At 49.8% G+C, this 71,573-nt stretch overlaps 3 protein-coding genes across 4 annotated transcripts; all 3 read left to right on the top strand.

Annotated features, from left to right (window-relative positions):
* The first annotated feature begins 20,704 nt into the window (after positions 1 to 20,704).
* PCOLCE (procollagen C-endopeptidase enhancer) lies at positions 20,705 to 56,029 on the top strand. Its single transcript, XM_066593911.1, has 9 exons — positions 20,705 to 20,835; positions 46,704 to 46,812; positions 51,344 to 51,602; positions 51,683 to 51,807; positions 51,970 to 52,106; positions 52,717 to 53,057; positions 53,137 to 53,214; positions 53,327 to 53,500; positions 55,812 to 56,029. Exons 1-9 carry the CDS (start codon positions 20,762 to 20,764, stop codon positions 55,940 to 55,942), a joined length of 1,428 nt encoding a protein of 475 aa, XP_066450008.1. The 5' UTR covers positions 20,705 to 20,761; the 3' UTR covers positions 55,943 to 56,029.
* A 5,074-nt stretch (positions 56,030 to 61,103) lies between these two features.
* Positions 61,104 to 64,086, top strand: LOC136610496 (uncharacterized). Its single transcript, XM_066589728.1, has 4 exons — positions 61,104 to 61,860; positions 61,952 to 62,311; positions 62,377 to 63,306; positions 64,073 to 64,086. Exons 1-4 carry the CDS (start codon positions 61,104 to 61,106, stop codon positions 64,084 to 64,086), a joined length of 2,061 nt encoding a protein of 686 aa, XP_066445825.1.
* MOSPD3 (motile sperm domain containing 3) lies at positions 63,836 to 69,842 on the top strand. 2 transcript variants are annotated; one of them, XM_066593910.1, is made up of 6 exons: positions 63,836 to 63,888; positions 64,073 to 64,294; positions 64,368 to 64,443; positions 64,524 to 64,729; positions 67,966 to 68,130; positions 69,454 to 69,842. In XM_066593910.1, exons 2-6 carry the CDS (start codon positions 64,117 to 64,119, stop codon positions 69,483 to 69,485), a joined length of 657 nt encoding a protein of 218 aa, XP_066450007.1. In that variant the 5' UTR covers positions 63,836 to 63,888; positions 64,073 to 64,116; the 3' UTR covers positions 69,486 to 69,842. The 2 variants fall into 2 exon arrangements, with proteins under 2 accessions (XP_066450007.1, XP_066450006.1); XM_066593909.1 differs by having other exon boundaries at positions 63,871 to 63,960.
* The last annotated feature ends 1,731 nt before the right edge of the window (positions 69,843 to 71,573 follow it).

Raw genomic sequence — 71,573 nt, 5'->3', positions numbered from 1 at the left:
GTCTGACAATCAGTGGCTCTGGCAGGAGGCGGGGGGCATTCTCCGAGTCTTTGGAGGTGGTGACTCGTGCCGTCTCACAAACTATGGCTCCGGCAGGAGGCTGGGGGTGTTCTCCGCGTCTTCAGAGGTTGTGACTGGTGCCGTCTAACAATCCGTGCTTCCAGCACGAGGCTGTGGTGCATTCTCCGAGACTTCGGAGGTTGTGACTGGTGTAGTTTTGCAATCTATGTCTCCAGCAGGAGGCCGGGGGCATTCTCTGAGTCTATGGAGGTTGTAACTGGTGCCATGTGACAATCTGTGGCTCCGGAAGGAGGCGGGGTGCGTTCTCTGAGTTATCGGAGGTTTGGACTGGTGTCGTTTAACAATCTATGTCTCCAACAGGAGGCGAAGGGTGGGCGTTCTCCGAGTCTTTGGAGGTTGTGACTGGTGCCGTCGAACAATCCGTGCTTCCAGCACGAGGCTGTGGTGCATTCTCCGAGACTTCGGAGGTTGTGACTGGTGTAGTTTTGCAATCTATGTCTCCAGCAGGAGGCCGGGGGGAATTCTCTGAGTCTATGGAGGTTGTAACTGGTGCCATTTGACAATCTGTGGCTCCGGAAGGAGGCGGGGTGCGTTCTCTGAGTTATCGGAGGTTCGGACTGGTGTCGTTTAACAATCTATGTCTCCAACAGGAGGCGGGGGGTGGTCGTTCTCCGAGTCTTCAGAGGTTTTGACTGGTGCTGTCTGACAATCTCTGGCTCCTGCAGGAGGCTGGGGGCGTTCTCCGCATCTTCAGAGGTTGTGACTGGTGCCGTCAGACAATTCATGGCTCCAGAGGTTGTGACTGGTGTCGTTTGGCAATCTATGTCTCCGGCAGGAGGCCGGGGGCATTCTCTGAGTCTTCGGAAGTTGTAACTGGTGCCGTCTGACAATCTGTGGCTCCGAAAGGAGGCGGGTGCGTTCTCTGAGTCTTCGGAGGATGTGCATGGTGCCGTCTAACAATCCGTGCTTCCGGCAGGAGGCTGGGGGCATTCTCTGAGTCTTCGAAGGGTTGTGACTGGTGCCGTCTAACAGAAGAGTTAATGATGCAGAAGCACTCCTATGTATACGGGGATGCAAAGAATAATAAGCCGTGCACGCTAAGTCTGAGTCCAGACTTCTCAATGGACTCCAGGGCAATGTTCATCAAGGAAAAATGTAGACTAGCAGCACTTGGTAAATAACTCGATTTAAAGAGGATGTCCACCACAAAAAATATGTAAAAAAACGTACCTTTATTGAATATCCCCGACAGAGTAAAATCAGACAGCAACGTTTCGGCTGAAAAGACAGCCTTTCTCAAGCTCGAGAAAGGCTGTCTTTTCAGCCAAAACGTTGCTGTCCGTTTTTACTCTGTCTGGGATATTCAATAAAGGTACGCTTTTTTACATATTTTTTGTGGTGGACATCCTCTTTAAATCGAGTTATTTACCAAGTGCTGCTAGTCTACCTTTTTCCTTGATGAATGGTGCCGTCTAACAATCGTGGCTCCGAAAGGAGGCAAGGGGAATTCTCTGAGTCTTCAGAGGTTGTGACTGGTGCCGTCTGACAATCCGTGGCTTCGGCAAGAGGTGGGGTGCGTTCTCCGAGTCTTCGGAGGTTGTGACTGGTGCCGTTGAACAATCTGTGGCTCCGGCAGCCGGCGGGGGGGGGGGGGGGGGCGTTCTCCGTGTCTTCAGAGGTTGTGACTGGTGCCGTCTAACAACCCGTGCTTCCGGCAGGAGGCGGGGGCATTCTCTGAGTCTTCAGAGGTTGTAACTGGTGCCATCTGACAATCTGTGGCTCTGGAAGGAGGCGGGGTGCGTTCTCTGAGTCATTAGAGGTTGTGCATGGTGCTGTCTAACGATCTGTGGCTCCGGCAGGAGGCAGGGTGCGCTCTCCGAGTCTTCCGAGGTTCTGACTGGTGCTTCTGACAACCAGTTGCTCCAGCAGGAGGTGTGGGTCGTTGTCTGAGTCTTCAGAGGTTGTGACTGGTGCAGTCTGACAATCCGTGCTTCCGGCAGGAGGTGGGGTGCATTCTCCAAATCTTCAGAGGTTGTGATTTGTGCCGTCAGACAATCTGTGCTTCCAGCAGCAGCTGGGGGCGTTCTCTGAGTCTTCAGAGGTTGTGACTGGTGCCGTCTGACAATCCGTGGCTTCGGCAGGAGATGGGGTGCGTTCTCCGAGTCTTCGGAGGTTGTGACTGGTGCCGTCTGACAATCTGTGGCTCTGGCAGCAAGCAAGGGGCTTTCTCCCAGTCTTCGGAGGTTGGGACTGGTGTCGTTTAACAATCTATGTCTCCAACAGGAGGCGGCAGGCGTTCTACGAATCTTCGGAGGTTGCGACTGGTGCTGTCGAACAATCTGTGGCTCCGGCAGAAGGTGGGGCGCGTTCTCCGAGTCTTCGGAAGTTGTGATTGGTGCCATCTGACAATCTGTGGCTCTAGTAGGAGGCGGGGAGCTTTCTACGAGTCTTCAAAGGATGTGACTGGTGCCATCTGACAATCCATGCTTCCGGCAGGAGGCGGGGGGCGTTCTCCGAGTCATTGAAGATGGTGACTGGTGCCTTCTCAACATCTGTGGCTCCAGCAGGAGGCGGGGTGCATTCTCCAAGTCTTCGGAGGTTGTGACTGGTGCCGTCTTGTCAGGGTAATATTCTAAGTACAGCACCAATCAGGCCCACCCCACTTGCCCCGCTGCCGGCGGTAAAGAAGAAAACACCACACGGAGGTCTGGTATAGTTTCTCACACGGGGACATGGCTCTCCTTTATTACAGATTACATGAGATCTTATACCCTTTGTCTCATCACCAGGAATGGGTGATGGGCTAATAACCATATATGGGAAGTCCGGATTTCCGGCCTGAAACAGTGAAAACAGCCGTTATCTTGATATGGCGCCTCTGGCTTATGTACAGAAAATCACGTATTCAATTAACTCCAGTGCAAAGAATCACCCACTCAATTCTAAGAAAGCGGCCAAGCATGCATTCTCCATATATGGGAAGTCCGGATTTCCGGCCTGAGACACTGAAAATCATATAACAGTCATTATCTTGATACTGGCGCCTCCGGGAAAACAGCCAAGTACACGCGGCCTTCGTGTCTGGTTCGGTATCATCTCTGAATTTCTAGAAACATCTCTCTCAGCCTTGCAAAGCCTTGGAATATCTGATGTTAAGGCGACAGATTAAGTTTTTTCTTATTTGGAATTGAATAGAACTAGCATATAGGTATAAAAGTATAAAGAACATATGGCAATATATATATATACCCTCACAAACCCCCCTAAAAAACTTAATATGGAGATCAAGCACCAGGCCTTGCACTCTTCCTCGGTCGCCTCTCCCTTGCGTCAGGGTTTCTCCACTTGCCCGTAAGTCCCTACTCCTAAAAGGGAGGGATCCCTACCTCACCTCAGAAGGAGGCCATGGGTTCCCTGGGCTTATTTCCGGGCATCCATACCCTCTATCTGTACGAGTTAACACCCCGCAGGGTGTGCCCTCGCCGGAACCTAAGGTCTTCTGCACTTTCCCTAGGCAAATGGGAAGTCCACTGACAATCCATCTTATGAGACCGGGGCGGTGCAGTACTAGTACATTTCTCTATTCTTCTGGTAACGTATCTGGTTGGCATTATCGGAACTGGCTCTTCATCTTTTTCAAACAAGGGAAACGTTGGTGTCACATTAAAGGGATAATACACAAACAGGAAATTACATACCCCACCTTTTTCTGCTAAAATCATATCCAGGGCCACTCTATTTTGGAACGCCATGGATGCAGTGGGCCCTAACTGGTCAGCTAACCCTTGCAAAGCATCCCTGGTGTAGTTTGCAAACCTCTGCCGATTGTAATAGATATAATTCATCCAATCTACATTATTATTAACAGTGACAATAGCAAATAAGGACTCAAAACCTGCTTTAACCTGATCTCTAGAATTAAATTCATCTGGCACCCCCCTTGGCACTCCTATTACATCTATGTGTACATGTGGGTCAAAGTTACCACCTGGAGCGTCAACTTCTCTCTTAGCAGGATGCGGTGTTGGATTCTCACCCTCAGTGCAGTCTTATTGATTGTACATTTGATTGTATTAGTTTGTTCTGAAACAGGGGGCTAGTGTACAGTAGTCAAAGGTGTGTGTTAGAGGAATTGTACCACATTATAGCATGTAAAGGATATGCAGGATCATTAGTTTTTTCAGCGCGAAGTGTGGATCCAAGTGGGCTTTCCTTCGAGCTTGACTGCAGTTGGGGTGGTAAGCAACATCTGGTAAGGACATTCAAACAGGGTTCCTCGCTCAAACTTTTTCACATAGACCCTGTCACCTGGTTTCAGATTGTGACACTCATCTGTAGGACCTGGGAGAAAAGCAGAGACTGCAGAATGGATTACTAACAATTCCTTGGAGAGACCTATGACAACATTAACAAGAAAATCATTCCCCAAATTCAGCTACTGTGGCATGTACCCTCCGGAGAAAAAGGAAAACTAATGGAAGACACTCAATTCAAGATTTGCCAATTTCCTCTATTGTCTTTTGTATCTACTTTCCCACTACTCCGCGGATGGTAGGGTGTGTGAAAGCCTGGAATACACCCAAAGCAGACATGATGTGTTGCATTATTTCACCTGTGAAGTGTGTACCTTTGTTTGACTCAATCACTTCCGGTGCCCTATATCTGCAGATTACCTCATTCATGAGCTTCTGTACGGTTACCTGCTTATTTACCTTGGTAACAGGGTAGGTCTCCAACCTGAAAAACATCAACAACAACAAGCACATATTCATACTTCCCAACAAGTGGGAGCTGAGTGTAGCCAATTTGCAATCCCTGAAATGGGTAGAGTGGCCCCGGCAAGTGTTATGTGGCAAATTTACTTCTGCCCTGTTGCTTACGGCAAAGATCATGCAAAACTGGACAAATGATGCAGCAGCTACAGAAAACCCAGGAGCCACCCGTCCTTGTTCAAGCGTCGTCATCATTACTGCTTTGAGAGGTGCGTCTTTCTGTGCGTCAGCTGGGCCATCACGGGGCACAGGGACCGTGGTGGGCAAGTTCTGTTGACTGTTCACCATATGCCGTCCCTTTTTAGTCCATTTTTCCTTTTCTTCCTTGCTGGCTTGTAACTGTAAAGTCTTTAGCATATCAAAGTCCAAGTTTTTATCAAAATCCAAGGTTTATTGTCAAATTCTTCTTTTCTTCCACGGCTTAAGGGCCGCTGCTTTTGCTGTGTGGTCTGTGATGGCATTACCTCTTGCTTCTTTGGTGTAGGAATTGGTGTGAGCTTTCCACCTTGTCAGGTAGAAGTAGGGTCTCCATGAGACTCTGCACCATTGCATCATTCTTAATTGGCTGTCCTGCTGAGGTAAAAAACTGTCTGGCCTTCCATGTTGGGCCGTAATCATGAGCTATGCCAAATGCATACCGGGAGTCAGTGTAAATGTTTGCCGTCTTACCTGTGGCCACTCTACACGCCTCAGCGAGGGCTTTTAGTTCCGCTTCTTGTACTGCGACATGCGGAGGCATTCTGCTTTTAAGGACATCTTGTTGTGTAACCACTGCATATCCAGTGTGGAGTCGTCAATCACCCTGGGTACCATCTATAAAAAACAACTCAAAATATGCATTGTTAACAAGGGCTTTCAGTACCTTTTTAAAACTTAAATTTTCTTGTTGCATCACTGCTAGACAATCAGGCTGGTATTCTATTTCAAAAAGATCAGAACCTTGTTGCAAAAAATTTAAAAATTTAAAAATGGCTTGCAAAAAATTTAAAAATGGCTGACTTGCAATACCTAGATCACCTATGCCTCCCCCCCCCCCCCTTTGAACCAGGGTACGCAATTGGAAGAAATAGTAGCCGGGTTCAAGTTAGTACAACATTGTAAAAAGATTTGATGGAAGCAGATAAGGCCTGTAAAATGTTAGCACCAATAACAGAGACATGAGTTACATCGGAGCAGAATAATCTACAAACACCTATTAATATTGGAAATGTGATATTCCTTTGAGCAAATTCATTATTAATCTGTTCCTGCCTGCAATGTCTTATCAAATTTGAGAGAGAGAAAAAAAAGAAAAAAAAACTTTTACTAGCTGCTCAAGATCCTCACCCCCTCCCTTGTCGAGAAGAGGGATGAAACATTACGTACTATTACATCATCTAGCTCCACCCCTACGATACTGGCTGCGTGCGTCTTTTTTCACAGCTCATTTCAGCTTAACAGTCTACACGTCCACATCTCAACCAAGCAAAGTCCCATGCATGGGGGGGACTTTTATCCCCAGTCATTATCCACATCACACATTCCACACAGCCCGAACACGGGTCACTAACTCTCATCCATCCATGCTCTCAAGTCTGCTCCGTCACCCCCCATTGAAGGTGTCCCAGTACATACAGATGCACAGACAAAAAGTGTGACAAACAAACATACATCAGTTGAAAAACACCGAGGTGAGTGCTATAATGTTATAAAGTACATGATTCTATTGAGAGAGATTGTGAATGAGCGCTATTTATGACAAATTATGTGAAAAAAAATTTGCTGAGTGACTGAAATATTCTATATTTCTTATGTACTGAAGCTATTATATGTTATATTAAATGCTGAAGTATTTTAGAATGCGTGACCCTGAGCTTGGAGTGAATTCTGAAAGCCCCCACCTTTTTAAAACATGTGTTATCTCTCTACGAATATGAAACACAGACTGAATTGTTTTAGCTTAACTATTCCATGCATTTGAACTCATAATTAACACATATCCTGGGACCTTGCAACATTCATTTTCAACCCCTGTATAAGTAAGAATATACCTTAGAAATTGCTATATTTCCTGCCTACTAAGGGTGCCTGCACACGAGCAGAATTTCAAGCGCGTGATTTTAGGCACATAATCCGCCCCAGACCGCAGCCAATATATTCCTATGAGGATCCGCAGTTGTCCCCAGACGGACGGATGTGTATCGCGTTTTTTCACGCGAGTGAAAAAATCTGCGACCTGTTCTAATTTTGGTCGGATCATGCGCGTGAAGCCTCCAATACAAGTGAATGGGTGCGTTTTTTCACGCAGTACATCCGGAGTGCAGCTGCGGATGGAGTCACTGGTTGCTATGACTACAGGAAGTAGGCATGGTAGGAGGCGTCCCAACACACAGCACAGAGCTTCACAGGCACATTTCAACTGCAGATCTGTCCTTTCAGTCCCCTCATCTACCAGAGAGCAGCCAGCAGACACCAGCCAGGGTGCACCCAGTACCTCCTTTTTTTCCTGGGGGGCTTTTCCTCCTCCGTTACCGCAGTACGTCCGAAAAAAGTGACATGGATCAACCATGCCCACAAAGACATCTGCTCACCGGGTGAAAGCATGTTGCCAGAATAATTTAACAGTGCTCACACAAGCAAGAGGGACAAAACGGAGTCTGGGTGTTGGTTTTTAAGCTGTTTTCCAGGGAATGGGCAGTTCTCTAGGGGTTGGGTTTACAATAAGGGTGTCTTCCGGATTTTTCTGCGCGTTTTTTTCCGCAACACATCCGCGTATATCCGCGCGTGATTTTTCACGCATCCGCACCTATCCGCAAGCACATTTAGGTACCATACGCGCGTGAAAATCCGCGAGTGGAATCCGGAACGCTCGTGTGCAGGCGGCCTAAGACAGTATAATTAATTAAATTCATTTCAAGCCTTCATTCCTTTACAGCAAGCAGAGATATTATCCAGGGTTATTATTGCATTTTCTCTCGCTTTGTTATTTCTGGACCTTGAAAAGCTTACACAGACTGCAGCTACATGTCAACAAAACCTTCTCTTTTAAAAGCAAGCTCAGTTAACCATTTGCACATACAGTATATACATATATACACACATATATATCCATATCTATTATCTATCTTGTATTATACACCTTTTCTTCTTTCTCTCTGCCAACAAATCACATGCATTGTAACTTTCTTCTCGACTTTGCTTGTTCCTTCAGCACTTTCTCCCTAACTGCCAATATAACCTTCAATAGACACTCTCCTGACGCCCTCTTGATCACTTACTGTACTTTTCAACATTTCACTTACGGATACTTTCTTAATACGTGTACATACTTTCTCTGACTGTCTCTCTGCTTCTCACTCCAGCACTTTCTAGCAAACCTTGGTCTTTTAAGGCGCCTCTTGGTCCTAAAGACCTCCTCCCAGACACCATTTTTGTAATCTACCGTGCGGGTCGGTGTCATACATTTTCATAAGTTTTCTTACAGTCTACAGATTGTGACCCTTGTCTCTCCGCCATCAATTGATCCGCACGGCGGCAGCCCATAAGGATTCTGTCTTCTTTAATAAGGTCTTACGCATATTAGAACAACAATGATAATAATAACACGCTCCATAGAATGCATCCCTCTTAATTTTCAAATTGTCAGCCCCTTATATACCGGCAAAACAACCGAGGGTCCCTTCTCCTATGGAAACAGCCTCACAGAATGCATCTCTCTGAAATCAAATCGTTAGCCCCATATATAAGGCAAAACAACCGAGAGTCCCTTCTCCTATGAAGCCTGTCTCATAAAATGCATCCCTCTTAATTTTCAAATTGTTAGCCCCTTATATACTGGAAAAACAACCGAGGGTCCCTTCTCTTGTGAGACTAAATGAAAAGAAAGAGAAAAAAAAACTTCTGCAGATACAACAATCTCCACTATTATTAAAACGTTAAAACTTCAAAGTACAAATAGACTACAGACTAGTTTCTCGGTGAGTGATTGGTGCGCATATCACGGTCAGTGGTCCATGACGGCAAACCCGGAGCCCACGAGTTACCGTGTAGAACTCTTAACCCAACCCGTCCGGTCACAAACCACAGATAGTCAGTCCTGCTGCAAGACTCTCAGTGTAAAACACAACATAAATATATGCTGGTCTTACCTGGAGTTCTGTGAGTTGATCAGGCTCGGTTTGCAGCAGGACGGCTTCTCCGTGGCGTGGATCCGGGTGGAATGTGTTGTACGGCTCTGGCTTTGTCGCCCCACAGTTGGTTGCGCCATTTGTCAGGGTAATATTCGAAGTACAGCACCAATCAGGCCCACCCCACTTGCCCCGCTGCCGGCGGTAAGAAGAGACACCACACAGAGGTCTGGTATAGTTTCTCACACGGGGACATGACTGCGCTTTTCGCTTTATTACAGATTACCTGAGATCTTATACCCTTTGTCTCATCACCAGGAATGGGTGATGGGCTCATAACCATATATGGGAAGTCCGGATTTCCGGCCTGAGACAGTGAAAGTTCAGATGCATAGTTGAACAGTCATTATCTTAATACTGGCTCCTCCGGGAAAACAGCCAAGTACGCGTCCTTCGTCCGATTCTTCTTTGCTGTGTTTAAAATACATTTTGTTCAAGATGCATTTTGTCTTCGCCTTGCAAGGCCTTTGGAATATCTGATGTAAGGCGACATATAAGTTTTTTCTCATTTGGAATTGAATAGAACTTGCATATAGGTATAAAGCATAAAAAACATATGGCAATATATACATATACCCTCACACTGTGGCTTCGGCAGGAGGCAGGGGGCGTTCTCCGAGTCTTCAGAGGTTGTAACTGGTGCCGTCTGACAATCTGTGGCTTCGGCAGGTGGCGGGGCGCAGTCTCCAGGTCTTCGGAGGTTGTAACTAGTGCCGTCTGACATTCTGTGGCTGACGCAGGAGGCGGGATGCCTTCTCTGAGTCTACGGAGGTTGTGACTGGTGCCGTCAGACAACCTTTGGCGCCCGCAGGAGGCGCGGGGCGTTTTCTGAGTTTTCGGAGGATGTGACTGGTGCTATCTTACTATCTGTGTCTCCGGCAGGAGGATGTTTACCGAGTCTTCGGAGGATGTCATTGGTGTTGTCTGACAATCAGTGGCTCCGGCAAGAGGCCTGGCGCGTTTTCCGAGTCTTCAGAGGTCGTGACTGGTGCCTTTTGACAACCTGTGGCAGGAGGCTCTGTTTTCCAAGTCTTCGAAGGTTGTGACTGGTGCTGTCAGACAATCTGTGGCTCCCGCAGGAGGCGTGGCGCGTTCTCCAAGTCTTCAGAGGTTGTGACTGGTGACGTCTGACAATCCGTGGCTCCGGCCGGTGGCGGGGCGCAGTCTCCAGGTCTTCGAAGGTTGTGACTGGTGCCGTTTGACAATCCGTGGCCCCGGCAGGAGGCGGAGGGCGTTCTCCGAGTCTTTTTATTTTAGACACTCGGAAACAAAAAGTTTCTGAAATAGTTTCTGTTCTACAGCAGAATATCTGAATATCTGAGGAGGAGGAGAGCGCAGGGAACGCCAACCGACAGAAGCAAGATGGATTTAGAATTAAAAATAAGGGCTGCGAATGGATGGAATACCAGAGAGGATGTGAGCAGAGACGTGACGGAGACACGCTGCTGCAAGGGTTAAAGACCGCTCCTCCTTGGCTTATCTCTGTTTGGAAGCTTTTAACATGTGATATTTGTAGTAGACTTAAGCAGTGTGGAGTTAATGGAGGATATGCCATATTGAAGGAAAGTAATTCCCGAAATGCGTAGCAAAAAGCATGAGGAGAGGCACGATGCCCTGGCTGTGGATGGAAGGATAAAGAAGGAAGCTTGTTGGAGACGATTCTTACATTTCAAAGAGGGATGCATATATAGTGAGTGCAGAGTGATGAGTATATAGTGAGTGCAGAGTGATGAGTTTATAGTGAGTGCAGAGTGATGAGTATATAGTGAGTGCAGAGTGATGAGTATATAGTGAGTGCAGAGTGATGAGTTTATAGTGAGTGCAGAGTGATGAGTATATAGTGAGTGCAGAGTGATGAGTATATAGTGAGTGCAGAGTGATGAGTGTATAGTGAGTGCAGAGTGATGAGTATATAGTGAGTGCAGAGTGATGTATGTATATAGTGAGTGCAGAGTGATGAGTATATAGTGAGTGCAGAGTAATGTATGTATATAGTGAGTGCAGAGTGATGTATGTATATAGTGAGTACAGTGTGATGAGTGTATATAGTGAGTGCAGAGTGATGAGTATATATAGTGAGTGCAGAGTGATGTGTATATAGTGAGTGCAGAGTGATGAGTATATATAGTGAGTGCAGAGTGATGAGTATATAGTGAGTGCAGAGTGATGAGTATATAGTGAGTGCAGAGTGATGAGTATATAGTGAGTACAGAGTGATGAATGTATATAGTGAGTGCAGAGTGATGAGTATATAGTGAGTGCAGAGTGATGCGTATATAGTGAGTGCAATGTGATGAGTATATAGTGAGTACAGAGTGATGAATGTATATAGTGAGTGCAGAGTGATGAGTATATAGTGAGTGCAGAGTGATGAGTATATAGTGAGTGCAGAGTGATGTGTATATAGTGAGTACAGAGTGATGAATGTATATAGTGAGTGCAGAGTGTTGAGTATATAGTGAGTGCAGAGTGATGACTATATAGCGAGTGCAGAGTGATGAGTATATAGCGAGTACAGAGTGATGAGTGTATATAGTGAGTGCAGAGTGATGAGTATATAGTGAGTGCAGAGTGATGAGTATATAGAAAGTGCAGAGTGATGAGTATATAGTGAGTGCAGAGTGATGAGTATAAAGTGAGTGCAGAGTGATGAGTATATAGTGAGTGCAGAGTGATGAGTGTATATAGTGAGTGCAGAGTGATGAGTATATAGTGAGTGCAGAGTGATGAGTGTATAGTGAGTGCAGAGTGATGAGTATATAGTGAGTGCAGAGTGATGCGTATATAGTGAGTGCAATGTGATGAGTATATAGTGAGTACAGAGTGATGAATGTATATAGTGAGTGCAGAGTGATGAGTATATAGTGAGTGCAGAGTGATGAGTATATAGTGAGTGCAGAGTGATGTGTATATAGTGAGTACAGAGTGATGAATGTATATAGTGAGTACAGAGTGATGAATGTATATAGTGAGTGCAGAGTGATGTATGTATATAGTGAGTGCAGAGTGATGAGTATATAGTGAGTGCAGAGTGTTGAGTATATAGTGAGTGCAGAGTGATGACTATATAGCGAGTGCAGAGTGATGAGTATATAGCGAGTACAGAGTGATGAGTGTATATAGTGAGTGCAGAGTGATGAGTATATAGTGAGTGCACAGTGATGAGTATATAGTGAGTGCAGAGTGATGAGTATATAGAAAGTGCAGAGTGATGAGTATATAGTGAGTGCAGAGTGATGAGTATAAAGTGAGTGCAGAGTGATGAGTATATAGTGAGTGCAGAGTGATGAGTGTATATAGTGAGTGCAGAGTGATGAGTATATAGTGAGTGCAGAGTGATGAGTGTATAGTGAGTGCAGAGTGATGAGTATATAGTGAGTGCAGAGTGATGAGTGTATAGTGAGTGCAGAGTGATGAGTATATAGTGAGTGCAGAGTGATGAGTATATAGTGAGTGCAGAGTGATGAGTATATAGTGAGTGCAGAGTGATGAGTGTATATAGTGAGTGCAGAGTGATGAGTGTATATAGTGAGTGTAGAGTGATGAGTGTATAGTGAGTGCAGAGTGATGAGTGTATAGTGAGTGCAGAGTGATGAATACATATTGGGTGCAGAGTGATGACTGTATATACTTAGTGGCAGTGATGAGTATATAGTGAGTGCAGAGTGATGAGTATATAGTGAGTGCAGAGTGATGACTGTAGACAATGGGTGCAGAGTGATGAGTATATAGTGAGCGCAGAGTGATGAGAGTATATAGTGGGTGCAGAGTGATGAGTATATAGTGAGTGCAGAGTGATGAGTATATAGTGAGTACAGAGTGATGAGTATATAGTGAGTACAGTGTGATGAGTGTATATAGTGAGTGCAGAGTGATGAGTATATAGTGAGTGCAGAGTGATGAGTATATAGTAAGTGCAGAGTGATGTGTGTATATAGTGAGTGCAGAGTGATGAGTATATAGTAAGTGCAGAGTGATGTGTGTATATAGTGAGTGCAGAGTGATGAGTATATAGTAAGTGCAGAGTGATGTGTGTATATAGTGAGTGCAGAGTGATGAGTGTGTAGTGAGTGCAGAGTGATGAGTGTATAGTGAGTGCAGAGTGATGAGTATATAGTGAGTGCAGAGTGATGACTGTAGACAATGGATGCAGAGTGATGAATGTATATAGTGAGTGCAGAGTGATGAGTATATAGTGAGTGCAGAGTGATGAGTATATAGTGAGGGCAGAGTGATGAGTGTATAGTGAGTGCAGAGTGATGAGTGTATAGTGAGTGCAGAGTGATGAGTATATAGTGAGTGCAGAGTGATGAGTGTATAGTGAGTGCAGAGTGATGAGTGTATAGTGAGTACAGAGTGATGAGTATATAGTGAGTGCAGAGTGTATATAGTGAGTGCAGAGTGATGAGTATATAGTGATTGCAGAGTGATGAGTGTATATAGTGAGTGCAGAGTGATGAGTGTATATAGTGAGTGCAGAGTGATGAGTGTATAGTGAGTGCAGTGATGAGTATATAGTGAGTGCAGAGTGATGAATACATATTGGGTGCAGAGTGATGACTGTATATACTTAGTGGCAGTGATGAGTATATAATGAGTGCAGAGTGATGAGTATATAGTGAGTGCAGAGTGATGAGTATATAGTGAGTGCAGAGTGATGAGTATATAGTGAGTGCAGAGTGATGAGTGTATAGTGAGTGCAGAGTGATGAGTATATAGTGAGTGCAGAGTGATGAGTATATAGTGAGTGCAGAGTGATGAGTGTATAGTGAGTGCAGAGTGATGAGTGTATAGTGAGTGCAGAGTGATGAGTATATAGTGATTGCAGAGTGATGAGTATATAGTGATTGCAGAGTGAAGAGTATATAGTGAGTGCAGAGTGATGAGTATATAGTGAGTGCAGAGTGATGTGTATATAGTGAGTGCAGAGTGATGAGTGCAGAGTGATGTGTATATAGTGAGTTCAGAGTGATGAGTATATAGTGAGTGCAGAGTGTATATAGTGAGTGCAGAGTGATGAGTATATAGTGAGTGCAGAGTGATGAGTGTATATAGTGAGTGCAGAGTGATGAGTGTATATAGTGAGTGCAGAGTGATGAGTTTATAGTGAGTGCAGTGATGAGTATATAGTGAGTGTAGAGTGATGAGTGTATAGTGAGTGCAGAGTGATGAGTATATAGTGAGTGCAGAGTGATGAGTGTATAGTGAGTGCAGTGATGAGTATATAGTGAGTGCAGAGTGATGAGTATATAGTGAGTGCAGTGATGAGTATATAGTGAGTGCAGAGTGATGAGTATATAGTGAGTGCAGAGTGATGAGTATATAGTGAGTGCAGAGTGATGAGTGTATAGTGAGTGCAGAGTGATGAGTATATAGTGAGTGCAGAGTGATGTATGTATATAGTGAGTGCAGAGTGATGAGTGTATAGTGAGTGCAGTGATGAGTATATAGTGAGTGAGGTGATGAGTATATAGTGAGTGCAGAGTGATGAGTATATAGTGAGTGCAGAGTGATGAGTATATAGTGAGTGCAGTGATGAGTATATAGTGAGTGAGGTGATGAGTATATAGTGAGTGCAGAGTGATGAGTATATAGTGAGTGCAGAGTGATGAGTATATAGTGAGTGCAGTGATGAGTATATAGTGAGTGCAGAGTGATGAGTGTATAGTGAGTGCAGTGATGAGTATATAGTGAGTGCAGAGTGATGAGTATATAGTGAGTGCAGAGTGATGTGTATATAGTAAGTGCAGAGTGATGAGTATATAGTGAGTGCAGAGTGATGAGTATATAGTGAGTGCAGTGATGAGTATATAGTGAGTGCAGTGATGAGTATATAGTGAGTGCAGAGTGATGAGTATATAGTGAGTGCAGAGTGATGTGTATATAGTAAGTGCAGAGTGATGAGTATATAGTGAGTGCAGAGTGATGAGTATATAGTGAGTGCAGAGTGATGAGTATATAGTGAGTGCAGTGATGAGTATATAGTGAGTGCAGAGTGATGAGTATATAGTGAGTGCAGAGTGATGAGTATATAGTGAGTGCAGAGTGATGAGTGTATATAGTGAGTGCTGAGTGATGAGTGCATCGTGAATGCAGAGTGATGAGTATATAGTGGGTGCAGAGTGCTGAGTATATAGTGAGTGCAGAGTGATGTGTGTATATAGTGAGTGGCAGTAATGAGTGTATATAGTGAGTGCAGAGTGATGAGTATATAGTGAGTGCAGAGTGATGAGTATATATAGTGATTGCAGAGTGATGAGTATATAGTGAGTGCAGAGTGATGGTTATATAGTGAGTGCAGAGTGATGAGTATATATAGTGATAGCAGAGTTATGAGTATATAGTGAGTGCAGAGTGATGAGTATATAGTGAATGCAGAGTGATGTGTGTATATAGTGAGTGCAGAGTGATGTGTGTATATAGTGAGTGGCAGTTATGAGTGTATATAGTGAGTGCAGAGTGATGAGTGTATAGTGAGTGCAGAGTGATGAGTATATATAGTGAGTGCAGAGTGATGAGTATATAGTGAGTGCAGAGTGATGAGTATATATAGTGAGTGCAGAGTGATGAGTATATATAGTGAGTGCAGAGTGATGAGTATATAGTGAGTGCAGAGTGATGAGTATATATAGTGAGTGCAGAGTGATGAGTATATAGTGAGTTCAGAGTGATGAGTGTATATTGAGTGCAGAGTGATGAGTATATAGTGAGTACAGAGTGATGAGTATATATAGTGAGTGCAGAGTGATGAGTATATAGTGAGTGCAGATTGATGAGTATATAGTGACTGCAGTGATGAGTATATAGTGATTGCAGAGTGATGAGCATATAGTGAGTGCAGAGTGATGAGTATATAGTGATTGCAGAGTGATGAGTATATAGTGATTGCAGAGTGATGAGTATATAGTGAGTACAGTGTGATGAGTGTAAATAGTGAGTGCAGAGTGTATATAGTGAGTGCAGAGTGATGAGTATATAGTGAGTACAGAGTGATGAGTATATAATGAGTGCAGAGTGATGAGTATATAGTGAGTACAGAGTGATGAGTGTATAGTGAGTGCAGAGTGATGAGTATATAGTGAGTGCAGAGTGATGAGTATATAGTGAGTGCAGAGTGGTGAGTACATAGTGAGTGCAGAGTGATGAGTATATAGTGAGTGCAGAGTGATGAGTATATAGTGAGTGCAGAGTGATGAGTATATATAGTGAGTGCAGAGTGATGAGTATATAGTGAGTGCAGAGTGATGAGTATATAGTGAGTGGCAGTAAAGAGTGTATATAGTGAGTGGTAGTAAAGAGTGTATATAGTGAGTGCAGAGTGATGAGTATATAGTGAGTGCAGAGTGATGAGTATATAGTGAGTGGCAGTGATGAGTGTATATAGTGAGTGCAGAGTGATCTGTGTATATAGTGAGTGCAGAGTGATGAGTATATAGTGAGTGCAGAGTGATGTGTATATAGTGGGTGCAGAGTGATGAGTATATAGTGAGTGCAGAGTGATGAGTATATATAGTGAGTGCAGAGTGATGAGTATATAGTGAGTGCAGAGTGATGAGTATATAGTGAGTGGCAGTAAAGAGTGTATATAGTGAGTGGTAGTAAAGAGTGTATATAGTGAGTGCAGAGTGATGAGTATATAGTGAGTGCAGAGTGATGAGTATATAGTGAGTGCAGAGTGATGTGTATATAGTGAGTGCAGAGTGATGTGTATATAGTGAGTGCAGAGTGATGAGTATATAGTGAGTGCAGAGTGATGTGTATATAGTGAGTGCAGAGTGATGAGTATATATAGTGAGTGCAGAGTGATGAGTATATAGTGAGTGCAGAGTGATGAGTATATAGTGAGTGCAGAGTGATGTGTATATAGTGAGTGCAGAGTGATGTGTATATAGTGAGTGCAGAGTGATGAGTATATTTAGTGAGTGCAGAGTGATGAGTATATAGTGAGTGCAGAGTGATGAGTATATAGTGAGTGCAGAGTGATGAGTATATATAGTGAGTGCAGAGTGATGAGTATATAGTGAGTGCAGAGTGATGTGTATATAGTGAGTGCAGAGTGATGTGTATATAGTGAGTGCAGAGTGATGTGTATATAGTGAGTGCAGAGTGATGAGTATATATAGTGAGTGCAGAGTGATGAGTATATAGTGAGTGCAGAGTGATGAGTATATATAGTGAGTGCAGAGTTATGAGTATATAGTGAGTGCAGAGTGATGAGTATATAGTGAGTGCAGAGTGATGAGTATATAGTGAGTGCAGAGTGGTGAGTATATAGTGAGTGCAGAGTGATGAGTATATAGTGAGTGCAGAGTGATGTGTATATAGTGAGTGCAGAGTGATGAGTATATATAGTGAGTGCAGAGTGATGAGTATATAGTGAGTGCAGAGTGATGAGTATATAGTGAGTGCAGAGTGATGAGTATATAGTGAGTGCAGAGTGATGAGTATATAGTGAGTGCAGAGTGATGTGTATATAGTGAGTGCAGAGTGATGAGTCTATATAGTGAGTGCAGAGTGATGAGTGCAGAGTGATGAGTATATAGTGAGTGCAGAGTGATGCGTATATAGTGAGTGCAGAGTGATGAGTATATAGTGAGTGCAGAGTGATGTGTATATAGTGAGTGCAGAGTGATGAGTATATAGTGAGTGCAGAGTGATGAGTATATAGTGAGTGCAGAGTGATGTGTATATAGTGAGTGCAGAGTGATGAGTATATATAGTGAGTGCAGAGTGATGAGTATATAGTGAGTGCAGAGTGATGAGTATATAGTGAGTGCAGAGTGATGAGTATATAGTGAGTGCAGAGTGATGAGTATATAGTGAGTGCAGAGTGATGTGTATATAGTGAGTGCAGAGTGATGAGTCTATATAGTGAGTGCAGAGTGATGAGTGCAGAGTGATGAGTATATAGTGAGTGCAGAGTGATGCGTATATAGTGAGTGCAGAGTGATGAGTATATAGTGAGTGCAGAGTGATGTGTATATAGTGAGTGCAGAGTGATGAGTATATAGTGAGTGCAGAGTGATGTGTATATAGTGAGTGCAGAGTGATGAGTATATATAGTGAGTGAAGAGTGATGAGTATATAGTGAGTGCAGTGATGAGTATATATAGTGAGTGCAGAGTGATGAGTATATAGTGAGTGCAGAGTGATGAGTATATATAGTGAGTGCAGAGTGATGAGTATATAGTGAGTGCAGAGTGATGAGCATATAGTGAGTACAGAGTGGTGAGTATATAGTGAGTGCAGAGTGATGAGTATATAGTGAGTGCAGAGTGATGAGTATATAGTGAGTGCAGTGATGAGTATATAGTGAGTGAAGAGTGATGAATGTATATAGTGAGTGAAGAGTGATGAGTGTGTATAGTGGGTGCAGAGTGATGAGTATATAGTGAGTGCAGAGTGATGAGTATATAGTGAGTGCAGAGTGATGAGCATATAGTGAGTACAGAGTGGTGAGTATATAGTGAGTGCAGAGTGATGAGTATATAGTGAGTGCAGAGTGATGAGTATATATAGTGAGTGAAGAGTGATGAGTATATAGTGAGTGCAGTGATGAGTATATAGTGAGTGAAGAGTGATGAATGTATATAGTGAGTGAAGAGTGATGAGTGTGTATAGTGGGTGCAGAGTGATGAGTATATAGTGAGTGCAGAGTGATGAGTATACAGTGAGCGCAGAGTGATGAGTATATAGTGAGTGCAGAGTGATGAGTATATAGTGAGCGCAGAGTGATGAGTATATAGTTTGTGCAGAGTGATGAGTATATAGTGAGTGCAGAGTGATGAGTATATAGTGAGTGCAGAGTGATGAGTATATAGTGAGCGCAGAGTGATGAGTATATAGTGAGTGCAGAGTGATGAGTATATAGTGAGCGCAGAGTGATGAGTATATAGTGAGCGCAGAGTGATGAGTATATAGTTTGTGCAGAGTGATGAGTATATAGTGAGCGCAGAGTGATGAGTATATAGTGAGTGCAGAGTGATGTGTATATAGTGAGTGCAGAGTGATGTGTATATAGTGAGTGCAGAGTGATGAGTATATAGTGAGTGCAGAGTGATGAGTATATAGTGAGTGCAGAGTGATGAGTATATAGTGAGCGCAGAGTGATGAGTATATAGTGAGCGCAGAGTGATGAGTATATAGTTTGTGCAGAGTGATGAGTATATAGTGAGTGCAGAGTGATGAGTATATAGTGAGTACAGAGTGATGAGTATATAGTGAGTACAGAGTGATGAGTATATAGTGAGTGCAGAGTGATGAGTATATAGTGAGTGCAGAGTGATGAGTATATAGTGAGTGCAGTGATGAGTATATAGTGAGTGCAGAGTGATGAGTATATAGTGAGTACAGAGTGATGAGTATATAGTGAGTACAGAGTGATGAGTATATAGTGAGTGCAGAGTGATGAGTATATAGTGAGTGCAGTGATGAGTATATAGTGAGTGCAGAGTGATGAGTATATAGTGAGTACAGAGTGATGAGTATATAGTGAGTACAGAGTGATGAGTATATAGTGAGTGCAGAGTGATGAGTATATAGTGAGTGCAGAGTGATGAGTATATAGTGAGTGCAGAGTGATGAGTATATAGTGAGCGCAGAGTGATGAGTATATAGTGAGCGCAGAGTGATGAGTATATAGTTTGTGCAGAGTGATGAGTATATAGTGAGTGCAGAGTGATGAGTGTATAGTGAGTACAGAGTGATGAGTATATAGTGAGTGCAGAGTGATGAGTATATAGTGAGTGCAGAGTGATGAGTATATAGAGAGTGCAGAGTGATGAGTATATAGTGAGTGCAGAGTGATGAGTATATAGTGAGTGCAGAGTGATGAGTGCAGAGTGATGAGTGTATAGTGAGTGCCGAGTGATGAGTATATAGTGAGTGCAGAGTGATGAGTATATAGTGAGTACAGAGTGATGAGTATATGGTGAGTGCAGAGTGATGAGTATATAGTGAGTGCAGAGTGATGAGTATATAGTGAGTACAGAGTGATGAGTATATAGTGAGTGCAGAGTGATGAGTATATAGTGAGTGCAGAGTGATGACTATATAGTGAGTGCAGAGTGATGAGTATATAGTGAGTGCAGAGTGATGAGTATATAGTGAGTGCAGAGTGATGAGTATATAGTGAGTGCAGAGTGATGACTATATAGTGAGTGCAGAGTGATGAGTATATAGTGAGTTCAGAGTGATGAGTATATAGTGATTGCAGAGTGATGAGTATATAGTGAGTGCAGAGTGATGTGTATATAGTGAGTGCAGAGTGATGAGTATATAGTGAGTGCAGAGTGATGAGTATATAGTGAGTGCAGAGTGATGAGTGTATATAGTGAGTGCAGAGTGATGAGTATATAGTGAGTGCAGAGTGATGTGTATATAGTGAGTGCAGAGTGATGAGTATATAGTGAGTGCAGAGTGATGAGTATATAGTGAGTGCAGAGTGATGAGTGTATAGTGAGTGCAGAGTGATGAGTATATAGTGAGTGCAGAGTGATGAGTATATAGTGATTGCAGAGTGATGAGTATATAGTGAGTGCAGAGTGATGAGTGTATAGTGAGTGCAGAGTGATGAGTATATAGTGAGTGCAGAGTGATGAGTATATAGTGAGTGCAGAGTGATGAGTATATAGTGATTGCAGAGTGATGAGTATATAGTGAGTGCAGAGTGATGAGTGCAGAGTAGTGGAGGTTGAAGGGGTTGTACTCTGCACATCTGGTTCCTGTTCCCCCCCGCCCCCGGTCCTTCTCTCGCACTGACTCCCCTCTGTTGCCTCATTCTTGCCCCGTCCGCGCTGCACTATGAGCTCCGCTCTGCTGCTCTGCTTCTCCCTCTGCCTCGGACTCTGCTGGGCACAGAGTACCAACTACACCAGGTAAGAAGAGTGTCAGCTCCTAGGGTCAGTAGGGGGAAAGTGCAGCAGCAGGACAGGAGGTGTTGTAGAGGGAAGGAAGGTATATATGTAGTAGGACAGCGTAGTAGAGGGCTGGCATGTGTAATAGAGGGAATCATTGCCTCTTGGTGTGACAGGAGGTGTAGCTGAGGGTCGGGATGTGTAGTAGAGGGAATCATTGCCTCTTGGTGTGACAGGAGGTGTAGCTGAGGGTCGGGATGTGTAGTAGAGGGAATCATTGCCTCTTGGTGTGACAGGAGGTGTAGCTGAGGGTCGGGATGTGTAGTAGAGGGAATCATTGCCTCTTGGTGTGACAGGAGGTGTAGCTGAGGGTCGGGATGTGTAGTAGAGGGAATCATTGTTTATTGGTGCAATGGGAGGTGTAGTGGAGGGACAGCAGGTATTAGATGTGTGTAACATAGTAGGTTGGGCTGAAGGGAGAGAATGTCCACCTAGTTCAGCCTGCCCCCCACCCTGTTGATCCAGAGGAAGGCAAAAATGGCAGTCGGAATAATCCCCGGATCAACTATTGAAAGTTCCCACCTGGGCAGATTGTTATTGGAGTGACAGGAGGTGTAGTAATAGGGATGATTTATTAAAATTGCTGTAGTAGTCTTGTATAGCACTGACGGGCTGCTCTGCACTGTGTCGGTGTAGCAGAGGGGGACGTGCACCTATCAACGGTGTAGCAGAGCTGACGTGTTCAGACCACGGAGAATTTGCGTCAATGCTGGTCTGATCAGCGATGTAGCAGAGTCGAAGTGGTCAGATCAGCGATGTAGCAGAGTTGACGTGGTCGGATGAGCGATGTAGCAGAGTTGACGTGGTCTGATCAGCGATGTAGCAGAGTTGACGTGGTCTGATCAGCGATGTAGCAGAGTTGACGTGGTCCGAACAGCGATGTAGCAGAGTTTACGTTGACTGATCAGCGATGTAGCAGAGTTGGCGTGGTCGGATGAGCGATGTAGCAAAGTTGTCGTGGTCAGATCAGCGATGTAGCAGAGTTGTCGTGGTCTGATCAGCGATGTAGCAGAGTTGTCGTGGTCTGATCAGCGATGTAGCAGAGTTGATGAAGTCCGATCAGCAATGTAGCAGAGTTTACGTGGTCTGATCAGCGATGTAGCAGAGTTGTCGTGGTCTGATCAGCGATGTAGCAGAGTTGACGTGGTCTGATCAGCGATGTAGCAGAGTTGACGTGGTCTGATCAGCGATGTAGCAGAGTTGACGTGGTCTGATCAGCGATGTAGCAGAGTTGTCGTGGTCTGATCAGCGATGTAGCAGAGTTGACGTGGTCCGACCAGCGATGTAGCAGAGCAGATGTGGTCCGACCAGCGATGTAGCAGAGTTGACGTGGTCCGACCAGCGATGTAGCAGATTTGACGTGGTCCGATCAGCGATGCAGCAGAGTTGACGTGGTCCGACCAGCGATGCAGCAGAGTTGACGTGGTCCGACCAGCGATGCAGCAGAGTTGACGTGGTCCGACCAGCGATGCAGCAGAGTTGACGTGGTCCGACCAGCGATGCAGCAGAGTTGACGTGGTCCGACCAGCGATGCAGCAGAGTTGACGTGGTCCGACCAGCGATGTAGCAGAGTTGACGTGGTCTGACCAGCGATGTAGCAGAGTTGACGTGGTCCGACCAGCGATGTAGCAGAGTTGACGTGGTCCGACCAGCGATGTAGCAGAGTTGACTTGGTCTGACCAGCGATGTAGCAGAGTTGACGTGGTCCGACCAGCGATGTAGCAGAGTTGACGTGGTCCGGCCAGCGATGTAGCAGAGTTGACGTGGTCCGGCCAGCGATGTAGCAGAGTTGACGTGGTCCGGCCAGCGATGTAGCAGAGTTGACGTGGTCCGGCCAGCGATGTAGCAGAGTTGACGTGGTCCGGCCAGCGATGTAGCAGAGTTGACGTGGTCCGACCAGCGATGTAGCAGAGTTGACGTGGTCCGCCAGCGATGTAGCAGAGTTGACGTGGTCCGCCAGCGATGTAGCAGAGTTGACGTGGTCCGCCAGCGATGTAGCAGAGTTGACGTGGTCCGACCAGCGATGTAGCAGAGTTGACGTGGTCCGCTCAGCGATGTAGCAGAGTTGACGTGGTCCGCCAGTGATGTAGCAGAGTTGACGTGGTCCGCCAGCGATGTAGCAGAGTTGACGTGGTCCGCCAGCGATGTAGCAGAGTTGACGTGGTCCGCCAGCGATGTAGCAGAGTTGACGTGGTCCGCCAGCGATGTAGCAGAGTTGACGTGGTCCGACCAGCGATGTAGCAGAGTTGACTTGGTCTGACCAGCGATGTAGCAGAGTTGACGTGGTCCGACCAGCGATGTAGCAGAGTTGACGTGGTCCGGCCAGCGATGTAGCAGAGTTGACGTGGTCCGGCCAGCGATGTAGCAGAGTTGACGTGGTCCGGCCAGCGATGTAGCAGAGTTGACGTGGTCCGGCCAGCGATGTAGCAGAGTTGACGTGGTCCGACCAGCGATGTAGCAGAGTTGACGTGGTCCGCCAGCGATGTAGCAGAGTTGACGTGGTCCGCCAGCGATGTAGCAGAGTTGACGTGGTCCGACCAGCGATGTAGCAGAGTTGACGTGGTCCGCTCAGCGATGTAGCAGAGTTGACGTGGTCCGCCAGCGATGTAGCAGAGTTGACGTGGTCCGCCAGCGATGTAGCAGAGTTGACGTGGTCCGACCAGCGATGTAGCAGAGTTGACGTGGTCCGACCAGCGATGCAGCAGAGTTGACGTGGTCCGACCAGCGATGTAGCAGAGTTGACGTGGTCCGACCAGCGATGTAGCAGAGTTGACGTGGTCCGACCAGCGATGTAGCAGAGTTGACGTGGTCCGACCAGCGATGTAGCAGAGTTGACGTGGTCCGACCAGCGATGTAGCAGAGTTGACGTGGTCCGACCAGCGATGTAGCAGAGTTGACGTGGTCCGACCAGCGATGTAGCAGAGTTGACGTGGTCCGACCAGCGATGTAGCAGAGTTGACGTGGTCCGACCAGCGATGTAGCAGAGTTGACGTGGTCCGACCAGCGATGCAGCAGAGTTGACGTGGTCCGACCAGCGATGTAGCAGAGTTGACGTGGTCCGACCAGCGATGCAGCAGAGTTGACGTGGTCCGACCAGCGATGTAGCAGAGTTGACGTGGTCCGACCAGCGATGCAGCAGGACTTGAACAGACTTTAGATTCAGTAAATATTTGTTCACACTTTGGACGTTCACCTAGGATCACACGGCGTTCCCCACTGCAGCCAATCACAGCTCCGCACTTTGCCGCATCTGATTGGCTGCTCTTAGAGTGAGGCATGTTAAAATTAGGTCCATAGACAACATGATTGGTTGCTATTGGCAAGGCCGCACAGGTCACATGTAGCTGAGGCCGGTCATGTATGTAACATTGTAGACCACACAGGTCGCATGTAGCTGAGGCTGATCATGTATGTAACATTGTAGACCACACAGGTCACATGTAGCTGAGGCCGGTCATGTATGTAACATTGTAGACCGTACACTTCGCATGTAGCTGAGGCCGGTCATGTATATAACATTGTAGACTGCTCAGGTCACATGTAGTTGAGGCCGGTCACGTATGTAACATTGTATACTACACAGGTCGCATGTATCTGAGGCCGGTCATGTATGTAAAATTGTAGACCGTACAGGTCACATATAGCTGAGGCTGGTCATGTATGTAATATTGTTGACTACACAGGTTGCGTTTAGCTGAGGCTGGTCATGTATGTAACATTGTAGACCGTGCAGGTCGCATGTACCTGAGGCTAATCACGTATGTAACATTGTAGACCGCACAGATCCATGTAGCTGAGGCTAGTCATGTGTGGAACATTGCAGACTGCACAGGTCACATGAAGCCAAGGCCGGTCATGTATGTAACATTGTAGACCGTACAGGTCGCATGCAGCTTGGCCCTGTCATGTATGTAACATTGTGGACCACACAGATCACATGTATCTGAGCCTAGTCATGTATGTAACATTGCAGACTGCACAGGTCACATGTAGCTGAGGACGGTCATGTATGTAACATTGTAGACTGCACAGGTCACATGTAGCTGAGGCCGGTCATGTATGTAACATTGTAAACTGCACAGGTTGCATGTAGCTAAGGCCGGTCATATATGAAACAGTGTAAACTGCACAGGTCACATGTATCTGAGGCTGGTCATGTATGTAAAATTATTAGAGACCGCACAGGTCACATGTAGCTGAGGCCGGTCATGTATGTAACATTGTAGATCGCACAGATCACATGTATCTGAGGCTGGTCATGTATATAACATTATTATAGACCGCACAGGTCACATGTAGCTAAGGACAGTCATATATGTAACATTGTAGACCGCACAGGTCACATGTAACTGAGGCCGATCATGTATGTAACATTGTAGACCGTACAGGTTGTATGCAGCTTAGGCTCATCATGTATGTAACATTGTGGACCGCACAGATCACATGTATCTGAGGCTAGTCATGTATGTAACATTATTAAAAACCGCACAGGTCACATGTAGCCGAGGCCGGTCCTCTATGTAACATTGTATACTACACAGGTCGCATGTATCTGAGGCCGGTCATGTATGTAAAATTGTAGACCGTACAGGTTGCATGTAACTGAGGCCGGTCATCTGTGTAACATTGTAGACTGCACAGGTCGCATGTAGCTGAGGCCGGTCATGTATGTAATATTGTTGACTACACAGGTTGCGTTTAGCTGAGGCCGGTCATGTATGTAACATTGTAGACCGTGCAGGTCGCATGTAGCTGAGGCTACTCATGTGTGGAACATTGCAGACTGCACTGGTCACATGTAGCTGGGGCCGGTCATGTATGTAACATTGTAAACTGCACAGGTTGCATGTAGCTGAGGCCGGTCATGTATGTAACATTGTAGACTGCACAGGTCACATGTATCTGAGTCTGGTCATGTATGTAAAATTATTATAGACAGCACAGGTCACATGTAGCTAAGGCCGGTCATATATGTAACATTGTAGACCGCACAGGTCACATGTAACTGAGGCCGGTCATGTATGTAACATTGTAGACCGCACAGGTTGCATGCAGCTTAGGCTCATCATGTATGTAACATTGTGGACCGCACAGATTACATGTATCTGAGCCTAGTCATGTATGTAACATTATTATAAACTGCACAGGTCACATGTAGCTGAGGCCTGTCATGTATGTAAAATTGTAGACCGTACAGGTCACATGTAGCTGAGGCCGGTCATCTGTGTAACATTGTAGACCGCACAGGTTGCATGCAGCTTAGGCTCATCATGTATGTAACATTGTGGACCGCACAGATTACATGTATCTGAGCCTAGTCATGTATGTAACATTATTATAAACTGCACAGGTCACATGTAGCTGAGGCCTGTCATGTATGTAAAATTGTAGACCGTACAGGTCGCTTGTAGCTGAGGCCGGTCATGTATGTAATATTGTTGACTACACAGGTTGCGTTTAGCTGAGGCCGGTCATGTATGTAACATTGTAGACCGTGCAGGTCGCATGTAGGTGAGGCTAATCATGTATGTAACATTGTAGACCGCACAGATCACATGTAGCTGAGGCTAGTCATGTGTGGAACATTGCAGACTGCACAGGTCACATGTAGCCAAGGCTGGTCATGTATGTAACATTGTAGACCTACAGTTCGCATGCAGCTTAGGCCCGTCATGTATGTAGTATTGTGGACCGCACAGATCACATGTATCTGAGCCTAGTCATGTATGTAACATTGCAGACTGCACAGGTCACATGTAGCTGAGGCCGGTCATGTATGTAACATTGTAGACTGCACAGGTCACATGTATCTGAGGCTGGTCATGTATGTAAAATTATTAGAGACCGCACAGGTCACATGTAGCCGAGGCCGGTCATGTATGTAACGTTGTAGACCGCACAGATCACATGCATCTGAGGCTGGTCATGTATATAACATTATTGTAGACCGCACAGGTCACATGTAGCTGAGGACAGTCATATATGTAACATTGTAGACCGCACAGGTCACATGTAACTGAGGCCGGTCATGTATGTAACATTGTAGACCGTACAGGTTGCATGCAGCTTAGGCTCATCATGTATGTAACATTGTGGACCGCACAGATGTCATGTATGTAACATTGTGGACCGTACAGATCACATGTAGCCGAGGCCGGTCATGTATGTAACATTGTAGACCGCACAGGTCACATGTAACTGAGGCCGGTCATGTATGTAATATTGCAGACCCTACAGGTCACATGTAGCTGAGGCTGGTCATTTTCGTAACATTGTAGACCGCACAGATCACATGTAGCCGAGGCCGGTCATGTGTGTAACATTGTAGACCGCACAGATCACATGTAGCCGAGGCCGATCATGTATGTAATATTGCAGACCGCACTGGTCACATGTAGCCAAGGCCGGTTATGTATGTAATATTGCAGACCGTACAGGTCACATGTAACTGAGGACGGTCATGTATGTAACATTATAGACCGCACAGGTCACATGTACCTGAGGCCAGTCATGTATGTTATATTGCAGACCGTACAGGTCACACGTAGCCGAGGCTGGTCATGTATGTTATATTGCAGACCGTACAGGTCACATGTATGTGAGGCTGGTCATGTATGTAACATTGTAGACTGCACAGGTCACATGTAGCCGAGGCCGGTCATGTATGTAATATTGCAGACCGCACAGGTCACATGTAACTGAGGCCGGTCATGTATGTAATATTGCAGACCGCACAGGTCACATGTAGCTGAGGCCGGTCATGTATGTAATATTGCAGACCGCACAGGTCACATGTAACTGAGGCCCATCATGTATGTAATATTGCAGACTGCACAGGTCACATGTAGCTGAGGCCGGTCATGTATGTAATATTGCAGACCGCACAGGTCACATGTAGCTGAGGCCGGTCATGTATGTAATATTGCAGACCGCACAGGTCACATGTAACTGAGGCCGGTCATGTATGTAATATTGCAGACCCTACAGGTCACATGTAGCTGAGGCCGGTCATGTATGTAATATTGCAGACCGCACAGGTCACATGTATGTAGCGTTGCTGTAAGCCACACATGCTCTGAATATTCTTCGTCCTCGGCGCGCACCCCGCCCCTCCCCCAGCACTTGGCAGCTGTTGCCAAAGTCGTTCCAGTAATTCCAGGTCCGGACGCTTTAAACTCAATTAGAGGCGTATGAAGCGGCGGCCGGAGGTTGTGAGGTCGGCCATCAATGAGCCGTGTGTCTGCATGAAGGCGCCTGTGTCCCGTGAGGCCATACTGGGCCCTGTGTGTAATGTGCCGCCATGATCCGCGGGGGGCGCACCACAGCCTCCCAAGGACCCGCTGTCTGCCGACATGAAGGGGTTGATGAGAAAGAAGAACAACCGCTCTCTCAGCGTGCCGCCTCATAACCAGGAGTGCGTGGCGCCAATCCAGGTCAGCTGACGCTATCTGGCGCGGACACGAACGCGATCCGCTACTGAGACGAGAGCCAACAGGTCGGCCATGTCTGATCGTCTTCAGGAGAGAAGGAAACCTACAACAGCAAAAATCCATGGCAATCCGTGATAATGTCTGATGACCCGTAGAGGTAACGACCGCGCGGCGGCAAGAAGTCATCCGTAATAATGTCTGATGACCGGTAGAGGTAACGAACGCGGCGGCAAGAAGTCATCCGTAATAATGTCTGATGACCCGTAGAGGTAACGACCGCGCGGCGGCAAGAAGTCATCCGTAATAATGTCTGATGACCGGTAGAGGTAACGACCGCGCTACCGCGGCGGCAAGAGGTCATCCGTGATAATGTCTGATGACCCGTAGAGGTAACGACCGCGGCGGCAAGAAGTCATCCGTGATAATGTCTGATGACCCGTAGAGGTAACGACCGCGCGGCGGCAAGAAGTCATCCGTAATAATGTCTGATGACCCGTAGAGGTAACGACTGCGCGGCGGCAAGAAGTCATCCGTGATAATGTCTGATGACCCGTAGAGGTAACGACCGCGCGGCGGCAAGAAGTCATCCGTGATAATGTCTGATGACCCGTAGAGGTAACGACCGCGGTGGCAAGAAGTCATCCGTAATAATGTCTGATGACCCGTAGAGGTAACGACCGCACGGCGGCAAGAAGTCATCCGTAATAATGTCTGATGACCCGTAGAGGTAACGACCGCGGCGGCAAGAAGTCATCCGTAATAATGTCTGATGACCCGTAGAGGTAACGACCGCGCGGCAGCAAGAAGTCATCCGTGATAATGTCTGATGACCCGTAGAGGTAACGACCGCGCGGCGGCAAGAAGTCATCCGTGATAATGTCTGATGACCCGTAGAGGTAACGACCGCGGTGGCAAGAAGTCATCCGTAATAATGTCTGATGACCCGTAGAGGTAACGACCGCACGGCGGCAAGAAGTCATCCGTAATAATGTCTGATGACCCGTAGAGGTAACGACCGCGGCGGCAAGAAGTCATCCGTAATAATGTCTGATGACCGGTAGAGGTAACGACCGCGCAGCGGCAAGAAGTCATCTGTAATAATGTCTGATGACCCGTAGAGGTAACGACCGCGCGGCGGCAAGAAGTCATCCGTGATAATGTCTGATGACCGGTAGAGGTAACGACCGCGGCGGCAAGAAGTCATCCGTGATAATGTCTGATGACCCGTAGAGGTAACGACCGCGCGGCGGCAAGAAGTCATCCGTGATAATGTCTGATGACCCGTAGAGGTAACGACCGCGGCGGCAAGAAGTCATCCGTGATAATGTCTGATGACCGGTAGAGGTAACGACCGCGGCGGCAAGAAGTCATCCGTGATAATGTCTGATGACCGGTAGAGGTAACGACCGCGCTGCGGCAAGAAGTCATCCGTGATAATGTCTGATGACCCGTAGAGGTAACGACCGCGCGGCGGCAAGAAGTCATCCGTGATAATGTCTGATGACCGGTAGAGGTAACGACCGCGCGGCGGCAAGAAGTCATCCGTGATAATGTCTGATGACCCGTAGAGGTAACGACCGCGGCGGCAAGAAGTCATCCGTGATAATGTCTGATGACCGGTAGAGGTAACGACCGCGGCGGCAAGAAGTCATCCGTGATAATGTCTGATGACCGGTAGAGGTAACGACCGCGCGGCGGCAAGAAGTCATCCGTGATAATGTCTGATGACCCGTAGAGGTAACGACCGCGCGGTGGCAAGAAGTCATCCGTAATAATGTCTGATGACCCGTAGAGGTAACAACCGCGCGGCGGCGGCAAGAAGTCATCCGTGATAATGTCTGATGACCCGTAGAGGTAACGACCGCGCGGCGGCAAGAAGTCATCCGTAATAATGTCTGATGACCCGTAGAGGTAACGACCGCGGCGGCAAGAAGTCATCCATGATAATGTCTGATGACCGGCAGAGGTAACGACCGCGCCGCGGCAAGAAGTCATCCGTAATAATGTCTGATGACCTGTAGAGGTAACGACCGCGCGGCGGCAAGAAGTCATCCGTGATAATGTCTGATGACCCGTAGAGGTAACGACCGCGCGGCGGCAAGAAGTCATCCGTGATAATGTCTGATGACCGGCAGAGGTAACGACCGCACCGCGGCAAGAAGTCATCCGTGATAATGTCTGATGACCCGTAGAGGTAACGACCGCGGCGGCAAGAAGTCATCCGTGATAATGTCTGATGACCCGTAGAGGTAACGACCGCGCGACGGCAAGAAGTCATCCGTAATAATGTCTGATGACCCGTAAAGGTAACGACCGCGCGGCGGCAAGAAGTCATCCGTGATAATGTCTGATGACCGGTAGAGGTAACGACCGCGGTGGCAAGAAGTCATCCGTAATAATGTCTGATGACCCGTAGAGGCAACGACCGCGGCGGCAAGACGTCATCCGTGATAATGTCTGATGACCGGAAGAGGTAACGATCGCGCGGCGGCAAGAAGTCATCCGTAATAATGTCTGATGACCCGTAGAGGTAACGACCGCGCAGCGGCAAGAAGTCATCCGTGATAATGTCCGATGACCCGTAGAGGTAACGACCGCGCAGCGGCAAGAAGTCATCCGTGATAATGTCCGATGACCCGTAGAGGTAACGACCGCGCGGCGGCAAGAAGTCATCCGTAATAATGTCTGATGACCCGTAGAGGTAACGTCCGCGCGGCGGCGGCGGCAAGAAGTCATCCGTGATAATGTCTGATGACCCGTAGAGGTAACGACCGCGCGGCGGCAAGAAGTCATCCGTAATAATGTCTGATGACCCGTAGAGGTAACGACCGCGCGGCGGCAAGAAGTCATCCGTACTAATGTCTGATGACCCATAGAGGTAACGACCGCGCGGCGGCAAGAAGTCATCCGTAATAATCTCTGATGACCCGTAGAGGTAACGACCGCGCGGTGGCAAGAAGTCATCCGTGATAATGTCTGATGACCGGTAGAGGTAACGACCGCGGGGCGGCAAGAAGTCATCCGTAATAATGTCTGATGACCCGTAGAGGTAACGACCGCGCGACCGCGGCGGCAAGAAGTCATCCGTAATAATGTCTGATGACCCGTAGAGGTAACGACCGCGCGGCGGCAAGAAGTCATCCGTACTAATGTCTGATGACCCGTAGAGGTAACGACCGCGCGACCGCGGCGGCAAGAAGTCATCCGTGATAATGTCTGATGACCCGTAGAGGTAACGACCGCGGCAAGAAGTCATCCGTGATAATGTCTGATGACCGGTAGAGGTAACGACCGCGCGGTGGCAAGAAGTCATCCGTAATAATGTCTGATGACCCGTAGAGGTAACGACCGCGCGGCGGCAAGAAGTCATCCGTGATAATGTCTGATGACCCGTAGAGGTAACGACCGCGCGGCGGCAAGAAGTCATCCGTAATAATGTCTGATGACCCGTAGAGGTAACGACCGCGGCGGCAAGAAGTCATCCGTGATAATGTCTGATGACCCGTAGAGGTAACGACCGCGGCGGCAAGAAGTCATCCGTAATAATGTCTGATGACCGGTAGAGGTAACGACCGCGCGGCGGCAAGAAGTCATCCGTGATAATGTCTGATGACCCGTAGAGGTAACGACCGCGCGGCGGCAAGAAGTCATCCGTAATAATGTCTGATGACCCGTAGAGGTAACGACCGCGCGACCGCGGCGGCAAGAAGTCATCCGTAATAATGTCTGATGACCCGTAGAGGTAACGACCGCGCGGCGGCAAGAAGTCATCCGTACTAATGTCTGATGACCCGTAGAGGTAACGACCGCGCGACCGCGGCGGCAAGAAGTCATCCGTGATAATGTCTGATGACCCGTAGAGGTAACGACCGCGGCAAGAAGTCATCCGTGATAATGTCTGATGACCGGTAGAGGTAACGACCGCGCGGTGGCAAGAAGTCATCCGTAATAATGTCTGATGACCCGTAGAGGTAACGACCGCGCGGCGGCAAGAAGTCATCCGTGATAATGTCTGATGACCCGTAGAGGTAACGACCGCGCGGCGGCAAGAAGTCATCCGTAATAATGTCTGATGACCCGTAGAGGTAACGACCGCGGCGGCAAGAAGTCATCCGTGATAATGTCTGATGACCCGTAGAGGTAACGACCGCGGCGGCAAGAAGTCATCCGTAATAATGTCTGATGACCGGTAGAGGTAACGACCGCGCGGCGGCAAGAAGTCATCCGTGATAATGTCTGATGACCCGTAGAGGTAACGACCGCGCGGCGGCAAGAAGTCATCCGTAATAATGTCTGATGACCGGTAGAGGTAACGACCGCGCGGCGGCAAGAAGTCATCCGTAATAATGTCTGATGACCGGTAGAGGTAACGACCGCGCGGCGGCAAGAAGTCATCCGTGATAATGTCTGATGACCCGTAGAGGTAACGACCGCGCGGCGGCAAGAAGTCATCCGTAATAATGTCTGATGACCGGCAGAGGTAACGACCGCGCGGTGGCAAGAAGTCATCCGTGATAATGTCTGATGACCCGTAGAGGTAACGACCGCGCGGCGGCAAGAAGTCATCCGTGATAATGTCTGATGACCCGTAGAGGTAACGACCGCGCGGCGGCAAGAAGTCATCCATAATAATGTCTGATGACCTGTAGAGGTAACGACCGCGCGGCGGCAAGAAGTCATCCGTAATAATGTCTGATGACCCGTAGAGGTAACGGCCGCGCGGCGGCAAGAAGTCATCCGTAATAATGGCTGATGACCCGTAGAGGTAACGACCGCGCGGTGGCAAGAAGTCATCCGTGATAATGTCTGATGACCCGTAGAGGTAACGACCGCGCGGCGGCAAGAAGTCATCCGTAATAATGTCTGATGACCCGTAGAGGTAACGACCGCGCGGTGGCAAGAAGTCATCCGTGATAATGTCTGATGACCCGTAGAGGTAACGACCGCGCGGCGGCAAGAAGTCATCCGTGATAATGTCTGATGACCCGTAGAGGTAACGACCGCGCGGCGGCAAGAAGTCATCCATAATAATGTCTGATGACCCGTAGAGGTAACGACCGCGCGGCGGCAAGAAGTCATCCGTAATAATGTCTGATGACCCGTAGAGGTAACGGCCGCGCGGCGGCAAGAAGTCATCCGTAATAATGGCTGATGACCCGTAGAGGTAACGACCGCGGCGGCAAGAAGTCATCCGTGATAATGTCTGATGACCCGTAGAGGTAACGACCGCGCGGCGGCAAGAAGTCATCCGTAATAATGTCTGATGACCCGTAGAGGTAACGACCGCGCGGCGGCAAGAAGTCATCCGTAATAATGGCTGATGACCCGTAGAGGTAACGACCGCGGCGGCAAGAAGTCATCCATGATAATGCCTGATGACCCGTAGAGGTAACGACCGCGCTGCGGCAAGAAGTCATCCGTGATAATGCCTGATGACCCGTAGAGGTAACGACCGCGCGGCGGCAAGAAGTCATCCATAATAATGTCTGATGACCGGTAGAGGTAATGACCGCGCGACCGTGGCGGCAAGAAGTCATCCGTGATAATGTCTGATGACCCGTAGAGGTAACGACCGCGCGGCGGCAAGAAGTCATCCGTAATAATGTCTGATGACCCGTAGAGGTAACGACCACGCGGCGGCAAGAAGTCTTCCGTAATAATGGCTGATGACCCGTAGAGGTAACGACCGCGGCGGCAAGAAGTCATCCATGATAATGCCTGATGACCCGTAGAGGTAACGACCGCGCGGCGGCAAGAAGTCATCCGTGATAATGCCTGATGACCCGTAGAGGTAACGACCGCGCGGCGGCAAGAAGTCATCCATAATAATGTCTGATGACCGGTAGAGGTAACGACCGCGCGGCGGCAAGAAGTCATCCGTAATAATGTCTGATGACCGGTAGAGGTAACGACCGCGCGGCGGCAAGAAGTCATCCGTGATAATGTCTGATGACCCGTAGAGGTAACGACCGCGCGGCGGCGGCGGCAAGAAGTCATCCGTGATAATGTCTGATGACCCGTAGAGGTAACGACCGCGCGGCGGCAAGAAGTCATCCGTGATAATGTCTGATGACCCGTAGAGGTAACGACCGCGCGGCGGCAAGAAGTCATCCGCAATAATCAGCATCAGTCCACTAACAAACAACACGGATTCATCCACCATAATCTCCAGTAATCCCGCTCAGCACTTACAGGGTCCACGGAACGTGACCGCAGCGCCACGATCTTATGTACGCTCTCTAGAAGAAACCCCCAGCAACCAATCACAGCGCAGCTCTCATCTCTTCTACTGCGGAGGTAAATTGAGAGCTGCGCTGTGATTGGTTGGCTGGGGGCAACAGAGACGGGGGTTTCTTCTAGAAGGCGTCCATAAGAGTGCGGCGGCGGCCCGTGTGTGTGAGCCCCCATTGTAGACCCCAGGAATACAAGGTCCCGGCGGGGTCTGCACTGAACAGCCCCCTTATCAGAGACCCCCGACTGGTAGCGTTGGCCTTCAGAACTGCAGTAATTCTTCTTGGCGTCCATCTGCAGGTATCAGAGTACCCCGATGCGTCACAAAAACCCTCCCCGCCATTACTGCACCTGCACCAGCTGACAGCTAGGGGGCAGCGATTCATGCTGCTTGCGCCAAATTCTGCCCTCCCATCACCAACAGACATCTGGCTCCATCTGACCAGGAGATGTTTCTCCGCTGCTCAGTGATACAAGTTTTGTGCTCTTTTGCCCGCTGGAGTCTTTCTGTTTCTCTTAGACACAATGGCGCTGGAACTGGTCGCCCGCTGTTATACCATCCGTGCGGAGGAACGGCAAGTTGTGCGTTCGGACACGTTAGTTGGAGCTCCAGCGTTGTATTCAGCTGACTGTGCAGCTTGTTGGTCAGAACGATTCCTGACATCCTCCTCCGACCCCTTTCAGTGATGAGTTGTTTCCGTCCGCAGGATTCCCTTCCGCTGGATGTTTCGCGCCATTCTCGGTATACTTTCCACACTGTTACACGAGAAAAACCCCGCGTGGTCGGCAGTGAGGCCCTGACTAGTCCAGCTCTGATGACCGGCCTCGCTGGAAGTCACTCCGATCGCTGGATCTTCCCATCTAATGTGGATTCACACTGAAACTGATCCACAGTCACGGGGAGAATTACCGTACAGGGGGCACCAATTGTGAGAGGGCCGGGGACTCTAATAATGGGGCCATTAAGTGTATGTTTTTCAGCACATCGCTGCACTTTCAGTAGATCTCCAGTGGCTCCAGTAGTAATAGAATGGTAGAGTTGGAAGGGTCTTCTGGGGTCATCGGGTCCAACCCCCTGCTCAGTGCAGGATTCACCAAGTCATCCCAGACAGATATTTGTCCAGCCTCTGTAGACTTCCATTGAAGGAGAACTCCCCACCTCCCGTGGCAACCTGTTCCACTCATTGATCCCCCTCACTGTCTAATATCTAATCTGTGTCTCCTCCCTCTCAGTTTCATCCCATTGCTTCTAGTCTTTCCTTGTACAGATGAGAATAGGGCTGATCCCTCTGCACTGTGACAGCCCTTCAGATATTTGTAGACCGCTATTAAGTCTCCTCTCAGCCTTCTCTTCTGCTAAACATTCCCAGATCCTTTACCCGTTCCTCATAGGACATGATTTGCAGACCGCTCACCATCTTGGTGACTCTTCTCTGAACTTGCTCCAGATTGTCGATGTCTTTTTTAAGCCCCATTTACACTGATAGATGATTGCTTAAAAGTTGCTCAAACCATAGTTTGAGTGAGTTTTGAGCGATTATCTTTGCATAATTTATAGTAGCTAATTAGCTACTATAGAATATGCAAGTGGAGCGGGACACCGCCGTGGCCACTAATAGAGCAATACAGCTGCTTTGCATATGCAAACAACTGTAGTGTTCTCTGTGCTTACAGCCCATGCCCCTCTGTGAATTCACAGCAGGACACAGGCACAGAGAATCTTATCAGTGCAGCCGTCTGATAACAGCCAACTCCGCTGATAACAGCTGATCGCTCAGCGGGCTAGAATTCAGCGATCAGTGACTCGTGCACGAAAACTGCACCATGTCCCTGCGGTTATTTCAACTTGTTTTTATTAACCCTTTTTGCATTGAGCAGGGCTTTCATACTTTTACTAAACATATATAGCCGTATATCACGCGTGTTTATCCTTAAAGGAGAGCATGTCCTCCGTGCTTGTCAATGGAGTTTAAACATTAATACTGGTATGTGCCTTTTCTGAATTCTCACTTCATATGGAGGGTAGAGGGGAGAGGGCAAGAAGAAAGAGAAAAAGAAAAAAAAGGGGGGGCATGGGGTCACATTATGGGTAAAAAACCAAACCTTCAACATATTCCACCAACCTAACCAGCCATGGACCACGATGACACCAGTCATTTCTTTTTTTGTCTTCTGCGTCTCTCCTCCGCCATACGATTCCGAACAGACACCTATTCTCCGTCCTGGATACGAATAAGCGCTCTGGCCATGCGGTCCCTCAGCACGCCCCCCATGTCAGTTACCCTCCACCAATTGGGGGGTCTTCAGTCGTAGACCTCGTCATGTGATGTCCCCGCATTTATACAGAACGAGAATCGCCGAAAAGACGGCTTTGAGCGATTTTTGCGTGCTTCTAGTTGTATCTAGAAGGGCCTTAAGTTGGACCTCCAGCTGAGCAGCAGACAGACAGGCATTTCACTCACTTGGTCTCCAGTCCAACAGCCGAAGCTGCAGTAATCAGTCTGTGACCCCTGACCTCTCTGTCCATGGTCTGCACTAATGTAGATGCCACGGGGAGAGCTCAGTGGTCACCGACTGATTACAGCAGTGCCGCCGGACTGAGTGGATGAAATGCTTGCTCAGCCATTTATATGGCCTTAAATACCAACTGGCCCGATGCCTTACCAGCCAAGTGGCAACTCTAGCGCCACCTATCTAAGGTCCTGCAGCCTGCTGCCTCAGGCGGCAGTCTCAGGTAGCCTCATGGTAGGAGCACCCCTGATCAGCGGATTCGTGAACTGACAGGTGGCAAACATGACATCCTTTGGCGCTGCCACGTACTCGGTCACTGAGCTCTTCAGTGTGGCACAATGTATGTCTATGGAGGTCACAATCTGGTTGTTCTCAGTAATGGCCCTTTTACACGGGACGACAGTCGGCTAAACAACTGCGCGAGCGCTGACCGCACCGCTAAGGACGTTAGCAGAGCGTTTAGACAGACTTTGCTGCCGGCTCGCGGGTTCTCGCTCAGCGCTTCACCTTCTATGTATAACACTGAGCGGGGAGCGTTTACACGGAGCGACAGTTTTTGTCCCGTTTCTCCAGCATAAATCCCCCCAACAGGACATTTACTGCCCCGGATCCGGAACATCAGACGTGGGACATGTGACCGTACCCCGGGATCTTATAGTCCTGCTGTGTGTTGGGGTTATGTATCCTGTCTGCGGTCTGTACATGTCAGCAGGTCTTACAGCTCCTTACATTACAGGGATCTTATAGTCCTGCTGTGTGTATATATGTATCCTGTCTGCGGTCCGTACATGTCAGCAGGTCTTACAGCTCCTTACATTACAGGGATCTTATAGTCCTGCTGTGTGTTGGGGTTATGTATCCTGTCTGCCGTCCGTACATGTCAGCAGGTCTTACAGCTCCTTACATTACAGGGATCTTATAGTCCTGCTGTGTGTTGGGGATCCGTATCCTGTCTGCGGTCCGTACATGTCAGCAGTTCTTACAGCTCCTTACATTACAGGGATCTTATAGTCCTGCTGTGTGTTGGGGTTATGTATCCTGTCTGCGGTCCGTACATGTCAGCAGGTCTTACAGCTCCTTACATTACAGGGATCTTATAGTCCTGCTGTGTGTTGGGGTTATGTATCCTGTCTGTGGTCCGTACATGTCAGCAGGTCTTACAGCCCCTTACATTACAGGGATCTTATAGTCCTGCTGTGTGTTGGGGTTATGTATCCTGCCTGCGGTCCGTACAGGTCAGCAGGTCTTACAGCTCCTTACATTACAGGGATCTTATAGTCCTGCTGTGTGTTGGGGTTATGTATCCTGTCTGCGGTCCGTACATGTCAGCAGGTCTTACAGCTCCTCACATTACAGGGATCTTATAGTCCTGCTGTGTGTTGGGGTTATGTATCCTGTCCGTGGTCCGTACAGGTCAGCAGGTCTTACAGCTCCTTACATTACAGGGATCTTATAGTCCTGCTGTGTGTTGGGGTTATGTATCCTGTCCGCGGTCCGTACATGTCAGCAGGTCTTACAGCTCCTTACATTACAGGAATCTTATAGTCCTGCTGTGTGTTGGGGTTATGTATCCTGTCTGTGGTCCGTACATGTCAGCAGGTCTTACAGCTCCTTACATTACAGGGATCTTATAGTCCTGCTGTGTGTTGGGGATCTGTGTCCTGTCCGCGGTCCGTACAGGTCAGCAGGTCTTACAGCTCCTTACATTACAGGGATCTAATAGTCCTGCTGTGTGTTGGGGTTATGTATCCTGTCTGCGGTCCGTACATGTCAGCAGGTCTTACAGCTCCTTACATTACAGGGATCTTATACTCCTGCTGTGTGTTGCGGTTATGTATCCTGTCCGCGGTCCGTACATGTCAGCAGGTCTTACAGCTCCTTACATTACAGGGATCTTATAGTCCTGCTGTGTGTTGGGGTTATGTATCCTGTCTGCGGTCCGTACATGTCAGCAGGTCTTACAGCTCCTCACATTACAGGGATCTTATAGTCCTGCTGTGTGTTGGGGTTATGTATCCTGTCCGTGGTCCGTACAGGTCAGCAGGTCTTACAGCTCCTTACATTACAGGGATCTTATAGTCCTGCTGTGTGTTGGGGTTATGTATCCTGTCCGCGGTCCGCACATGTCAGCAGGTCTTACAGCTCCTTACATTACAGGAATCTTATAGTCCTGCTGTGTGTTGGGGTTATGTATCCTGTCTGTGGTCCGTACATGTCAGCAGGTCTTACAGCTCCTTACATTACAGGGATCTTATAGTCCTGCTGTGTGTTGGGGATCTGTGTCCTGTCCGCGGTCCGTACAGGTCAGCAGGTCTTACAGCTCCTTACATTACAGGGATCTAATAGTCCTGCTGTGTGTTGGGGTTATGTATCCTGTCTGCGGTCCGTACATGTCTGCAGGTCTTACAGCTCCTTACATTACAGGGATCTTATAGTCCTGCTGTGTGTTGGGGATCTGTATCCTGTCTTCGGTCTGTACATGTCAGCAGGTCTTACAGCTCCTTACATTACAGGGATCTTATAGTCCTGCTGTGTGTTGGGGTTATGTATCCTGTCCGCGGTCCGTACATGTCAGCAGGTCTTACAGCTCCTTACATTACAGGGATCTTATAGTCCTGCTGTGTGTTGGGGTTATGTATCCTGTCTGCGGTCCCTGCATGTCAGCAGGTCTTACAGCTCCTTACATTACAGGGATCTTATAGTCCTGCTGTGTGTTGGGGATCCGTATCCTGTCTGCGGTCCGTACATGTCAGCAGGTCTTACAGCTCCTTACATTACAGGGATCTTATAGTCCTGCTGTGTCTTGGGGTTATGTATCCTGTCCGCGGTCCGTACATGTCAGCAGGTCTTACAGCTCCTTACATTACAGGAATCTTATAGTCCTGCTGTGTGTTGGGGTTATGTATCCTGTCGGCGGTCCGTACATGTCAGCAGGTCTTACAGCTCCTTACATTACAGGGATCCTATAGTCCTGCTGTGTGTTGGGGATCCGTATCCTGTCTGCGGTCCGTACATGTCAGCAGGTCTTACAGCTCCTTACATTACAGGGATCTTATAGTCCTGCTGTGTGTTGGGGATCCGTATCCTGTCTGTGGTCCGTACATGTCAGCAGGTCTTACAGCTCCTTACATTACATGGATCTCATAGTCCTCCTGTGTGTTTGGGATCCGTATCCTGTCTGCGGTCCCTACATGTCAGCAGGTCTTACAGCTACTTACATTACAGGGATCTTATAGTCCTGCTGTGTGTTGGGGTTATGTATCCTGTCTGCGGTCCGTACATGTCAGCAGGTCTTACAGCTCCTTACATTACTGGGATCTTATAGTCCTGCTGTGTGTTGGGGATCCGTATCCTGTCGGCGGTCCGTACATGTCAGCAGGTCTTACAGCTCCTTACATTACAGGATCTTATAGTCCTGCTGTGTGTTGGGGATCCATATCCTGTCTGCGGTCCGTACATGTCAGCAGGTCTTACAGCTCCTTACATTACAGGGATCTTATAGTCCTGCTGTGTATTGGGGTTATGTATCCTGTCTGCGGTCTGTACATGTCAGCAGGTCTTACAGCTCCTTACATTACAGCGATCTTATAGTCCTGCTGTGTGTTGGGGTTATGTATCCTGTCTGCGGTCCGTACATGTCAGCAGGTCTTACAGCTCCTTACATTACAGGGATCTTATAGTCCTGCTGTGTGTTGGGGATCTGTGTCCTGTCCGCGGTCCGTACAGGTCAGCAGGTCTTACAGCTCCTTACATTACAGGGATCTTATAGTCCTGCTGTGTGTTGGGGTTATGTATCCTGTCTGCGGTCCGTACATGTCAGCAGGTCCTACAGCTCCTTACATTACAGGGATCTCATAGTCCTGCTGTGTGTTGGGGTTATGTATCCTGTCGGCGGTCCGTACATGTCAGCAGGTCTTACAGCTCCTTACATTACAGGAATCTTATAGTCCTGCTGTGTGTTGGGGTTATGTATCCTGTCTGCGGTCTGTACATGTCAGCAGGTCTTACAGCTCCTTACATTACAGGGATCTTATAGTCCTGCTGTGTGGTGGGGTTATGTATCCTGTCCGCGGTCCGTACATGTCAGCAGGTCTTACAGCTCCTTACATTACAGGGATCTCATAGTCCTCCTGTGTGTTTGGGATCCGTATCCTGTCTGCGGTCCCTACATGTCAGCAGGTCTTACAGGTACTTACATTACAGGGATCTTATAGTCCTGCTGTGTGTTGGGGTTATGTCTCCTGTCTGCGGTCCGTACATGTCAGCAGGTCTTACAGCTCCTTACATTACAGGGATCTTATAGTCCTGCTGTGTGTTGGGGATCTGTGTCCTGTCCGCGGTCCGTACAGGTCAGCAGGTCTTACAGCTCCTTACATTACAGGGATCTTATAGTCCTGCTGTGTGTTGGGGTTATGTATCCTGTCTGCGGTCCGTACATGTCAGCATGTCTTACAGCTCCTTACATTACAGGGATCTTATAGTCCTGCTGTGTGTTGGGGTTATGTATCCTGTCTGCGGTCCGTACATGTCAGCAGGTCTTACAGCTCCTTACATTACAGGGATCTTATAGTCCTGCTGTGTGTTGGGGATCTGTATCCTTTCTGCCATCCGTACATGTCAGCAGGTCTTACAGCTCCTTACATTACAGGGATCTTATAGTCCTGCTGTGTGTTGGGGTTATGTATCCTGTCTGCGGTCCGTACATGTCAGCGGGTCTTACAGCTCCTTACATTACAGGGATCTTATAGTCCTGCTGTGTGTTGGGGATCTGTATCCTGTCTGCCGTCCGTACATGTCAGCAGGTCTTACAGCTCCTTACATTACAGGGATCTTATAGTCCTGCTGTGTGTTGGGGTTATGTATCCTGTCCGCGGTCCGTACATGTCAGCAGGTCTTACAGCTCCTTACATTACAGGGATCTTATAGTCCTGCTGTGTGTTGGGGTTATGTATCCTGTCTGCGGTCCTTACATGTCAGCAGGTCTTACAGCTCCTTACATTACAGGGATCTTATACTCCTGCTGTGTGTTGGGGTTATGTATCCTGTCTGCGGTCCGTACATGTCAGCAGGTCTTACAGCTCCTTACATTACAGGGATCTTATAGTCCTGCTGTGTGTTGGGGTTATGTATCCTTTCTGCCGTCCTTACATGTCAGCAGGTCTTACAGCTCCTTACATTACAGGGATCTCATAGTCCTGCTGTGTGTTGGGGTTATGTATCCTGTCGGCGGTCCGTACATGTCAGCAGGTCTTACAGCTCCTTACATTACAGGAATCTTATAGTCCTGCTGTGTGTTGGGGTTATGTATCCTGTCTGCGGTCTGTACATGTCAGCAGGTCTTACAGCTCCTTACATTACAGGGATCTTATAGTCCTGCTGTGTGGTGGGGTTATGTATCCTGTCCGCGGTCCGTACATGTCAGCAGGTCTTACAGCTCCTTACATTACAGGGATCTCATAGTCCTCCTGTGTGTTTGGGATCCGTATCCTGTCTGCGGTCCCTACATGTCAGCAGGTCTTACAGCTACTTACATTACAGGGATCTTATAGTCCTGCTGTGTGTTGGGGTTATGTCTCCTGTCTGCGGTCCGTACATGTCAGCAGGTCTTACAGCTCCTTACATTACAGGGATCTTATAGTCCTGCTGTGTGTTGGGGTTATGTATCCTGTCTGCGGTCCGTACATGTCAGCAGGTCTTACAGCTCCTTACATTACAGGGATCTTATAGTCCTGCTGTGTGTTGGGGATCCGTATCCTATCCGCGGTCCGTACATGTCAGCAGGTCTTACAGCTCCTTACATTACAGGGATCTTATAGTCCTGCTGTGTGTTGGGGTTATGTATCCTGTCTGCGGTCCGTACATGTCAGCAGGTCTTACAGCTCCTTACATTACAGGGATCTTATAGTCCTGCTGTGTGTTGGGGATCTGTATCCTTTCTGCCGTCCGTACATGTCAGCAGGTCTTACAGCTCCTTACATTACAGGGATCTTATAGTCCTGCTGTGTGTTGGGGTTATGTATCCTGTCTGCGGTCCGTACATGTCAGCGGGTCTTACAGCTCCTTACATTACAGGGATCTTATAGTCCTGCTGTGTGTTGGGGATCTGTATCCTGTCTGCCGTCCGTACATGTCAGCAGGTCTTACAGCTCCTTACATTACAGGGATCTTATAGTCCTGCTGTGTGTTGGGGTTATGTATCCTGTCCGCGGTCCGTACATGTCAGCAGGTCTTACAGCTCCTTACATTACAGGGATCTTATAGTCCTGCTGTGTGTTGGGGTTATGTATCCTGTCGGCGGTCCGTACATGTCAGCAGGTCTTACAGCTCCTTACATTACAGGGATAAGTTCCTTTTTGTGTGTCGGACGACAATGTACTCCTGATTATAAAGTTTCTCAGACTTGGAGGTTCCTGTAACTCAGAAGCGGAGGGTCCGGGAATATGGTGGTCAGTCCTTGTGTGGGTGTGATGGAGTTTCTTTGTGGTTTTCCTTAGTACCTCTAGCTGTGGATTGTAGGTCACTACTAGACCGTTACATGACCGTTTATTTTCTTCTCCGTGTATTTAGGTAGTTGATTCCTGGGTCTCCCGGCGGCTCTGGTGATTCCTGGGTCTCCCGGCGGCTCTGGTGACTCCCGACTTAGCACCTCGACGGACTCCCGACCCAGCACCTCGACGGACTCCCGACCCAGCACGTCGACGGACTCCCGACCCAGCACGTCGACGGACTCCCGACCCAGCACGTCGACGGACTCCCGACTCAGCACGTCGACGGACTCCCGGCCCAGCACGTCGACGGACTCCCGGCCCAGCACGTCGACGGACTCCCGGCCCAGCACGTCGACGGACTCCCGGCCCAGCACGTCGACGGACTCCTGGCCCAGCACGTCGACGGACTCCCGGCCCAGCACGTCGACGGACTCCCGGCCCAGCACGTCGACGGACTCCCGGCCCAGCACGTCGACGGACTCCCGGCCCAGCACGTCGACGGACTCCCGGCCCAGCACCTCGACGGACTCCCGACCCAGCACCTCGACGGACTCCCGACCCAGCACCTCGACGGACTCCCGACCCAGCACCTCGACGGACTCCCGACCCAGCACCTCGACGGACTCCCGACCCAGCACCTCGACGGACTCCCGACCCAGCACCTCGACGGACTCCCGGCCCAGCGAGTCCCGCAGCCCACAAGGCACATCCTCTGAGGGGGCCGCACCAGTCTCTCCTCCTGCATCTGGCCTGATAATCGCCAATGTGCTAAAAGCAATTGCTCGGCCCTCACAGAGAAAATTGATGCCTTGCAGTCATACTTCAGTCTATTGTGGGCAGACATCCAAACGCTGAGGGAACGCAATGCAGAGGTCGGGATGTGAGTCTCTACCCTAGAAGACACTCTCAGACTGGGTGAAAACCCTCAACTCCAGCTTCACTGTGCAGCAGAAGAAGTTGGATGACATCGAGAATCGCCTGCGCCAATGCAAACTCAGATTGATAGGATTGCCGGAGGGCGCCGAGGGCAGAAATCCCTGAGACTTACTGCGATTGCTCCTCAAGCAGGTGTATGGTCCAAACACCCTGTCGCCCCTATTCTGCGTTGAAAGAGCTGACCGTATCCCATCTAGAGCCCCCTTATAGCCAAACTGCTCAATTATAGGGACAAAATCCTGGCACATAACCGTGAGAGAGATCCGCTGAAGGCTGCAGGGCAAATAATCCGTATTTTCCCAGAATTCTCCTTAGAGGTGCAGCATTGGCGAGAAAAATTCACAGAAGCAAAGAAGGTGCTGCGCTCCAAACAGCTTGTTTACTCCATGTTATACCCGCTAGGCTGAAGGTGATCCAAGACAATGGCTCCTATTTCTTCGAGACCCTGGGGGATGTCCTAAACTGGCTCGAACAAAATTGAATTGTGGTAAAAAAGTTCTTGCTGCGGCCAACCAGCTAATATCTCTGCACTGCAAATGCTGAGGGGGAGGGTTCATGATATTTTTGGGGATGTTGTGCCAATTAATGTTACCGATAGTAGTTCTCAGCTGATCAAATTTTGCTTTACTAAAGTTTAGTTTGTTTGTCGCTCCCTGATAAGGCTTCTTATTGAATGACAGCTGGATGTTGATTATATTGTGGTCACTGTTCCCCAAGTGCCCCTCCACCTGCACCCCCATGATTCTGTCCGGTTTGTTAGTTAGTACTAAGTCCAGAGTGTCCCTCCCTCTCATTGGCTCCCGCACAAGTTGGTTCAGGTAATTATCTTTAATTGATCTGAGGAACTTATCACCCCTGTGAGATTTGCAGGTCTCGTTTTCCCATGTTATATCCGGATAATTAAAGTCCCCCATGATAATTACTTCGTTGCGGTTTGACACCTCTTCTATCTGCCTTAGTAGTAAGGTTTCAGTTTCTTCTGTTGCTTTTGCTCGTCTATAGAAGACCCCTATCAGGATTTTGGTATTTCTTCCTCCCTGTATTTCTACCCACAGAGATTCCACATATTCAGCTCCTGCCCTTATTGGTTCAAATGATTATGATGTCATCAATCGAGCAGAAGTACTAAGAAAAGATAAAAAACCGCTACCTGCGCTCGGCGTGGATTACTTCAGGAAACATTTACAGTTTTTATTGCGACGCGTTTCGGCGTATACATGCCTTTTTCAAGCAATACAAACATGCACAGACTTAAATATATTTTGTAAATAACTTACCATTGAGGCGTCCGCCCTACGTACCGCTCGGTACTCTGTGACTCTGGGTCAGCTCCTGGTTATCTAGCTTCTTTGCTGCCCCAGACATCTCTCCAGAATCCATTGGATCGCGGACTAAAAGCCGATTGACAAGCAAACCTGGACAAACGGGTGCCAGTGGGATCCCTCAAACCAGGGTTAACCCACCGTGCATCGGGTGAGTGAGATTTCACTTTCCATACCGTTTAGTGTTTTTCTGGCAGCACAAGGCGCACGTCTAATTGATCTATCTACAGTTATCAATGTAGTGGAAGTCGGCCAATGGTTTGCTGGAGGCCAGGAAGTCACTCTCCAATTTTGCCATGAAAAGGTTGGCATATTGCGGTGCCATTTTACTGCCCATGGTGGTTCCAGTGAGTTGCAGGAATATGTCTTTGCGAAAGGAGAAATAGTTGTAACACGGATTCAGAGACGACCCCATGGGCCTCAAGGAGCTCCTGGCAGGCAGTCTGTCCATCTTCATGGGGAATGTTGGAGTATAAGGACTCCACATCCATGGTGGCCAGGATGGGACCTACGGTTGACAGTTTGTTCAGTAGGTCCGTGGTGTCCTGCAAGTAGCTGGTTGTGTTCCTCACCGGTGGTTTGAGGACACCTTCCACCCATCCTGAGGTTCCTTTAGTGAGGGTCCCACACCGTAAATAATCGTCCTGCCTGGGTTGCTAGCTTTGTGTAGTTTGGGAAGCATGTAGAATACTCCAACCCGAGGGTTCTCCGGTATCAAGGCGAAGAGTCTTGTAGAGGTCACATGACTGTGTGCCAGTGTTTATGCCCCTGTTTGCACCTGGGCTCAGTATTAGGAGGGAGTTCACATACTTTTGGTGATATAGTATACACAGGGGCAACCGTTCTCCAGGATGGTTCTTGGTTAGACTGCCCGCAGTCGTCTATTGCATCATCTGCTCCTCTATCCGCAGGCCGGAGTTTCTATGTGGTGGAGACATCAACGGAGAATCCGGCTACATTGCCAGCGAAGGATTTCCAAGCAATTACCCTCCTAGTAAGAAGTGTGTGTGGAAAATTACGGTAAGAGCGCTGAGAGACTGCTGGCGAGAGTCACGTCAGTGCGCCCGAGCGTCATGTGAGCGTGCAGAGACTTAGGCCCCCTTCACACGGGCGTATGCGATTTGCACACGCATGACCATAACGTTTTTGCGGAACGAACTATCCTTCTAGCGCGTGCTTCGGCGTATTTTATGCTACGTTTTCCACCTGGAAGGCATGATCACTGGCACGCAGCAAGTAAAGACGCACAGATTGAAATGACCAATTAGTCTAATGAGTTCCAGGTGCGTTCCTTTCCCAGCAGAAGTACGCAGCGTATCACACGCGCATTTGTGCGCCCCCCATTGGGGACCTTTGGAATAATCAAGCGTGCTGCATTTTTTATGGGTGTGACCGAAATGCACAGGAAAAAATGCAGATGTGAATGAACCGAATGACACCAATGGGCTCTATAGATTGTGGGCGTAAGATGTGCGCATACAAATACGTCCGTGCCAATCCGTGTTGGTACCTTTGGATCTGCAGATTCGCACAAGGACCAGTCCCCAGGCGTTTGGTACAACTCACCCCGCGGTGTTTTTATCTATTTCCATCCAAGATAAGGGATCTATAGAGACCAGCACCACCTATAGATATGAGGACCAACTTAAGACACAGGGAACATTTATAGCTATAGGGACCACACAGAGACATAGGGACCATCTATATATCATCTATATATCATCTACAGACATGAGAACCATCTATAGATACAGGAACACCTAGAGACACAGGGACCATCTATATATCATCTATAGACACAGGGACCATCTATATATCATCTATAGACACAGGGACCATCTATATATCATCTATAGACACAGGGACCATCTATACATCATCTATAGTCACAGGGACCATCTATATACCATCTATAGCCACAGGGACCATCTATATATCATCTATAGCCACGAGAACCATCTATAGGTACAGGGAACACCTAGAGACACAGGGACCATCTATATACCATCTATAGACACAGGGACCATCTATATATCATCTATAGCCACGAGAACCATCTATAGGTACAGGGAACACCTAGAGACACAGGGACTATCTATATACCATCTATATATCATCTATAGACACGAGAACCATCTATAGGTACAGGGAACACCTAGAGACACAGGGACCATCTATATACCATCTATAGACACAGGGACCATCTATATATCATCTATAGCCACAGGGACCATCTATAGATACGGGGAACACCTAGAGACACAGGGACCATCTATATATCATCTATAGACACAGGGACCATCTATATATTATCTATAGCCACAGGGACCATCTATATATCATCTATAGCCACAGGGACCATCTATATACCATCTATAGCCACAGGGACCATCTATATATCATCTATAGACACAGGGACCATCTATATATCATCTATAGCCGCAGCGACCATCTATAGATACAGGGAACACCTAGAGACACAGAGACCATCTATATATCATCTATAGCCACAGGGACCATCTATATATCATCTATAGACACAGGGACCATCTATATATCATCTATAGCCACAGGGGCCATCTATATATCATCTATAGCCACAGGGGCCATCTATATATCATCTATAGCCACGAGAACCATCTATGGATACAGGAACACCCAGAGACACAGGGACCATCTATATATCATCTATAGACACAGGGACCATCTATATATCATCTATAGCCACAGGGACCATCTATATATCATCTATAGCTACAGGGACCATCTATATATCATCTATAGCCATGAGAACCATCTATAGATACAGGGAACACCTAGAGACACAGGAACCATCTATATACCATCTATAGCCACAGGGACCATCTATATATCATCTATAGACACGAGAACCATCTATAGATACAGGGAACACCTAGAGACACAGGGACCATCTATATATCATCTATAGCCACGAGAACCATCTATATATCATCTATAGCCACAGGGACCATCTGTATATCATCTATAGACACAGGGACCATCTATATATCATCTATAGACACAGGGACCATCTATATGTCATCTATAGCCACAGGGACCATCTATATATCATCTATAGACACAGGGACCATCTATATATCATCTATAGACACAGGGACCATCTATATATCATCTATAGCCACAGGGACCATCTATATATCATCTATAGACACAGGGACCATCTATATATCATCTATAGACACAGGGACCATCTATATGTCATCTATAGCCACAGGGACCATCTATATATCATCTATAGCCACATGGACCATCTATATATCATCTATAGACACAGGGACCATCTATATATCATCTATAGACACAGGGGCCATCTGTATATCATCTATAGCCACAGCGACCATCTATATATCATCTATAGCCACAGGGACCATCTATATATCATCTATAGCCACAGGGTCCATCTATATGTCATCTATAGCCACAGGGACCATCTATATATCATCTATAGCCACAGGGACCATCTATATATCATCTATAGACACAGGGACCATCTATATATCATCTATAGACACAGGGACCATCTATATGTCATCTATAGCCACAGGGACCATCTATATATCATCTATAGCCACAGGGACCATCTATATGTCATCTATAGCCACAGGGACATCTATATATCATCTATAGACACAGGGACCATCTATATATTATCTATAGCCACAGGGACCATCTATATATCATCTATAGCCACAGGGACCATCTATATATCATCTATAGACACAGGGACCATCTATATATCATCTATAGCCACAGGGACCATCTATATGTCATCTATAGCCACAGGGACCATCTATATCTCATCTATAGCCACAGGGACCATCTATATATCATCTATAGCCACAGGGACCATCTATATATCATCTATAGCCACAGGGACCATCTATATATCATCTATAGCCACAGGGACCATCTATATATCATCTATAGCCACAGGGACCATCTATATATCATCTATAGACACGAGAACCATCTATAGATACAGGGAACACCTAGAGACACAGGGACCATCTATATACCATCTATAGTCACAGGGACCATCTATATATCATCTATAGTCACAGGGACCATCTATATATCATCTATAGCCACGAGAACCATCTATGGATACAGGAACACCTAGAGACACAGGGACCATCTATATATCATCTATAGCCACAGGGACCATCTATATGTCATCTATAGCCACAGGGACCATCTATATGTCATCTATAGCCACAGGGACCATCTGTATATCATCTATAGCCACAGGGACCATCTATAGATACAGGGACCACCCAGAGACACAGAGACCATCTATATATCATCTATAGCCACAGGGACCATCTATATATCATCTATAGCCACAGGGACCATCTATATATCATCTATAGACACGAGAACCATCTATAGATACAGGGAACACCTAGAGACACAGGGACCATCTATATACCATCTATAGTCACAGGGACCATCTATATATTATCTATAGTCACAGGGACCATCTATATATCATCTATAGCCACGAGAACCATCTATGGATACAGGAACACCTAGAGACACAGGGACCATCTATATATCATCTATAGCCACAGGGACCATCTATATATCATCTATAGACACAGGGACCATCTATATATCATCTATAGACACAGGGACCATCTATATGTCATCTATAGCCACAGGGACCATCTATATGTCATCTATAGCCACAGGGACCATCTATATATCATCTATAGCCACAGGGACCATCTATATATCATCTATAGCCACAGGGACCATCTACATATCATCTATAGACACGAGAACCATCTATAGATACAGGGAACACCTAGAGACACAGGGACCATCTATATACCATCTATAGTCACAGGGACCATCTATATATCATCTATAGTCACAGGGACCATCTATATATCATCTATAGCCACGAGAACCATCTATGGATACAGGAACACCTAGAGACACAGGGACCATCTATATATCATCTATAGCCACAGGGACCATCTATATACCATCTATAGTCACAGGGACCATCTATATATCATCTATAGCCACAGGGGCCATCTATATATCATCTATAGACACAGGGACCATCTATATATCATCTATAGACACAGGGACCATCTATATATCATCTATAGACACAGGAACCTTCTATATATCATCTATAGACACAGGGGCCATCTGTATATCATCTATAGCCACAGGGACCATCTATATATCATCTATAGACACAGGGACCATCTATGTATCATCTATAGACACAGGGACCATCTATATATCATCTATAGACACAGTGACCATCTATATATCATCTATAGACACAGTGACCATCTATATATCATCTATAGACACAGTGACCATCTATATATCATCTATAGACACAGGGACCATCTATATATCATCTATAGACACAGGGACCATCTATATATCATCTATAGACACAGGGACCTTCTATGGACCATCTAATGTCTGGGAAGTGATTGTCAGAAGTCCCTGCTGGTGATGAATATGACTGCTATCTCTGCAGGTCCCAGAGGGTCATGTAGTCATCCTGTCGTTCCGCTTACTGGACATGGAGTCAGATCCCAGCTGCCGCTATGACTACCTCAACGTCTACAATGGCCATGATACCAGTTCCCATCGCCTGGCTCGAGTGTGCGGGACGTTCCGGCCCGGGGCCCTCGTCTCAACTGGCTCCCACATGATGCTGGAAATGGTGTCAGATGAAGGAACTGGGGGACGAGGCTTCCTGGTCTGGTACAGTGCTGGAGCCCCCCAACTAACTGGTGAGAGCGCCCCCTGCAGGCAGTGGAGACATGGAGGGTAATACAGCACACCTTGTAACCCTACGATATCTGTATTACAGACAGTTTGCTATGTGGGGGGAAGTTTGAGAAGCCCCAAGGAAGTATAACGAGCCCCAACTGGCCTGAAAACAATTACCCCAGCGGCGTGAGCTGCTCGTGGCACATTGTGGCCCCAAGAGAACAGGTGAGAACCACCTCCTGGACCCGCGGGTCAGTCCACACGTGGTAAGTAGGTGGACAATAACGGTCATGGAGGGTGTGGGGCAGCTGGTCATGATGTACCCTGACCCCAGCCGGGGGGCAGAGGTCTTATGACGGGCACCAACCCTCGTCTTCCATCTCTCAGATAATTGAGCTGTCATTTGGAAAGTTCGACATAGAAGAAGACAGTTACTGCCGTTACGATTACTTGGCTGTGTTCAACGGTGGAACATCAGACAACAACCATCAAATTGGGAAATTCTGCGGAGACGCCCCCCCAAAGTGAGTATGGGAGAGGAATCAACTCATTAGAATTATCTGGGGTCTGAACGCAGATGTAAAGGGGTCCCATGGGGGTCGAAATCACCTCATGCCATCTAACTGTAATGAAAGCCTGCACTGAGCCCTCATAAGGTCGCCGACCCACCAGCGAGAGCGAGGGAAGACGCACGATTATGGGACCAATCATTTGGAATGGTTTCATATTCATTTGCGATTTTTTTTTTTTTTTTTCACTCAAGCCTCGCAGCGCTAAGAAAAATCAGCGTTATCGCTCATTGCTTTCAATGGGGTCGGCCTCAGCAGTGCCAGCTCTATTAAAGACATAGGGAGTAGAACGCTAGGGGGTAGGAGCCCGAATTCCAATATGGCGGCGCGTTCAGGGCGGGGAAACACCAAATGAGGACTACTACCGCCATTGTGTCTAGTCCCTACACGTAGCTCAGAGCCGCCCCCTGCTGCTGGAATACTGTGTGACAGGATGAAAGCCCACAAGAGATAAGATGCCACTGAAAGTAATATCCATATCAGTCACCTCCGACGGCCCAGGATACACGTGTTCTCATATGGAGGTCCTGCTGGGACCAACTGTGTCTCTGCTTACCTCTTCCAGGACGCTCTACTCTGATGGCAACGAGATCCTGGTCCAGTTTGTCTCCGACCTCAGCGTCACGGCCGACGGGTTCGAGGCCACCTACAGGATGAAGCATGCTTCGGAGGTGGTGAAGACCGCAGAGATGAAACCCACTACCAGTACTGTCGCCCGCCCAGCTGGAACAAAGGCGCCCCCAAAACCCAAGCCCACCCCAAAACCCACATCCAAACCCACCCCAAAACCCACATCCAAACCCACCCAAAAGCCCATCCAGAAACCCAAAGCCAAACCTAAACCTACCAAAGCTGCCAGCACTGCAAAGCCAAAAGTCCGAGGGACGGCATCGCCCACAGCTGCAGGTGAGAGGGTTCCATGTGTGACTGGGGGCGACACGGTGGTCCGGTAGACCCTCATGAGTCTTGCTTCTGTTTGTTTTAGGGTCAGCCGCTGCCAAGTGCCCTGAGAAGTGTCGTAAGACCGGGACATTAGGAAGCCATTTCTGTGCCAGTCAGTTTGGTAGGAACATTGGGGGGGTCAGAGTCGGGGGGCACTTTTCGGGCAGTACTATACCAACACGTGGGATGCGAGTCAGGTGACCTACAATAACCTCTGTCGCTGCTTCTCATAGTGCTGACTGGGACTGTGGAGACCCTCGTTAAAGGAGAGGTGGGGCGCACGTTGCTGGCCACGATCACCATCAACCAGACGTACAAGGAAGGAGAGATGAGCATCCAAGACGATGGGACCACAAAGAGCGTCCAGATCATAAACGAGTGCCCCAGGTGCCCCATCCTAAAGAAAGGTATGTACAGGGGACAGAGCGATGTGCTGCAGATCTAGCGGTCAGTGGTGTAATAATCTGCAGGATATATCACTATGAGGAGGTAGAGAGGACAGAGCGATGTGCTGCAGATCTTTAAAGAGGACAGTGCTGTAATAATCTGCAGGATATATCACTATGAGGAGGTAGAGAGGACAGAGCGATGTGCTGCAGATCTTTAAAGAGGACAGTGGTGTAATAATCTGCAGGATATATCACTATGAGGAGGTAGAGAGGACAGAGCGATGTGCTGCAGATCTCATGGGGTCAGTGGTGTAATAATCTGCAGGATGTATCACTATGAGGAGGTAGAGAGGACAGAGCGATGTGCTGCAGATCTAGCGGTCAGTGGTGTAATAATCTGCAGGATGTATCACTATGAGGAGGTAGAGAGGACAGAGCGATGTGCTGCAGATCTAGCGGTCAGTGGTGTAATAATCTGCAGGATGTATCACTATGAGGAGGTAGAGAGGACAGAGCGATGTGCTGCAGATCTCTAAAGAGGACAGAGGTGTAATAATCTGCAGGATATATCACTATCTGTCAGGAGGTAGAGAGGACAGAGCGATGTGCTGCAAATCTAGAGGTCAGTGGTGTAATAATCTGCAGGATATATCACTATGAGGAGGTAGAGGGAACAGAGCGATGTGCTGCAGATCTCTAAAGAGGTCAGTGGTGTAATAATCTGCAGGATGTATCACTATGAGGAGGTAGAGGGGACAGAGCGATGTTCTGCAGATCTCTAAAGAGGACAGTGGTGTAATAATCTGCAGGATATATCACTATGAGGAGGTAGAGGGGACAGAGCGATGTGCTGCAGATCTAGAGGTCAGTGGTGTAATAATCTGCAGGATATATCACTATGAGGAGGTAGAGGGGACAGAGCGATGTGCTGCAGATCTCATGGGGTCAGTGGTGTAATAATCTGCAGGATGTATCACTATGAGGAGGTAGAGAGGACAGAGCGATGTGCTGCAGATCTCTAAAGAGGTCAGTGGTGTAATAATCTGCAGGATGTATCACTATGAGGAGGTAGAGGGGACAGAGCGATGTTCTGCAGATCTCTAAAGAGGACAGTGGTGTAATAATCTGCAGGATATATCACTATGAGGAGGTAGAGGGGACAGAGCGATGTGCTGCAGATCTAGAGGTCAGTGGTGTAATAATCTGCAGGATTTATCACTATGAGGAGGTAGAGAGGACAGAGCGATGTGCTGCAGATCTAGAGGTCAGTGGTGTAATAATCTGCAGGATATATCACTATGAGGAGGTAGAGGGGACAGAGCGATGTTCTGCAGATCTCTAAAGAGGACAGTGGTGTAATAATCTGCAGGATATATCACTATGAGGAGGTAGAGAGGACAGAGCGATGTTCTGCAGATCTCTAAAGAGGACAGTGGTGTAATAATCTGCAGGATATATCACTATGAGGAGGTAGAGAGGACAGAGCGATGTGCTGCAGATCTCATGGGGTCAGTGGTGTAATAATCTGCAGGATATATTACTATGAGGAGGTAGAGAGGACAGAGCGATGTGCTGCAGATCTCATGGGGTCAGTGGTGTAATAATCTGCAGGATGTATCACTATGAGGAGGTAGAGGGGACAGAGCGATGTGCTGCAGATCTCTAAAGAGGACAGTGGTGTAATAATCTGCAGGATATATCACTATGAGGAGGTAGAGAGGACAGAGCGATGTGCTGCAGATCTCTAAAGAGGACAGTGGTGTAATAATCTGCAGGATATATCACTATGAGGAGGTAGAGAGGACAGAGCGATGTGCTGCAGATCTAGAGGTCAGTGGTGTAATAATCTGCAGGATGTATCACTATGAGGAGGTAGAGGGGACAGAGCAATGTGCTGCAAATCTCTAGAGGTCAGTGGTGTAATAATCTGCAGGATGTATCACTATGAGGAGGTAGAGAGGACAGAGCGATGTTCTGCAGATCTCATGGGGTCAGTGGTGTAATAATCTGCAGGATGTATCACTATGAGGAGGTAGAGAGGACAGAGCGATGTTCTGCAGATCTCATGGGGTCAGTGGTGTAATAATCTGCAGGATGTATCACTATGAGGAGGTAGAGAGGACAGAGCGATGTGCTGCAGATCTCATGGGGTCAGTGGTGTAATAATCTGCAGGATATATTACTATGAGGGGGTAGAGAGGACAGAGCGATGTGCTGCAGATCTCTAAAGGTAAGTGGGTAATAATCTGCAGGATCACTATGTATTCAGAGGCAGCGATGCTCTGCAGGAATAACTGCTATGTGGCACTGAGTATGTTTGTTTCCGCAGGCTCCAGTTATCTCTTCATGGGGATGGTGGACGAGGTCGGACGTGGCAGGATCGTTGGCGACAGTTTTGTCATCGGTTACCGTCCGCAGCAGCATCAGATCCTCACTGGCATTGCCAAGAAGCCCTGCTAGTACCGCCATGGTGCTGCCCGTCTCCTCACCGTGTCGCTTCGGCCTCATCCGCCATATTGTCAGCTGTAATAAATAAACCCCAAACCACATTGTGCCATTCTGTCAGAGCGTCACGTCACTGTAGGTCTACCTGAGTGGCTGATAACAGAGAACAGCAGTGAATACTGCTAATAACGCCCCTTTTACATAGCACGATAATTGTGCCGTGATATATCACTGATCATTCTGTGTAAAGAGGGCTTGTGTGGCTGAAAACAGAGAACAACAGGGAGCGCTGCTACTGAGGGTAATTCTATGCTCTTCCAATGCTGATCAGGAAGGTATTGTTTCTCCTTAAGGAGAGCACCTAGACGGTGGGAGGAGACTTATAAGGCCCTGCAAGCTGCTCTGGGAAATATGCAAATGAAAAGATGGAACCATACCTCATCAGACTTTGTAACTTTCCAATAGGTGGCGCTGCAGAGGTGTTGCTCTATCCCCCCATGTTATCACAGCTCTGTTAGATGCCTCTGGCCAACTGGAGTGTAATAACATATATACATGAGTCAGGAGATCTGAGAAGGTCCTCCAGCCTGGAGACACCGGCCGCTCTGGTAGATGCCGAGCTGTGTGCCATAGCTGCAGAAACTGACAAAGGCTATGAAGGCGGCGCTGGACGTGGAAGAGTGGCCTGTGTTGTGGGTGGTAGTATTACAGTGCGGATTCAGGGCATGGATGCAGCAGAAGGAGTTACAAAATGCTACAACATTTATATACACTCTTTGTAAAAAAAAAAAAAACAATCCCGATCCTCGAAAAAAAACCTCCTGCAGCTCCATCTCAGGCAGATCTGTGGATGATGGGAGTTGTGGTGATCAGATGAAAGGGAGGAACCTCTTATAGGCCCTAAAAGTGGTTCCCCCCTTGGCCTATAAGAGGTTCCTTGTGTGTAGTGACCTCTTCTTCCGCTTGTGTAGAGCTTGTTGGCCACTAGACGCAGAGAAGAGATTTCACCCCGTTACCAGAGGGGGGCGCATTATTGGGATGTGAGAAGCTGGATGGTCGTATCGACGAATTATCCCCCACCGGGCTGTTCTGACCAGACTGTTAGGAGGTGTTGGGACCAGTGGATGGGGGCACACAAGGTGATCAGGCTTAGGACGCCCCCTACAGACCACCAGTAGAGAGGAGCATCTGACCAGACTGTTAGGGGGTGTTGAGACCAGTGAATGGGGGCACACAAGGTGACCGGGCTCAGGGCGCCCCAGACAGACCACCAGTAATGAGGAGCATCTGACCAGACTGTTAGGGGGTGTTGGGACCAGTGGATGGGGGCACACAAGGTGACCGGGCTCAGGACGCCCACTACAGACCACCAGTAGAGAGGAGCATCTGACCAGACTGTTAGGAGGTGTTGGGACCAGTGGATGGGGGCACACAAGGTAACCAGGCTCAGGACGCCCACTACAGACCACCAGTAGAGAGGAGCGTCTGATTAGACAGGGGGTGCTGGGACCAGTAGAGGGGGGCACACAAGGTGACCGGGCTCAGGACGCCCCCTACAGACCACCAGTAGAGAGGAGCGTCTGACCACACTGTTAGGGGGTGTTGGGATCAGTGGATGTGTGAGAGGACACAAGGTGACTGGGCTCAGGACGCCCCCTACAGACCACCAGTAGAGAGAAGCATCTGACCAGACTGTTAGGAGGTATTGGGACCAGTGGATGGGGACACACAAGGTGACCGGGCTCAGGACGCCCCCTACAGACCAACAGTAGAGAGGAGCGTCTGATAGTCCGACAAGCACCAGCAGCTCCAACTGTTTCATTGTCCGCCATTCAGAGACAGGAGGCGCCATTGTTATTGTTACATCCATGTAGCGCACTTAACGCCACGCCTCAGCAGGGACGCAAGATGGTATGGCGTCCAAACAGGACCCGCTGACTGGAACACCAAAGGAATAGTGAACTAGACTCACGGGCAGACATAACATTGGGACTGACAAACGAACAAAACACTCACCTTACATACCTGCATGCATAACCAGATGGAATAGCTATCACATGTGCAGGGTATTGGTTCATGAATTGGCCAAGTCACTTAAACCTGCAAGCCCGCTTCAAGGGTCCTCGTTGTCTAGCCGGTCCCAACTCCAACGAGGCAACATCCACATGACGCCTGCCTGCAAGCAGGTCGATCATCCCGATAAGGATGGCCCCGTGCTAGAATCTAACTCGCCCAGAGATGGTAAGCAATCCACAGCAGGACAGGAAATAGTTCATACCAACACACTAGGGATACCATGCAACACAGAACAGGGCTGTTGATACCTCATGCCTGGCCACTTGTGCAGACCCATAGAACACACCACTGTTCATACACATATATACTGAACATGCCAGTTCACACCTGATGTCCGGCCACCTGCACAGACACTGAGCAATGCACTGTTAACACCTATACAGACAACACAACAGGCATGCAAGAAAACAGAACCCTAGAGTGAAGGGATGCCAGCTTCCTCTTGCAGAGAGGCTGGTATATATGTGCAGCAGACCGGTGGAGATTGGCTGGCTGGAGAACACCACAACCAGGCTGTACAATTATTCTACACCTGTGAAGGTGTGCTCCTTGAAACCTGTAGTACTACAGGTCCCAGCAGCACAACCTAACAGTTACATCCCTGTGTCTGCCAGAACCATTTCCAGGTGCTTGACTGAAGGACATTTGGTCTCACGGCCCCCATTACATGTACGGCCTCTGACACCCACCGTCGTCTCCATCTGCCGTGGACTTGTGAAAGATGAAACTTGACGCTACAGAGTGGAACCGGGTTCTCTTCAGCAACAAATCCAGGTTTAGTTTGGGCCCTGACGACATGTCTGGAGACCTCGGGGTGACAACTCCATCCTGCCCCCACTGCTGGTGGGATGGTCCGGGGGGGCCATCACACAGTCGGTCCCCAGTGGTACAGGGGGCAATGACAGCTCAGCGATATGTTCAGGACATCCTGCAGCCACATGTGTTCCTCTCATGGCGGCGTCCAGCAGGATAATGCTCGGCCGCACACACAAGGGGGTCACAGGAGCCCCCACAACATGGTCACACCTCTGTGGCTGCCCGGTCACCAGGTTTATCACCAATAGAACATGTATGAAACCATCTGGGACGCCAACTACCACAGCCGACGAATTACATGATCTACAGGGTCAGTTATAAAAAATGTGGAGCGATATACTGCAAATTACCATACAAAACCTGTACGCCAGCCTGTATCACATCATGTATCCAAGCTAGAGGTGGTAAAACAGGGTACTAGACCTTCCATGCCCCCCGTATCACATCATGTATCCAAACTAGAGGTGGTACAACAGGGTACTAGAGCCTCCATGCCCACCCGTATCACATCTAGTATCCAAACTAGAGGTGGTACAACAGGGTACTAGAGCCTCCATGCCCGTCCGTATCACATCTTGTATCCATGCTAAAGGCGGTCCAACGGATACTAGAGCCTTCATGCCAGCCTGTATCACATCATGTATCCAAGCTATAGGGTGGTACAACAGAGTACTAGAGCCTTCATGCCCGTCCGTATCACATCTTGTATCCAAGCTAGAGGCAGTACAACAGGGTTCTAGAGCCTCCATGCCCGCCCATATCACATCTTGTATCCAAGCTAAAGGCGGTCCAACAGGGTACTAGAGCTTTCATGCCCGACCGTATCACATCTTGTATCCAAGCTAGAGGCGGTACAACAGGGTACTATAGCCTTCTGTATAAATGTATTTGTTTCTACTACTTTCTGCCAGCAATGCACTAGTTAACCATGCTCAGTGCTCACAGCACAGCTGCAGCTTAGATGGCAATCACCTTCCTATTTAAGGGAGCTGGGAATCCTCCCTCTTTGCCTCAGTATTGATGTGTGTTTGTCTCAGCACACCCCGCACACCCCGGTCGCCTGTTACAGGGCTGCTTTATCCTGTATCTGTTTATTCTGTATGCTCTTTGCCTTGTGCTTCAGCCTGTGTGCGCTTGTCCGTTTCCTCCAGTCTGTGCATCGTCTCTGTGGTAGTCAGTCCTGTTCTGTGTGCCCTGTGTTTTGTACATTGTCCCTGTGTCCTGTCAGGGATAGTTAGCCCCGAGGTTCCAGCGTGGGGCCGTTCTTATCAGGACGCCTACCCTGCTTTTAGGCAGGGGTCTTCCCATCCTCCTGATTTGCTAAGGGCAAGATTCCTCTGACCGCTGGGGTCGGCAGCCAGGCTGGTTGGTGAGCACAGTGGGTCTACTTCCGCTAGCTATGGATTCCACTGACCCCGCCTGTGGGGGTATTTCAGACTTGTTCCAAGAGTTGGTTCAGCAGTGAGATCGCCAAGAACAGATCTTGTCTTATTTGTACAATCTGAACGCTTGCCTTAACTCCTTATCTCTTCTGACGCAGCGGTACCGCAGTCTTCTGTCGCAGACGCAACTCCAGCCCTGTTCCCACAGTCAGCTCCTGCGACTTGATCTGGTCCGCGATTATCTGCCTCCCCGCTACGAGGGAGATCCTGGACAGTGCCGTGGGTTTATTAAGCAGTGCTCATTACACTTCTGGCTGTTGTCTCACCAGTTTCCCATGGACCGCGCCAAAGTGGCTTTCATTAGGTTTCACCTCTCCGGACAGGTGTTGGCCGGGGTGAACCCTCTCTGGGAGAGAGACGATCATGTGGTCAATAACCGAAATATATTTGTGAAGACGTTCCGGAGGGTGTTTGATGAGTCTGGCCGTACTATTTTAGCTTCCTCACTGGTTAGTCTCGTGGGGCAATCCGTTATGAAGTTTAGAAGCCTGGCCTCAGAGTTGGGTCCCCCGCACCTCCGTGTGATAACACCTTGTACACCACGCCTCCCTGTGATAACGTCTTGTACACCACGCCTCTGTGTGATAACCCCTTGTACACCACGCCTCTGTGTGATAACCCCTTGTACACCACGCCTCCATGTGATAACCCCTTGTACACCACGCCTCCCTGTGATAACCCCTTGAACACCACGCCTCCGTGTGATAACGCCTTGTACACCACACCTCTGTGTGATAACCCCTTGTACACCACACCTCCGTGTGATAACCCGTTGTACACCACGCCTCCATGTGATAACCCCTTGTACACCACGCCTCCCTGTGATAACCCCCTTGAACACCATGCCTCCGTGTGATAACGCCTTGTACACCACGCCTCTGTGTGATAACCCCTTGTACACGACACCTCCGTGTGATAACCCGTTGTACACCACGCCTACGTGTGATAACCCCTTGTACACCACACCTCTGTGTGATAACCCGTTGTACACCACGCCTCCCTGTGATAACCCCTTGAACACCACGCCTCAGTGTGATAACCCCTTGTACACCACGCCTCAGTGTGATAACCCCTTGTACACCACACCTCCGTGTGATAACCCGTTGTACACCACGCCTCCGTGTGATAACGCCTTGTACACAACGCCTCCGTGTGATAACGCCTTGTACATTACGCCTCCATTTGATAACCCCTTGTACACCACGTCTCTGTGTGATAACGCGTTTTACACCGCGCTTCCGTGTGACAATGCGGTGTCCCCAGCTCCTTTGTGTGATAACCCGGTGTCCCCCGCGCCTCCGTGTGACAACGCTGTGTCCCCCGCACCTCCGTGTGACAACCCGGTGTCCCCCGCACCTCTGTGTGACAACCCGGTGTCCCCCGCACCTCCGTGTGACAACCCTGTGTCCCCCGCACCTCCGTGTGATAATCCGATGATCCTCGCGCCTTCTTGTGATAACGCGGTGCCCCCCACACCTCCGTGTGATAACGCCTTGTACACCACGCCTCCGTGTGATAACCTGGAGTCCCCGGCGCCTCTGTGTGACAACGCGGTGTCCCCTGCTTCTTGTGTGATAACCCGGAGTCCCCCACGCCTCCGTGTGACAACGCGGTGTTCTCCGCGCCTCCAGGTGATGACCCGGTGTACCCCGCCCCTCCAGGTGATGACCCGGTGTCCTCGCACCTCCAGGTGATGACCCAGTGTCCCCCGCCCCTCCAGGTGATGACCCGGTGTCCCCCGCCCCTCCAGGTGATGACCCGGTGCCCCCCGCCCCTCCAGGTGATGACCCGGTGTCCCCCGCCCCTCCAGGTGATGACCCGGTGTCCCCCGCCCCTCCAGGTGATGACCCAGTGTCCCCCGCCCCTCCAGGTGATGACCCGGTGTCCTCTGTGCCTCCAGGTGATGACCCGGTGTCCCCCGCCCCTCCAGGTGATGACCCGGTGTCCCCTGACCCTCCAGGTGATGACCCGGTGTCCCCCGCCCCTCCAGGTGATGACCCGGTGTCCCCCGCCCCTCCAGGTGATGACCCGGTGTCCCCCGTGCCTCCAGGTAATGACCCGGTGTCGTTCCCCCCGCCCCTCCAGGTGATGACCCGGTGTCCCCCGCCCCTCCAGGTGATGACCCGGTGTCCCCCGCCCCTCCAGGTGATGACCCGGTGTCCCCCGCCCCTCCAGGTGATGACCCGGTGTCCCCCGCGCCTCCAGGTGATGACCCGGTGTCCCCCGCCCCTCCAGGTGATGACCCGGTGTCCCCCGACCCTCCAGGTGATGACCCGGTGTCCCCCGTGCCTCCAGGTGATGACCCGGTGTCCCCCGCCCCTCCAGGTGATGACCCGGTGTCCCCCGCCCCTCCAGGTGATGACCCGGTGTCCCCCGCCCCTCCAGGTGATGACCCGGTGTCCCCCGCCTCTCCAGGTGATGACCCGGTGTCCCCCGCGCCTCCAGGTGATGACCCGGTGCCCCCCGCCCCTCCAGGTGATGACCCGGTGTCCCCCGCGCCTCCAGGTGATGACCCGGTGTCCCCCGCCCCTCCAGGTGATGACCCGGTGTCCCCCGACCCTCCAGGTGATGACCCGGTGTCCCCCGCGCCTCCAGGTGATGACCCGGTGTCCCCCGCCCCTCCAGGTGATGACCCGGTGTCCCCCGCCCCTCCAGGTGATGACCCGGTGTCCCTCGCCCCTCCAGGTGATGACCCGGTGTCCCCCGCCTCTCCAGGTGATGACCCGGTGTCCCCCGCGCCTCCAGGTGATGACCCGGTGCCCCCCGCCCCTCCAGGTGATGACCCGGTGTCCCCCGCGCCTCCAGGTGATGACCCGGTGTCCCCCGCCCCTCCAGGTGATGACCCGGTGTCCCCCGACCCTCCAGGTGATGACCCGGTGTCCCCCGCGCCTCCAGGTGATGACCCGGTGTCCCCCGCCCCTCCAGGTGATGACCCGGTGTCCCCCGCCCCTCCAGGTGATGACCCGGTGTCCCCCGCCCCTCCAGGTGATGACCCGGTGTCCCCCGCCCCTCCAGGTGATGACCCGGTGTCCCCCGCCCCTCCAGGTGATGACCCGGTGTCCTCGCACCTCCAGGTGACGACCCAGTGTCCCCCGCTTCTCATATTTGTAAATTTGATTACTTCTTTTAAAAAAAAAATTTTAAAACAACAATGTCAATAAAGAAAGATTATTTTTAAAAACTGCTGAACGCACCAATCTAATTCAGCGGGGCCGTGGGAGGGAAAAATTGTGACAGGGTTCTGGCGCCCTCTGCCGGTACTTTATGGCCTCTGACAGCCACTGAACGCGTCACGTGTTCAGTGGCCTCGGCAGCTTTCTGTCTCCACGACGGCGTCCACTTTACGTCAGACTTTTGTTTGTCGGCGAATGGACTTTGGTCTCTGAGAAAATGGCGGCCAGCGCAAGCACCCCGCGCGTGATCACAGACACGTCGTGGCGGTAGGCGGTGCTCTGCCCTGTCGCCAAGGAACGCGAGCAGCTGCAGAGGACTGGTGGCGTGTCCTCCAATCACAGCGCTAGGAACGGGGTGCCGCCCTCTTACTGTGGATGCGTTTCCAGGCAACCGAGTGACAGACGTAAGTTTTGGCCAATGGGAAGGGTGGAAGGAGCCACCAGGAAGCTGCAGGTAACAGCTGCCGGGGCTCCGCGGTGAGCGGCTGGAGCTGCTCTGTGACGTCAGCGGCTGCGCTGCTCATACGTAATATAACACTCTGTGAGCCCATCCACTGCTGTGACGTCATCTGTGTACACCGGGCGCTGATGACGTCACCCCCACATGGGTGTTGCTGATTTCTGTCATCTCTCTGCAGGCTCTCAGGAATAGCCAGGGATGTGATGTCATCGCTGTGTCGCCATGCAGAGGGGGGCGCCAGGAAGAGGTGAGGAGCCGGAGCGCAGACCGGTGGCTGACCCCCCCTCGCTGCCCGTCTTCGTCTTCCCGCCGGCTCTGGACTTCTACGCCGATGAGCAGTCGAGCCACAAGCAGGTGCTGACCCTGTACAACCCCTTCCCCCGAGTGCTGCGATACAAAGGTAGGGGGCGCCGCCGTCGCGGTCTGTAGACTGGCGGCGTCCGTGGTGACATCACCGTCTCTTCTGTCTGCAGTGCTGTCCACGGCGCCGCTGCGCTACACGGTGGTGGATGCCGAGGGGCTGGTCAAGCCAAACTCCTGCATTGACATGTGAGTGCGTGGCCGCGGTGCAAGAATTGGCGCGGCTCTCGTGGCTTTTAACGCCAACCTTCCCCTCCATCTTCTCGCAGAGTCACGCGGCATCGGGACATCCGCGCCCGGCTGTACGGCACCACAGACCGCTTCCGCGTGGAGGTGTGGGAGGAGGGCGGAGCACGAGGCGTCATCGGGAGGAAGGACATCACCGCCGCGCTGCACGCTGCCAGACCCCAAGCCAGAGCAGCACCAGATGCCGCACAATGGCGGCCGCCATCCCACCTCTTCTCCATGCGACAAGGTAGGAGGGGAGGGTCATCCAGCGCCCGCCCGACCTCCAGCCTGCTCTCCGCTGCGCGCCCCGCCACCTACACCAATGACTCTCTCTTCTCACATCCATCTCCACCTCTGGTCCCTCCCCCCTCTCCCCTCCCCCCAGGGCTCGGTCCTCGGCCCCCTCCTCTCCTCTTCCCCTTGCTGTTGGGGTCCCCCAGGGCTCGGTCCTCGGCCCCCTCCTCTCCTCTTCCCCTTGCTGTTGGGGTCCCCCAGGGCTCGGTCCTCGGCCCCCTCCTCTCCTCTTCCCCTTGCTGTTGGGGTCCCCCAGGGCTCGGTCCTCGGCCCCCTCCTCTCCTCTTCCCCTTGCTGTTGGGTCCCCCAGGGCTCGGTCCTCGGCCCCCTCCTCTCCTCTTCTCTTCTCCTTGCTGTTGGGGTCCCCCAGGGCTCAATCCTCGGCCCCCTCCCCTCCTCTTCCCCTCCTCTTCCCCTTGCTGTTGGGGTCCCCCAGGGCTCGGTCCTCGGCCCCCTCCTCTCCTCTTCCCCTTGCTGTTGGGGTCCCCCAGGGCTCGGTCCTCGGCCCTCTCCTCTTCTCCTTGCTGTTGGGGTCCCCCCAAGGCTCGGTCCTCTGCCCCCTCCTCTCCTCTTCCCTTTGCTGTTGGGGTCCCCCAGGGCTCAATCCTCGGCCCCCTCCCCTCCTCTTCCCCTTGCTGTTGGGGTCCCCCAGGGCTCGGTCCTCTGCCCCCTCCTCTCCTCTTCCCTTTGCTGTTGGGTCCCCCAGGGCTCGGTCCTCGGCTCCCTCCTCTCCTCTTTTCTTCTCCTTGCTGTTGGGATCCCCCAGGGCTCGGTCCTCGGCCCCCTCCCCTCCTCTTCCCCTTGCTGTTGGGGTCCCCCAGGGCTCGGTCCTCGGCCCCCTTCTCTCCTCTTCCCCTTGCTGTTGGGGTCCCCCAGAGCTCGGTCCTCGGCCCCCTCCTCTCCTCTTCCCCTTGCTGTTGGGGTCCCCCAGGGCTCGGTCCTCAGCCCCCTCCTCTCCTCTTCCCCTTGCTGTTGGGGTCCCCCAGGGCTTGGTCCTCGGCCCCCACCTCTCCTCCTCCCCTTGCTGTTGGGGTCCCGCAGGGCTCGGTCCTCGGCTCCCTCCTCTCCTCTTCCCCTTGCTGTTGGGGTCCCCCAGGGCTCGGTCCTCGGCCCCCTCCTCTTCCCCTTGCTGTTGGGGTCCCCCAGGGCTCGGTCCTCGGCCCCCTCCTCTCCTCTTCCCCTTGCTGTTGGGGTCCCCCAGGGCTCGGTCCTCGGCCCCCCACCTCTCCTCTTCCCCTTGCTGTTGGGGTCCCCCAGGGCTCGGTCCTCGGCCCCCCACCTCTTCCCCTTGCTGTTGGGGTCCCCCAGGGCTCGGTCCTCGGCCCCCTCCTCTTCCCCTTGCTGTTGGGGTCCCCCAGGGCTCGGTCCTCGGCCCCCTCCTCTCCTCCTCCCCTTGCTGTTGGGGTCCCCCAGGGCTCGGTCCTCGGCCCCCTCCTCTTCTCCATCTACACAGCCCCTTTTGGACAGACTATCAAGAGATTTGGCCCCCAATGCCACCTCTACCCTGATGACACCCAGCTTTACACCTCTGCCCGTGACATCTCTGCACCCTTTGTCCAAAACATCACCTGTCTGCCCGCTGTCTCTAACACCATGTCCTCCCTCTTTCTCCAACTTAACCTCTCAAAAACTGACCTCTTTGCCCTTCAGCCCTTCAGCCCTCCACCGTACATCACCTCCTCCTATCCGTACCTCACCCAGCCGGCACACTGCAGACCACTGCACGCCGCCGTACGCCACCCAGCCGGCACACTGCACGCCGCCGTACGCCACCCAGCCGGCACACTGCACGCCGCCGTACGCCACCCAGCCGGCACACTGCACGCCGCCGTACCTCACCCAGCCGGCACCCTGCAGACCGCCGTTCCTCACCCAGCCGGCACCCTGCAGACCGCCGTACCTCACCCAGCCGGCACCCTGCACGCCGCCGTACGCCACCCAGCCGGCACACTCCGATCCGCTAACACACTCAGACTAAACTCTGCTCTAATACAAACCTCCCATGCTCGCCCCCAGGACTTCCCCAGAGCAGCACTCATCCTCTGGAACGCTCCACTCCATCCGGACAATCCCCGAGGCACAGAACTTCAGGCGCGCCTTAACCCCTTAATGATGCGTGACTTTTTTTTCTATTTTAGTTTTTTGTCTCCCTCCTTTTTAAAAAATGGTAACTCCTCCATTTACGCCGTCGCTGTATGAGGGTTGTTGTTTTTTGCAGGACGAGTTGTATTTTTCTCTGGTGCCATTTATTGTACTGAAAACAAATTATAAGTGGGGAAAAAAACGATATTCCACCATCTTTCGGTGCGTCTCGTTTCTACGGCGCACAAACTGCAACAAACATGACCTGATGACGTTATTCTACGGGCGGTGCGATTACTAAGATGCCGGACTTGGAGAGGTTTTTTTTTGTATTTATTTATTACTTTTTTTTTTTTTTACAATAATTTTCTGCCGCCATCTAATAACTTCTTACATTCTCCGTCGCCGTCGCTGTGCCGGGCGCGTTTCTTGCGGGACGTCCCGCAGTTTATGTTGGCACCATTTCAGAGTACACACGACTTTTTCATCACTTTGTATTGCGTTTTTTTTCTGGATGACTGAAAAAGTGCATTTCTGGCGTTCTTTATTTATTTTTTCGGACGACGCTCACCGCACGGTAAATAATGCGCTACTGTAGATCGGACTTTTACGGACGCGGCGACACCAAATATGTATTTTTGTTTTACGAGTTAGATTTTTTAAATTATAGATCCGGCAAAAGGAGGCGATTTAAACTTGTAAAACTTTTTTTTTCACAATTAGTGAAAAATTGGGGGGGGGGGGGGGGGGGGGGGGGGCAGGCATACGGGACCCCGAAACATCGGTCGGGGCATTTAAGGGGTTAATAGCCGTGTGCAGCAATTGCCCATGGATACCAGCTGTAATAAACAGCTGACGCCCGCCCTGTATGAAGAGAGGTCGCCCCATCATCTTCATCCATGCCCCGACGCTTCAGGACGTTGATGTACGCCCTGGAGCGGGAAGGGGTTAAAGAAGCATACCCAACCTCCTGATTTCCCCCCCCCTTCCACTCGCCTATGGTGTCCATCTCCTCCACCACCGCCGTCTGTCTCCAGATAACCGTACACCACATGTAACTGTCTTGTCTATACAAATACAGATTATTGCCCTGTGTCTCTTGTGCAGGCAGCCCGCGCCCGCTGTCCCCCGGCCTCTTCAGCCTCTACGTCCTGGTGGGGCTGACCGCACTGCTGGTGCTGCTGCTGCCGCTCCACGGAGACCCCCGCAGCCTCCTCCATGACCACCTCCATGTCTCCGTCGTCCAGAAGCTGGTCGCTGCCTATGTCTTGGGTATGTCACGGCGTTTCTTCTTCTCCAGTCACATCCGGAGCTGCAGCCATATTCTACATCATGTCTAATACTCTAGTCGCAGTGGTACATTATGTCTTCTACACCAGTCACATCCAGAGCTGCAGTCACTATTCTACTGGTACTTCATGTCTTCTACTCCAGTCACATCCAGAGCTGCAGTCACTATTCTACTGGTACTTCATGTCTTCTTCTCCAGTCACATCCAGAGCTGCAGTCACTATTCTACTAGTACTTCATGTCTTCTACTCCAGTCACATCCAGTTTGCTGACAGACACTTCCATATTAAATTGAGTTCCCATAATGGCCTTTGGCTTTCTTGCCCCCCTGTCGTACAGCCCCTAGAGGAAGCGCTACATCTCTTGTCATCCTCTATCTATATCAGAAGAGTTGTGCATGCAGCTCTGGAGGTGATTTGAGCATTGTGAGAGCCGCGTCAGGTGAGACCTGCTCCACACAGAGCTGCCGCGGACGTCGGGTGAGACCTGCTCCACGCTCCCGTGAGTGTCGGGTGAGACCTGCTCCACGCTCCCGTGAGTGTCGGGTGAGACCTGCTCCACGCTCCCGTGAGAGCTGCTGCGGGCGTCGGGTGAGAGCTGCTACTCGCTCCTGTGAGAGCTGCTGCTGGCGTTGGTTCCTCCTGATGCTGGAAGCCCTTGTGAGAGCTGCCACGGGCGTCGGGTGCCCGTGCTGCTGGAAGCCCCTGTCAGAGCTGCCACCGGCGTCTGGTGCCCGTGGTGCTGGAAGTCCCTGGGTGAGCTGCTGCGGGGCATCAGGTGCCTGTGCTGCTGGAAGTACAGGTATCTGAACCAACTCTTAAAAAAAGCAGGGTTTGGAAGTCATCCTAATGTCACAGCCGGCTGCTAGTGACCGCCGCCGTAATCTGGGGGAGAGGACTCGCTTCTGTCAGACATTTATGACATGGCTTGTAGATACCCCATAAATGTTCGAGCTGGGAGTGGGGGCTTGTGCCAGGACGTGGCGGACTCTGGCCAGCCCGTACAATGGGGTGGGAGTCGGTTTTACTGAGCAGCATTCTGTACGAGAAGGCACTCCCTGCTCTATGGCATCTCTAATATGGCAGAGGAACGGGGCGCCCATCATGGCACGACCCCTTTAACTCGGGTCCCGTAGCTCTTTGTCCTTTCTGCAGCTCTGGACGTGAGGGGCGGGTGCAGTCTAGGGTGGGAGACTTGTGCATTTGGTGTCCACAGCCCGTGGACCGGACGCAGGATCAATATAGTGGGGGAGGGGTAGTAGCGTGGGGCCCCCTTTGCTGATCTTCTCCCCCTCTATTCCTGCAGGCCTCCTCACCATGGTTTTTCTCCAGGCCTGATGGGTGGATGATTCGTGGCAAAGAATGTGACTTATCCCTGAAGCTGCGGGCGGGATACGGGATCAGCGCCCTGCAGCCCATCACTACTGGCGGTGGACACTTGCTGGGCTTGGCAGCAGATACAAGAGACTCATGGATTGTAAGCTCTGTGGACAACAGAGAGCAAAGGCTGCAGAGTATGTGACCTTGGCTCAAGCGGTGTACAGAAGTGGGAACAGTTCTGCAGAGCATTGCCCCCCCCCCCCCCCCCCCCCCTTGACCCTTTCATGTAAATATTGGAAGGTTCCGTCTCCGAGCGTTTTCTACGTGTATGTAGCGTCTTACAGAATAAAAGCAGCGATCCTGCTGGAAACACGAGTGGAAGAGAGGAGCCGTTCACAGCAGGCTGTAAAGTGAGACACCTCTGCTGCCATCTACTGGTCACTATAAGAACTAGAAGCATGCTGAGGGCTCATTCCCAGGGGGCGTGCAGTGCGGTCTGTCAAAATTGTGCATAATCCCTGCAGACGGGCGCAGCGATGGAAGGGGCGCCTCGCCTGGCATACGGAGCAGGATGGGACTTGCTGCAGTTATGGCCTCGCAGGTTTGACCACGCCCATGTAAAGCCGGACGGTTTAAGCTCTTTGTATTACGCAGTGCGGAATATGTCCGGGCGGTGAGCTCATCTCTCGTCCATGTATGCAGGCGGGCCTCAGACTGTAATACATGGCGTTAGACTCCTGAGTGCGCCCGCCGTCTGTGTAATCGGGACGCAGGGAATGCTGCTGCTGCCGCCGGACATCATCGCCCCCCGTCAGCCTCTGGGGCTAGGGCCCCCGGGCACAGCAGCCGGGCACCCCTCCTCCTATCAACACTGCCACACAGTAAGGGCTTAGTCCGTATTACGCACATAATACTGACCGTACAAGTCGCGGTGATCTGCAGTCTGTATTACGCACATAATACAGACCGTACAAGTCGTGGTGATCTGCGGTCCGTATTACGCACATAATACAGACCGTACAAGTCGTGGTGATCTGCGGTCCGTATTACGCACATAATACAGACCGTACAAGTCGTGGTGATCTGCGGTCCGTATTACGCACGTAATACAGACCGTACAAGTCGCGGTGATCTGCAGTCCGTATTACGCACATAATACAGACCATACAAGTCGCGGTGATCTGCAGTCCTTATTACGCACATAATACTGACCGTACAAGTCGTGGTGATCTGCAGTCCGTATCACGCACATAATACTGACCGTACAAGTCGCGGTGATCTGCAGTCCGTATTACGCACATAATACTGACCGTACAAGTCGCGGTGATCTGCAGTCCGTATTACGCACATAATACAGACCGTACAAGTCGCGGTGATCTGCAGTCCGTATCACGCACATAATACTGACCGTACAAGTCGTGGTGATCTGCAGTCCGTATCACGCACATAATACTGACCGCACAAGTCGCGGTGATCTGCGGTCCGTATTACGTACATAATACAGACCATACAAGTCGCGGTGATCTGCAGTCCGTATTACGCACATAATACAGACCGTACAAGTCGCGGTGATCTGCAGTCCGTATTACGCACATAATACTGACCGTACAAGTCGCGGTGATCTGCAGTCCGTATTACGCACATAATACAGACCGTACAAGTCGCGGTGATCTGCAGTCCGTATCACGCACATAATACTGACCGTACAAGTCGCGGTGATCTGCAGTCCGTATTACGCACATAATACTGACCGTACAAGTCGCGGTGATCTGCAGTCCGTATTACGCACATAATACAGACCGTACAAGTCGCGGTGATCTGCAGTCCGTATTACGCACATAATACTGACCGTACAAGTCGCAGTGATCTGCAGTCCGTATTACGCACATAATACAGACCGTACAAGTCGCGGTGATCTGCAGTCCGTATTACGCACATAATACAGACCGTACAAGTCGCAGTGATCTGCAGTCCGTATTACGCACATAATACAGACCGTACAAGTCGCGGTGATCTGCAGTCCGTATTACGCACATAATACAGACCGTACAAGTCGCGGTGATCTGCAGTCCGTATTACGCACATAATACAGACCGTACAAGTCGC

Source organism: Eleutherodactylus coqui, chromosome 2 (genome assembly GCF_035609145.1).
Source record: "Eleutherodactylus coqui strain aEleCoq1 chromosome 2, aEleCoq1.hap1, whole genome shotgun sequence".
In the NCBI taxonomy this organism is placed as follows: domain Eukaryota; kingdom Metazoa; phylum Chordata; class Amphibia; order Anura; family Eleutherodactylidae; genus Eleutherodactylus; species Eleutherodactylus coqui.
The sequence above is the reverse complement of the archived record's forward strand: the minus strand, read 5'-3'. Positions and strand labels throughout refer to the sequence as shown.

Bases quoted from the DNA above. Each gene is read 5' to 3' on its own strand.
- PCOLCE (XM_066593911.1), top strand. From the start codon at position 20,762: ATGAGCTCCGCTCTGCTGCTCTGCTTCTCCCTCTGCCTCGGACTCTGC. The intron at 46,813-51,343 runs GTAAGAGCGCTG...CTATCTCTGCAG, and splicing joins AGTGTGTGTGGAAAATTACG to GTCCCAGAGGGTCATGTAGT. The intron at 53,501-55,811 runs GTATGTACAGGG...TTGTTTCCGCAG, and splicing joins GTGCCCCATCCTAAAGAAAG to GCTCCAGTTATCTCTTCATG.
- LOC136610496 (XM_066589728.1), top strand. From the start codon at position 61,104: ATGCCTCCGTGTGATAACGCCTTGTACACCACGCCTCTGTGTGATAAC. The intron at 61,861-61,951 runs GTGTGACAACGC...TCGCACCTCCAG, and splicing joins CCGGAGTCCCCCACGCCTCC to GTGATGACCCAGTGTCCCCC. The intron at 62,312-62,376 runs GTAATGACCCGG...CCGCCCCTCCAG, and splicing joins GGTGTCCCCCGTGCCTCCAG to GTGATGACCCGGTGTCCCCC.
- MOSPD3 (XM_066593910.1), top strand. From the start codon at position 64,117: ATGCAGAGGGGGGCGCCAGGAAGAGGTGAGGAGCCGGAGCGCAGACCG. The intron at 64,444-64,523 runs GTGAGTGCGTGG...ATCTTCTCGCAG, and splicing joins CCAAACTCCTGCATTGACAT to AGTCACGCGGCATCGGGACA. The intron at 68,131-69,453 runs GTATGTCACGGC...CTATTCCTGCAG, and splicing joins GGTCGCTGCCTATGTCTTGG to GCCTCCTCACCATGGTTTTT.